The sequence below is a fragment of the Ictalurus punctatus genome, chromosome 7 (genome assembly GCF_001660625.3).
Source record: "Ictalurus punctatus breed USDA103 chromosome 7, Coco_2.0, whole genome shotgun sequence".
In the NCBI taxonomy this organism is placed as follows: domain Eukaryota; kingdom Metazoa; phylum Chordata; class Actinopteri; order Siluriformes; family Ictaluridae; genus Ictalurus; species Ictalurus punctatus.
Window position 1 is genome coordinate 32890100 of NC_030422.2, and position 54204 is coordinate 32944303.

At 36.0% G+C, this 54204-nt stretch overlaps 2 protein-coding genes and 1 long non-coding RNA gene across 4 annotated transcripts; all 3 read right to left on the reverse strand.

Moving 5' to 3' along the window:
• Window positions 1–1315: 1315 nt before the first annotated feature.
• On the reverse strand, window positions 1316–13275 carry LOC108261812 (uncharacterized). Of its 2 annotated transcripts, XR_008396744.1 has the most exons (8): window positions 12811–13275; window positions 12205–12246; window positions 10815–10856; window positions 6246–6287; window positions 5863–5925; window positions 5647–5688; window positions 4231–4268; window positions 1316–1593 (listed from the first exon to the last, which is right to left on the reverse strand). It is a non-coding gene; the product is annotated as an uncharacterized LOC108261812 (long non-coding RNA). The 2 variants fall into 2 exon arrangements; XR_008396745.1 differs by lacking the exon at window positions 12205–12246.
• A 4947-nt stretch (window positions 13276–18222) lies between these two features.
• Window positions 18223–20161, reverse strand: LOC128633081 (C-C motif chemokine 18). Its single transcript, XM_053681733.1, has 4 exons — window positions 20071–20161; window positions 19809–19976; window positions 19178–19289; window positions 18223–18911 (listed from the first exon to the last, which is right to left on the reverse strand). Exons 2-4 carry the CDS (start codon window positions 19945–19947, stop codon window positions 18791–18793), a joined length of 372 nt encoding a protein of 123 aa, XP_053537708.1. The 5' UTR covers window positions 19948–19976; window positions 20071–20161; the 3' UTR covers window positions 18223–18790.
• A 5475-nt stretch (window positions 20162–25636) lies between these two features.
• Window positions 25637–53874, reverse strand: LOC108261878 (uncharacterized). The gene is made up of 11 exons (XM_053681734.1): window positions 53489–53874; window positions 45528–45639; window positions 45147–45259; window positions 38412–38480; window positions 38196–38237; window positions 36561–36672; window positions 36177–36292; window positions 31792–31854; window positions 31578–31619; window positions 30697–30734; window positions 25637–25910 (listed from the first exon to the last, which is right to left on the reverse strand). Exons 1-11 carry the CDS (start codon window positions 53556–53558, stop codon window positions 25872–25874), a joined length of 816 nt encoding a protein of 271 aa, XP_053537709.1. The 5' UTR covers window positions 53559–53874; the 3' UTR covers window positions 25637–25871.
• Between the last annotated feature and the right edge of the window lie 330 nt (window positions 53875–54204).

Sequence of the window (54204 nt, forward strand, 5' to 3'; positions counted from 1 at the left end):
TATTATTAAATATGCCTAATGATTAGCTTGTGCTGTACTTTAGTCTGTACTTTAGTCTGTACTTTAGTCTGTACTTTAGTCCTGTATTTTAGTCTATACTTTAGTCTGTACTTTAGTCTGTACTTTAGTCTGTACTTTAGTCCTGTACTGAGTGTGAAGTGCTGAAGAGAAATATTCTGTTTTATTCTCATAAGCAGTTTAAACAAAAACAGAATAAAAATAAAAATGTCATTTAAATAGTAAACTAAAACCTATTTACATGAATAAATCTGAAAATCTGCTTTGATCAACAGAACCTGAGTGTGTGTGTGTGTGTGTGTGTGTGTGTGTGTGTGTGTGTGTGTGTGTGTGTGTGTGTGTGTGTGTGTGTGTGTGTGTTTGTGTGTGTGTGTTGTGCTGATGAGGATATTGATTAAGATAAGATAGTGATTACCATGCTATTTTCTCTCTCTCTCTCTCTCTCACACACACACACACACACACACACAGACACACACACACACACACATTTAACCCATTCCTATTTCTGTTCGATTTTTTTTTTTTTTTTTGTACCTAGGTTTCATAAAATAAAACATTTTTAAAAAGATATGTTGTGTTTTATAACTTTTTACCTTGATGGAGGATAACCTCTAAAGCTGCTGAATTCTGGATTGTGATTGGTCAGAAGGTGTTGATCTGTGCAGATCTAATACGAACGAGCACATTAAAATAAAAGCTGTGACTTCTATAACACACTGTTACTGTATATAAACCTGAAATAATTAAACGGGATAAAATCCACAAGTCAGAAATAATGAGATTATTATGTCAAAAATAAGGAGGTGAGATTTTGCAGCTTGTGGTTCGGAGCGTTTTAGTGTTCGTCCACGAGGTAGTGAGAGTGAAGCGTTTTGTACAGACATTCGTTTAAGGAAATTCTTTTTATTTCTCATTTATAATGATAATTATTTTGCCTATCTATATGTGTAGCTCTGTATCTGTCAGTCTATAATACAGTAGATACACAGAAATGTTGAGGATGGGAACTTCTGCAGTAAACAATAACATGTCTCATAATACTGTGATTATTTACTGACCTTCATTCTTCTATTATTTTTACAATCTATAGCCATAGTCTTACAGTGTGTATATAGGTCTATATGTATTTGTTTGTTTTTCATCTTACATTAATAACATTTTTTAAAAACTTTTTTATTAAACATTGCTATCAAAGATGTGATATCATTAATCTCTTAATGTAACTAACATTGTTTTCTTTTCAATGTGAAAATTTGACTTTAAAAAAAAAAGAAACAAAGGCATAATGTTATTGAAAATCTCCTTTAATGTGTATTTTTAAAAATGAACGATGTTCTCCTGTAGGGTAAAACTGCAATAAAAACAGAAAATCTAATTCTCCTACAGTGTAATTAGTGATCATAACTTATCATAACATACATTTCAGTTACTATCAAATACTCTCCACTGGAAGAGTAACAACTGATTGAAAACTTTTGGCTCTAGCTTTTGGATGTTCATACACTTTAATGACTTTTACAGTTATTGGATTCTTCAGGTATGTGATGCAATACACATCTGCTCCATTTGGACCTGTGTGAAAACATTTATGCATTCATTTATCAATCATGGATTAGCACTCTGATACAATGCTTACTAAATAATTAAAGACTTGAGATGCTTTTATATCTGGTATGTTAAATACCGAAGCAGTACTGAATTCTGGATTCTGATTGGTCACAAGGCGCTGACCCATTTTCTATAATAGCAGCTGTGAAATTAATGCAGCTGCAAATCACAGTTTTTTAGTTTTGTTTTTAATCCGGTGAGGTGGAGCATTCACCATAAAAGTGACTGAGACGTTAGAGTGTCTACACTTCATAACAGTCAGATGTAAAGCAGTAACTTTACGTTTTCTGACATCTTCAGGAGTTTACGCTTTGCCGTTTCTTGGTAGCATGGCAAACTGTGTTTATATTTGTTTGTTTGTTTTTGTTTTTTTTCCAAAATTCAAGAGAGTAAAAAAAGTTGAAGGAGGAAGCAACTGTTTATAGCTGCTACACTGTAAATGAGAACAGGAACTAACTTGTTTCATGGACGTTCCACAACATTACAGTACACCTAACTATATACAGACCAAAAGAACAATAAGTTGTTCTTCAATGAATACAAAATTATAAAATACGTGGGGATTAAAGCTATAGTTCCCAACAATGGCTTTCCAACAAAGTACTAATTTTAGTGTCTGAATTATTTAGAAGTACAAAGTCAAAAGACATTAAGTGAGTACATTCAAAGTAGATATATGCACTGGAAGTATATTAAATAACAAAAAAAATATCCAAAAACTTATTTCCCCTTACTATAGACACTGTTTTCCCACTATATACACTGCTAATACTGTACCACTATAGTTACTGTTATACTTACACTATACCACTATAGATACTGTTATACTTACACTACACCACTATAGATACTGTTATACTTACACTACACCACTATAGATACTGTTATACTTACACTACACCACTATAGATACTGTTATACTAACACTACACCACTATAGATACTGTTATACTTACACTACACCACTATAGATACTGTTATACTTACACTACACCACTATAGATACTGTTATACTTACACTACACCACTATAGATACTGTTATACTTACACTACACCACTATAGATACTGTTATACTTACACTACACCACTATAGATACTGTTATACTTACACTATACCACTATAGATACTGTTATACTTACACTATACCACTATAGATACTGTTATACTTACACTACACCACTATAGATACTGTTATACTAACACTACACCACTATAGATACTGTTATACTTACACTACACCACTATAGATACTGTTATACTTACACTACACCACTATAGATACTGTTATACTTACACTACACCACTATAGATACTGTTATACTTACACTACACCACTATAGATACTGTTATACTTACACTACACCACTATAGATACTGTTATACTTACACTATACCACTATAGATACTGTTATACTTACACTACACCACTATAGATACTGTTATACTTACACTACACCACTATAGATACTGTTATACTTACACTACACCACTATAGATACTGTTATACTTACACTATACCACTATAGATACTGTTATACTTACACTACACCACTATAGATACTGTTATACTTACACTACACCACTATAGACACTGTTATACTTACACTATACCACTATAGACACTGTTATACTTACACTACACCACTATAGATACTGTTATACTAACACTACACCACTATAGATACTGTTATACTAACACTACACCACTATAGATACTGTTATACTAACACTACACCACTATAGATACTGTTATACTTACACTACACCACTATAGATACTGTTATATTTACACTACACCACTATAGATACTGTTATACTTACACTACACCACTACAGATACTGTTATACTTACACTACACCACTATAGATACTGTTATACTTACACTATACCACTATAGATACTGTTATACTAACACTACACCACTATAGATACTGTTATACTTACACTATACCACTATAGATACTGTTATACTAACACTACACCACTATAGATACTGTTATACTTACACTACACCACTATAGATACTGTTATACTTACACTACACCACTATAGATACTGTTATACTTACACTACACCACTATAGATACTGTTATACTTACACTACACCACTATAGATACTGTTATACTTACACTACACCACTATAGATACTGTTATACTTACACTACACCACTATAGATACTGCTATACTTACAGTACACCACTATAGATACTGTTATACTTACACTACACCACTATAGATACTGTTATACTAACACTACACCACCACTGTAGAAAATACCATATTATACTAAAATTATTAAACTATAGACAGTGGACAGTAGGCTAATTTTTCTGTTATTTCAGTTAATGAAGTGATATGGAACCGTAATGTGGTGAAGACCTGACTGGAACTACTTTAGCTGTGCATTAACTGAAAACCAATTGCACACCTCAGAACGTCTGTCAGCCAATCAGAATCGAGAATTCAACAGCACTGTGGTGTAAGACTATAATAAACCATACTAATATGTACACTAATATAAATACTAAAATGCAGACAGAAATACTGTATAGTGTACAGTACACAGTGTACAGTACGATTACTTCACTTACGTACCATAATGGATGCGGCAGGAGAATCTGTCTTGTCAGACTCTGGTGAAACAATAAAAGATGTTATTAATTTTCATTTTAAATTAAATTATACCAACATATACTAAAATAACAACTTTACATACTATTATATTAACACTGTTCCACTACAGAAACTACTCTAATAACACTATGCACCTACAGATACTATACTAACACTGCACCACTATAGATACTGTCATACTAACACTTTAACACTTTAGATACTACACTGTTGTACTTAGGGCTGATTTATACTTCTGCAAGTGTGTATCTGTGAGCAGCTCAGGATGTCATGCAAGGATCCTCACACAGTGAAGTCTTTATACCTCCACATTACAAGTGCATGTCCACTAGGGTCAGTGTTGCATACACCACACCAGAATTTACAGACTTACGCAGGAAAGAAGAGCATAAACAAATATCCCTACTACCCTACTATACAGTAGGTGAAAAGCATAATGCCAAAGGAGTAGTATGTCCAGATTCTCAGTATTCATAAAACAGTAGGCGAGAAATAATGAGATGACTTTTTGCTTCGACCGTGATTCTGCAGTATAGAACCACTGGACACTGCACTATCTCATGAGGCAACGGGACCAGTGCCAGACCAGTATGAATACAGTCTGAGCATACTACATCCCCCATGTTTGCATCGTCATGTGACTCCGGTGTTGTCAATCAAGTACAGTTTATCCACAAACAACAACATTTAATACCTATAGCACTACACTTAAAAAGAGCAGACGTGCTGCCTTCAGCCATATTTGATTCTGAAATATGTGTGTGGTATATATTGAAATATATACCACACATATATACTGTTCAGTACGTACTGCATCAATGGACAGGCAGTAGGTACTGAATCGAATGTGATACATTCTGTCACAGTACGTGATTTCGGATGCAGCCCATGTTTCACTGTAGGAATAACAAAAAATCTTTAATAACGTTTTGGCAGAATGGATTGAAGATGATCCGAGTCACATTTGGTGAAGATCAAATTAACCACTTAGGGGTGAGTTAGAAAAAAAGAGTTTTCAGAACATTCTAAATGGCAGAAATATATTCAGGAGGAAATCGTCTGCATTCGACTCAGCACGAGCCAAGGAATCAAACAAAAAACAAGAATTTTGTTTCTAGGCCTTAGAGATCAAAAGTTATTAGAATAAACGTATGTCAACATTTGAGCAGTTGGTGGTGCTAGAGGGTTTGAGATGAAGACTACAATCTTGCTATGCTTAATGGTGAGACTGTCCTCTATCTGTGTGCCAAATTTCATGACTTTCCCGCAAGCAGTTCTATGCGCTGCCATAGACTCGAGCTGAAGAAGACGAAGAAAAAGAAGAAACTAACAGATTCAATAGGTGCCTCACACCTTCTGTGCTTGGCCCCTAATTACCTGATTCCTCTGTGTAATCCTGTTGAGCTGGAGGACTTGTAGCTAAAATAGAAAACAGCTAATCTTTACTCACAGAGAAAACACGTGAAACTCAACACAGGCTGAGAGGTTGTATCACTACCCACTGTGCAGCATTTTTAGTTTATATACTGTAAAATATGCAGACCTGCGCGTCTACAAGTGGAGATACTGTATTTACATGATTCATTCACTTACATTCTATATCGGGTGAGGCAGTAGAAACAGGTTCGGGAGTAGAAACAGGTTCTGGTTGAAACACTATAAGATCATATTAATCTTAGTGGGTAATTTAACCCTGAAGTGTTTTCACTCGTCTGTATTCAGCATTATCAGTGCCTTTTGTATCGAAGCACATCAATTTAACTAGGTTTTAAATCCATAATTAATAGCAATCATGGCATGAAGATGATTTAGATTTGCTGTGGTTTACGTCACCTGCATTGTATCTTTACTGGGAATCACTTAGAAGAAAAAAGAATAGAGATTGACACACACACACACACACACACACACACACACACACACACACACACACACACACACACATATTAAAAAGTAACAGTGACTGATTAAATTACCCGTTTCCTGCATGTAATCTTGTTGAGCTGGATGACTTGTAGCTAAAATAGAAAACAGCAAAACTTTACATTTACTAATACTATACCACTACAGTATAAATACTACTATACTAACACTGTAGCACTATAAATACTATTATACTAACACTGTAGCACTATAAATACTACTATACTAACACTGTAGCGCTATAAATACTACTATACTTACACTGTAGCGTTATAAATACTACTATACTAACACTGTAGCACTATAAATACTATTATACTAACACTGTAGCACTATAAATACTACTATACTAACACTGTAGCGTTATAAATACTACTATACTAACACTGTAGCACTATAAATACTACTATACTAACACTGTAGCACTATAAACACTACTATACTAACACTGTAGCACTATAAATACTACTATACTAACACTGTAGCGTTATAAATACTACTATACTAACACTGTAGCACTGTAAATACTACTATACTAACACTGTAGCACTATAAATACTACTATACTAACACTGTAGCACTATAAATACTATTATAAAAACTATGTAGCACTATAAATACTACTATACTAGCACTGTAGCACTATAAATACTACTATACTAACACTGTAGCACTGTAAATACTACTATACTAACACTGTCGCACTATAAATACTACTATACTAACACTGTAGCACTATAAACACTACTATACTAACACTGTAGCACTATAAATACTACTATACTAACACTGTAGCACTATAAATACTACTATACTAACACTGTAGCACTATAAACACTACTATACTAACACTGTAGCACTATAAATACTATTATAAAAACACTGTAGCACTATAAATACTACTATACTAACACTGTAGCACTATAAATACTACTATACTAACACTGTCGCACTATAAATACTACTATACTAACACTGCAGTACTGTAAATACTACTATACTAACACTGTAGCACTATAAATACTACTATACTAACACTGTAGCACTGTAAATACTACTATACTAACACTGTAGCACTGTAAATACTACTATACTAACACTGTAGCACTATACATACTACTATACTAACACTGTAGCACTATAAATACTACTATACTAACACTGTAGCACTGTAAATACTACTATACTAACACTGTAGCACTATAAATACTACTTTACTAACACTGTAGCACTATAAATACTACTATACTAACACTGTAGCACTATAAATACTACTATACTAACACTGCAGTATTATAAATACTACTATACTAACACTGTAGCACTATAAATACTACTATACTAACACTGTAGTACTATAAATACTACTATACTAACACTGCAGTATTATAAATACTACTATACTAACACTGTAGCACTATAAATACTACTATACTAACACTGTCGCACTATAAATACTACTATACTAACACTGCAGTACTGTAAATACTACTATACTAACACTGTAGCACTGTAAATACTACTATACTAACACTGTAGCACTGTAAATACTACTATACTAACACTGTAGCACTGTAAATACTACTATACTAACACTGTAGCACTATACATACTACTATACTAACACTGTAGCACTATAAATACTACTATACTAACACTGTAGCACTGTAAATACTACTATACTAACACTGTAGCACTATAAATACTACTTTACTAACACTGTAGCACTATAAATACTACTATACTAACACTGTAGCACTATAAATACTACTATACTAACACTGCAGTATTATAAATACTACTATACTAACACTGTAGCACTATAAATACTACTATACTAACACTGTAGTACTATAAATACTACTATACTAACACTGTAGCACTACAAATACTACTACACTAACACTGTAGCACTGTAAATACTACTATACTAACACTGTAGCACTGTAAATACTACTATACTAACACTGTAGCACTATAAATACTACTATACTAACACTGTAGCCCTATAAATACTACTAAACTAACACTGTAGCACTATAAATACTACTATACTAACACTGCAGTACTATAAATACTACTATACTAACACTGTAGCACTACAAATACTACTACACTAACACTGTAGCACTGCAAATACTACTATACTAACACTGTAGCACTGTAAATACTACTATACTAACACTGTAGCACTATAAATACTACTATACTAACACTGTAGCACTGTCAATACTACTATACTAACACTGTAGCACTGTAAATACTACTATACTAACACTGTAGCACTATAAATACTACTATACTAACACTGTAGCCCTATAAATACTATTATACTAACACTGTAGCACTATAAATAATATTACACTAACACTGTAGCACTGTAAATACTACTATACTAACACTGTAGCACTATAAATACTACTATACTAACACTGTAGCACTATAAATACTACTATACTAACACTAGCACTATAAATACTACTATACTAACACTGTAGCACTATAAATACTACTATACTAACACTGTAGCACTATAAATACTACTATACTAACACTAGCACTATAAATACTACTATACTAACACTGTAGCACTATAAATACTACTATACTAACACTGTAGCACTGTAAATACTACTATACTAACACTGTAGCACTATAAATACTACTATACTAACACTGTAGCACTATAAATACTACTATACTAACACTGTAGCACTATAAATACTACTATACTAACACTAGCACTATATATACTACTATACTAACACTGCAGTACTATAAATACTACTATACTAACACTGTAGCACTATACATACTACTATACTAACACTGTAGCACTATAAATACTACTATATTAACACTGTAGCACTATAAATACTACTATACTAACACTGTAGCACTATAAATACTACTATACTAACACTGTAGCCATATAGATACTACTATACTAACACTGTAGCACTATAAATACTACTATACTAACACTGTAGCACTGTAAATACTACTATACTAACACTGTCGCACTATAAATAATACTATACTAACACTGTAGCACTATAAATACTACTATACTAACACTGTAGCACTGTAAATACTACTATACTAACACTGTAGCACTATACATACTACTATACTAACACTATAGCACTATAAATACTACTATACTAACACTGTAGCACTGTAAATACTACTATACTAACACTGTAGCACTGTAAATACTACTATACTAACACTGTAGCACTGTAAATACTACTATACTAACACTGTAGCACTATAAATACTATTATACTAATACCGTAGCACTGTAAATACTATTATAAAAACACTGTAGCGCTATAAATACTACTATACTAACACTGTATCGCTATAAATACTACTATACTAACACTGTAGCACTATAAATACTACTATACTAACACTGTAGCACTATAAAAACTACTATACTAACACTGTAGCACTATAAATACTACTATACTAACACTGTAGCGCTATAAATACTACTATACTATCACTGTAGCACTATAAATACTATTATACTAACACTGTAGCACTATAAATACTACTATACTAACACTGTAGCACTATAAATACTACTATACTAACACTGTAGCGTTATAAATACTACTATACTAACACTGCAGCACTGTAAATACTACTATACTAACACTGTAGCACTATAAACACTACTATACTAACACTGTAGCACTGTAAATACTACTATACTAACACTGTACCACTGTAAATACTACTATACTAACACTGTAGCACTGTAAATACTACTATACTAACAATGTAGCACTATACATACTACTATAGTAACACTGTAGCACTATAAATACTGCTATATTACCACTGTAGCACTGTAAATACTATTATAAAAACACTGTAGCACTATAAATACTACTGAACTAACACTGCAGTACTATAAATACTACTGTACTAACACTGTAACACTATAAATACTACTATACTAACACTGTAGCACTATAAATACTATTATAATAACACTGTAGCACTATAAATACTACTATACTAACACTGCAGTATTATAAATACTATTATACTAACACTGTAGCACTATAAATACTACTATACTAACACTGCAGTACTATAAACACTAGTCAATATTTGAGCAGTTAGTGGCGATAGAGGGTTTGAGATAAAGATTCCAACCTTGCTATGCTTAATGGTAGACTGTGCTCTATCTGTGTAGCACTATACATACTACTATACTAACACTGTAGCACTATAAACACTACTATACTAACACTGTAGCACTATAAACACTACTATACTAACACTGTAGCACTATAGATACTACTATACCAACAATACCATAATAGTTATGGGTACTCTGCCATTCTAACACTATCCCACTTTTTATATTATTATAATACTTAAGATAATGCTGTATTAGATACACAAATGTAGGTTCTACCATAATAACACTATACAACTGTAGATACTACAATTCCATTGCAGATAAAACTATAATATACTAACACTCTAGACATTCCTACACAACTATAGATATTAGAATACAATTAAGTATACTACTCTAGATACTAATATAAATATTAATATACAAAGCAAAATGCTGTTTATGTGATTAATTTACTTACGTTCTATATTGGATGAAGCAGTAGAAACTGGTTTGTCAGGGTCTGGTTGAAATAATAAAAGATCATATTAAACTTAACAGGTAATTTATACTAACATACAAAACAATACAACTGTCTGCAGTACTATACTAACACTGTAGCACTATAAATACTACTATACTAACACTGTAGCACTATAAATACTACTATACTAACACTGTAGTACTGTAAATACTACTGTACTAACACTGTAGCACTGTAAATACTACTATACTAACACTGTAGCACTATAAATACTACTATACTAACACTGTAGCACTATAAATACTACTATACTAACACTGTAGCACTATACATACTACTATACTAACACTTCGGTACTATAAATACTACTATACTAACACTGTAGCACTATAAATACTACTATACTAACACTGTAGCACTGTAAATACTACTATACTAACACTGCAGTACTATAAATACTACTATACTAACACTGTAGCACTATAAATACTATTATAAAAACACTGTAGCACTATAAATACTACTATACTAACACTGTATCACTATAAATACTACTATACTAACACTGTAGCACTATAAATACTACTATACTAACACTGTAGCACTTTAAATACTACTATACTAACACTGTAGCACTGTAAATACTACTATACTAACACTGTAGCACTGTAAATACTACTATACTAACACTGCAGTACTATAAATACTACTATACTAACACTGTAGCACTATAACTACTATTATAAAAACACTGTAGCACTGTAAATACTACTATACTAACACTGTAGCACTGTAAATACTAGTATACTAACACTGTAGCACTACAAATACTACTATACTAACACTGTAGCACTGTAAATACTACTATACTAACACTGTAGCACTATAAATACTACTATACTAACACTGCAGTACTATAAATACTACTATACTAACACTGTAGCACTATAACTACTATTATAAAAACACTGTAGCACTGTAAATACTACTATACTAACACTGTAGCACTGTAAATACTAGTATACTAACACTGTAGCACTACAAATACTACTATACTAACACTGTAGCACTATAAATACTACTATACTAACACTGTAGCACTGTAAATACTAGTATACTAACACTGTAGCACTACAAATACTACTATACTAACACTGTAGTATTATAAACACTACTATACTAACACTGTAGCACTATAAACACTACTATACTAACACTGTAGTATTATAAATACAATTCCATTGCAGATAAAACTATAATATACTAACACTCTAGACATTCCTACGCAACTATAGATATTAGAATACAATTAAGTATACTACTCTAGATACTAATATAAATATTAATATACAAAGCAAAATGCTGTTTATGTGATTAATTTACTTACGTTCTATATTGGATGAAGCAGTAGAAACTGGTTTGTCAGGGTCTGGTTGAAATAATAAAAGATCATATTAAACTTAACAGGTAATTTATACTAACATACAAAGCCATACAACTGTCTGTAGCACTATACTAACACTTTAACTTTATAGATACTATAACACTAATACTATACTACTATGCATACTATAATACTAATTCTGTAACTTTGTAAATACTACTATACTAACAATACCACAGTAGATATTACTCTACTATACTAACATTTTTATATACATATATGTACAGCATTAGGCAGATGCACTTATCCAGAGCAACTTACATTTATCACATTTATACATCAGAATACTATCCTTCTATTTATATTATTATAATATTAAAGTACTAGAGATCATTCTGTATCATGTATACTAATGTAGGTACTGCTGTAATAAGACTATACAACTGTAGATACTTCTATGCCATTTCAGATCAAATATACTATACTAAAATTCTATACATTCCTATAAAACTATAGATATTAGAGTACAATAAACAATAGTACTATAGATATTTAATATAAATACTAATACACAACCAGAAATACTGTATATATGATCAATGTATTTACCATTTCTAATGGGTGAGGGAGGAGGAACCGATTTGTCAGGCTCTGGATGAAACAATAAAAGATCATATTAATCTTAACAGGTAATTTCACCCTTATACTAGCACATACTAAAATCATACAACTGTCTATACTAGTACACTAACTCTATACCGCTATGGATACAACTATACTAACACTGTAGCACTGTAAATACTAGTATAATAACAATATGACAATAGTTATGGGTACTCTGTCATTCTAACACTATCCCACTCTTTACATTATTATAATATTAAAGATAATGCTGTATGATATGCACAAATGTAGGTTCTACCATAATAACACTATACAACTGTAGAGACTACGATACCATTGCAGATAAAACTATACTATACCAACACTCTAGACATTCCTACACAACTATAGATATTAGCATACAATAGACTATACTACTGTATATGATCAATTCACTTACCGTTTCTAATGGGTTTGGGAGGACGAACTGGATGAAACAGTAAAAGATCATATTAAACTTAACAGGTAATTTAACCCTTATACCAACATACACTTCTGTCCTAAAGTATTGAAACAGCAAGGCCAGTTCTTTTGTTCTTGCTATACACGGAAGATATTTGTAATTTGAGATCAAAAGATGAATATGAGAAGATTGGTCAGAACTGTAGCTTTCATGTCCTGATATTTACATTTACATTTTACTGCATTTGGCAGATGCCCTTAGCCAGAGCGACTTACATATATGTCATGTATACATCTGAGCAGGTGAGGGTTAAGGGCCTTGCTGAGGGACCCAACAGTGGCAGCTTGGTGGTGCTGGGGTTTGAACTCATGACCTTCCGATCAGTAACCCAGCGTCTTAACCACCACGGAGTTCCACTCCTCACATCCAAATATGTTAAACAACTTTGAACATGGCAACCTTTTGTTTGAACCCACCTGTTTTTCATGTGATCAAAAATAATGGAACATGTGACTGACAGGTGTTTCTTGCTTCCCAGGTGTGAACTGTCAGATCAGTGGTTCTCAACCAGGGGGCGTGGAGATATCAGAAGGGGGGAGCAAATTTTTCCAAGAAAAAAACAGACAAGGCATCACTTGGGTACTCGGTGTATTTTATTGCTTTTGAAATAGAATGTGCATAAATAAAAAACCCTGCGTTCCCGCTCCCTCTGTATTTTCTTTTTGTTGGGGAGAGGCGGAGCTTAGCCTGCCTTTTATCTAGCAGGCTATACACTGCAGACCAGCGTTGCCAACTTAGAGACTTTTCAGACCCCTGTAGTGACTTTTTTTGTCACCTAGAGACAAATCTATCAACTTTTTGGGTAAACCTTTGCGACTTTCCAAATATCACCAGTACAGTCCTGCAAGCATGAGGTCTTACTTTACACTGCACTCACACCTCTCTCCGCATCTGCTCTGTTCAGTGAGGGGCTGAGAGCCGGAGATTTAACAATGTCATGGATAACGAGACGCGCCCTTCCTCCCAATTTACATCATACACATGCGAATGTTTTTAGAACGTGAGACGAATTTAATGCAACATGTTTTACATGCAAAATAGTCCATGCTATTACAGCCTAGTTCTCTTGTTCAATGTAGTTATAGTATTCCAGAAACATTTTATATCATTCATGTGCCATACCTGTCCGTTATATAGTTTTATAAAAGTTATTTAAAAAAAAATCATAATGAAAAGTAATTAAAAAAGTAAAAAACACAAAAGCAAAAAAAAAAAATCTATCAAAAACAGACTCTCTCACTCTCTCTCTGTATATAAATTTTATATCGATAGATAGAGAGATAGATAGATAATCAATATACCTGGGCTCCTCCAATATGGTGTGGGGGCATGCCACATGATAGGGAAGGCTTGGGGGGGCTTTAGCTGCAAAAGGTTGCGAACCTCTGTATTAGACTGATTGTCTAATCAATAAATAGCTCTGAATATCTACTCTTGGTTTGAGCTCTGGGTTTCACCTGTGTAGACTGAATTTGTTATTAAAAAGGATAAACCAACATAAAGACCAGAGAACTGTCTATGGGAGGAAAGCAAGCCATTTTGAAGCTGAGAAAAGAGGGAACATGTATCAGAGGCATTGTGCAAGCATTGGGCATAGCCAATACAACAATTGGGAATGTCCTAAAAAAGAAAGAAACCACTGGTATACTACAGACCAGACATGGAACAGGTCGGCCAAGGAAAACAACAGCAGTTGATGACAGAAATATTGTGAGAGCTTTGAAGAAAAGCCCAAAAACAACAGTCAGTGACATCACCAGCAACCATGTAATCCATGCTATTACAGCCTAGTTATCATGTTCAATGTAGTTATAGTGTTCAGAAACATTTTATATCATTCATGTGCAATACCTGTCCTTAAAATTTGTATAGTTTTATAAAAGTTATTTTTAAAAAACATAAGTTATTAAAATTAATTAAAAAAGTAAAACACACAAAAGCAAAAAAAATCTAGCTATCTATATATCTATCAAAAACAGACTATATATATATATATATATATATATATATATATATATATATATATATATATATATATATATATATATATAATATATATCGATAGATAGATAGATGGATAGATAGATAGATGATCATTATACCTGGTCTCCTCCAATGGGGGGGGGGGGGGGGGGCATGACAGAAAAGGTTTGGGGGGGCTTTATTTGCAACAGTTTGAGAACCTCTGTGTTAGATTGATTGTTTAAACAATAAATAGCTCTGAATATCTACTCTTGATTTGAAACATTGTTACAGCTTTGAAGAAAAGCCCAAAAACAATAGTCAGTGACATCACCAGCACCCTCCACAGGGCAGGGTGAAGGTCTCACTATCCAGTGTGTGAAGAAGACTTCGAGAGCAGAAATATAGAGGTCAAACCACAAGACGCAAACTGCTCATCTGCAGTAAGAATCAGAAAGACCAGATCGGAATTCGCAAAGAAATTCAGAGATGATCCACAAAAGTTCTGGAACCAAGAGGAACCTCTACCAAACTGATGGAAAGGCCAAAGTGTGGAGAAAGAAAGGATCTGCTCACGATCCAGAACATACAAGCTCATGGTTCAAGCATAGTGTCAGGGCTTGGGCTTGCATGGCTGCTTCTGGAACATTCTCACTAATCTTTACTGATGATGGAACTCATGATGGTAGCAGCAGAATGAATTCAGTCTAATCACTTCAAATTTACACACATAATGAATTTTACCTTTGTTTTTATAAATATGAACAAAAACATATGAACTCATAAACATAAACAAAGATATGTTTTAAAAAAAAATGAAACTGAGGGAAAAAGTATTCGGACAGCACGAATAACCAATATTAATTCTTTGTTGCAAAAACATCGTCTTTTTTAAATTCATGTAGTTAGGTATTAGTTTGTTTGTTTTACTTTTTTATTTTTTAAATGTTGCTATCAAAAATGTGAAATGAACACGAATGTCTTTGGAAATTGCTCTTGCGCATTATATATGGAATTAATTTAACAGGAAACACTGAATGTTCTCAACACAACACAGTAGATGACATTTTTATTTGTAGTAATGATTAACAGCGGCACATGTAGCATCTGAGGGCTGTTCTGAGATTGCGGAGACAAGCAGGACTGACGGTGAACCCATAGAAATGTGCAACTGGATGGGTGGAATTGGGAATTGGGACTGGATGGCCTGGAGGTGAGACAGTTCCTGGGGCTGGCCTGCTATTATCATAGGTTTCTGCCTAATTATTCGGATGTCTCCAGCCTACTGACTGATCTCACTAGAAAGAGAGCGCCAGATCCGGGCCGGTGAACAGAGCCGTTCCAGCAGGCTTTTATTCATGTAAAAGCTGCACGCTATGGCAGACCATTCTCATATTCTCCTGAATTCTCTCTCCCCCCTTTGTTTTGCAGACACACACATCAGACAGATGGTCGGGGGCTGTGTTGTTCCAGGATGTGGAGGGAAAGGAGCGCCACGTGCTGTACATCAGCCACAAGCTCTCAGTGTGAGAGAGTAAGTACAGCGTGATTGAGAAGGAGTGTCTAGCTATCAAATGGGCAGTCCTCACCCTCTGATACTATCTGTTGGGACAAGCCCACACCGTCTGTTTGGACCATGCCCGCTCCTGTGGCTCCACTGCATGAAGGATGCCACTACGCAGATAATTCATTGGTGTCTGGCACTTCAGCCATTTAAGTTCAGGGTGGTCCACAGGCCGGGGGCGCAGATGGCTGTGACAGATATCCTCTCTCGGAAAGGTGGGGGGAGTCGGTGGCAGGCCGGACGGCTCCCCGGTCTGAGTCGGGTGGTGAGGGTATGTTGAAGTGGGGGCATGCTCGAGGGCAGGCAGAGGTGGAGAAAGTGAGTGTTAAGGATTACACACCTGTGCGGAATTTGGCTAATGAGTGCTCTGTGTTATAGTGAGAGGCGGCAAGGATAAAGAGGGCAGAGACGTGACCCATGGGAGAGAGACAAAGAGGGGCACAGTAAAATAAAAATTTACGAAAAGTGGAAGAAGTTACTGTTATCAAGTTGTCTTGATGTTGGACGTTCAATATTCGCAAATTAAGGGACCGTCTCTAAAGTTACATACAACATTGTTATACACATTTCTAACTTCAATAGCATTTAAAGGGAATGACTTACAGTCATAAATCCAACTGTAAAGTATTCATGAAGGTCTCAGCTATGACACACACCTTTTAGATTTTTGATATTTAATAAAATAAACTATTCAATCATGTGTAAAATTTGCCATGTATTTCACTAGCAAATGGGCTCATACACAAAATCTACCATGATATAAAGTTCAATAGCATTTGAAAGGAATGACTCTCAGTCATAAAACCTACTGTAAAGTGTTCTTATAGGTGTCAGCTATAACATACACCTTTTAGATTTTTTTATATTTAACCCTACAGTGTATGAACCAAAAAACCTACATCTATCCACTATCAATACTGCTATACTAACTCTATACCAATACTTATACCATATTTCTATATTAACACTATACAACTATAGCTACTACTCTGACATCCAAACACTCTACTACTATAGATACAATAAACACTAAAAGATCACATTAATGTTCACGGGTAATTTAACCTTTATACCAACACACACTAAATCCATACAACTGTCTATACTACTGCATTAAACTGACAATATCCCAGAGTGGCTACTGCTATACTAACAGAACAATTCCTATTATTAAAAGGAATAGCATGAGAACCGTGAATCTGATCAGAGTATAAATAAATAAATAAATAAATAATTTTCTGTTCATCATTAATCATTACTTAACAATAACTTTATCTGTCAAAAAATCATTGACAATATAATCATTAAAATGATACGCACTGTGTACAAATACTAAATCTCATCACTTCTCAATTTGTTTAAATATATATATTAGAAATGTGAGGCAGTATACACAGTTTCTCATTAAATATTTATATATTTTTATTTAATGGTGTGTCTCAATTCAGCAGTGTTACTCAAATTGAAACGGGCCTGTAAAAATACAACCACTTTATTTTTTAACCATTTCCTGGGTGGAAGAATAAAGCACAATTCTCATCCAGTTTCTACTGGTCTGCTGTTGATTTTGTAAATTAGATGTCATAATATTAGCGTGATTATTATTTTTTATTCATGTATTTGTTAATAATTGTTTTTAATGTCAGTATCAAAGATGACATTGTGAACACTGTAATGTCTTTGAATATTTTCTTTTAAAATGTCTAATGTTCCTTTTTCTAAAATCAGAAACAAACATAATATATTATTAGAAATGTTCTTTATGCCCACAGCCCATAGTTTTATTCACTTAAATAACGCTAGAATAATTCAAGCAAAACATTACTTTTAAAGTTATTCATAGTAAAAAGCTTTATTCCTCCTGTCCAATTACAGGAAGAGATACATAAAAAGGATGTTTATAAAATAAATATGGACTATTATTAATGGAGAGAGGATTACCCACCTTCAGGTTTGACCCAGCTTGTAAACGAGTGGCTGTCAATTTCATCTATGACCTTCTGCACCCATCTATCTGTGGGATTTGCACACACAGGGTGACCATGTTGTACCGTAAAACTGCAGAGGAGAGAGAAGATATACGTCAGTGTAAAACTGCAATAAAGACAGAAGATTAAACATTCTCATGTGTCCCAAACCTCCAAAATTATTTTTGTTATTTTCTAATAAATTTCAAAAACTGTCAAACGTTCTTCATGGTAATTTAAAGTTGTATTATAATAAATTTATGATAGTTTATACAAATTTAAGGCAATGATGTACATAGAAAAACAATCATTTTCTTCTTATTAACTATTAAATAAAAAAAGGGGGTGAAAACTTACATGACTCCAGGTTTTGGGCAGTGATGGTCTGTTTCTTCATACGCTGTAATGCATCTTACAGGGATTGGATGTGTCTGGTAACGGGAACAGCATCGATCTAGTCCATTTGCATCTGTGTGGAAACATTAATGTATTTATTTATCAATCATGGCTTAGCACTCTGATTAAATATTCACTAAGAAATGTTAATAAATGAGATGCTTTTTTTATCTAGTATATTTGAAATTAATTAATTAATATTATTTTTTAGAACAACACAGTAGTGCTACAACAGCTGCTATAACATCATTCAACAACATTACAGATAACTATAAACGGGTTAAAAGCGAGACGTGTCGTTCGTTAATAAATTAGAAATTGCAGTTGTTGGTGCGTTGCTGTGGTGTAAGAATTCCTCTTGGGGATGCACTGTTTTAGGAAAATAATCAACGTTGGGGTTGTAAACAGTAACTCCGCTTCATCACACCACCCCATCAGTCAGTGTTTTACTGTAACAGCACATCACACACTGTGGTTTATTAACGCTGGATATTTTCAACAACCCCATCATCGTTTTTAGGGACTTCAGCGACATTATAAACCAATATAATATCATGTACAGAAAACTATGTAAAAGTGAACTTTATCTTACTCAGGAACGTTGTAATGGACTGAAGGCAGACAAGAACCAGCAGAACCAGCAGGAGAGAACGACAGAACATGATGGTGATGATGATGCAGATGAATGATGATGATGAGGAGGAGGATGGTGAGGATGTGAACACACTCATATAAATGCAGGTATCACCTCAGCGCTCGTCTTATGAGAAGAATGATAGAGAGTGGTTTGGGTTGAGGAGCAATGTTTAGACCACAAAACGTTCCGCTTTCAGTACGAGAGAAAAAAAACAGACCTCTTCCACAGGAAATCCAGCTGTGGTTTTCAGTTACACTGAGACAGCTCTGAGCAGCGTTTAACACTTCACAGCCAAACTCTATGATACAATCTAAAAAATATAAATAAGTGCAGTTTTACTGGAGTGGAACAGTAAAGAGTCCATCACACCACATCACACAATAGAGAAACAGAGTCTCTCATTTAGAAACACTGATTTATCAGGGAATAAATAAAAATATCGCTAACAAACTATCATTTAAGTAAAAATTCTAAAGTACCAGGTCTAAAGTTTGGGATGCAATGTTATCATGGCTGAATGTTAGTTTATGGATATAAAACTATCCAAAGTGGTTATGTTTTGTTTCGTAGTGATGCATCACGTTGCTGGTTTAGACTCTGAACAGATGAGGTACTTCTTCAGAACGTGATGTACACTTTTCTCTCCGAACGCCTATAAACATTCTGTTCTTAATTATTTCATAAAATCTTCTACACGTTTATTTAATAACATTTACCTAAAAAAATAAATAAATAAATAAATAAATAAATAAATAAATAAATAACAGTATTCTGCGCATGTTCGGTGACCTGTAATAGTTTTGTAAGGGGGCGTGTTCGCCACGCCTCCAGAAACGCCCATTTTACTTCGCAGTACTGAAACCCCTGGACTTTAGTAAACACCAGTGTGGAAACGCTGCTCAGATCTTTCCTCTTATCAGTTTATAATATCTTACTGAAGTGATGTGCTATGGAGCTAGTATGCAAGTTGAAGAATTTGCTGAAGAGATTAATGAAGCTAGTTCGGTCTCTCTAAGAAGAGTAAAACATTCTAAACATTGATCTGATATTGCTACATTATCACCTATAAGTTTAGTTATAATACTGTCTGGTTTTAATTTAATAGTCTAATTTTTTAGTGTAATATTTTCAACCTTACCAATGAAAAATTTCATGAAATCTTCACTGCTATGTAATGATTGTGATTGAGTGTTTCTCTCTGTGGTGGTTTTATTCCTAGTTAATTTTGCTACTGTGTTGAATAGAAATTTCGAATTGTTTTTGTTATCTCCTATTAAGGTGGAGAGACTTCTCTAGCATCACTAAGAGATTTTCTATATTTCAGGAGGCTCTCCTTCCATGCTGTTTGAAATATTACCAATTTGGTTTGCGCCATTTATGTTCTAATTGTCGAGTTGTCTGTTTTAAGGTACGTGTTTGATCGTTATACCAGGGTGCTAATGTTTTCTCTCTAATTAATGTCCTTTTGAGTGGAGCCACTCTACCTAGCGTGTAGCGGAGTGTTGACCCTAAGCATTCAGTCGCCCGATCGAGTTCTATCGGATCAGACGGTGATCCAAATCTAATTGATGTCTCTGGGAGGTTATTTATGAAGCTCGGTGCAGTAGCTGATGTGAAAGTATGTTTTACGCGGTAGTGTGGCGAGCTGGAAATATTATGATCAATACGTATTATGAACGAGATAAGATAATGGTCTGAGACAACTTCAGACTGCGGAAAAATTATAATATTTTCTATATTTAATCCGTATGTTAGTATCAGGTCGAGTGTGACCACCATTATGAGTGGGTCCGATTACGTTCTGATTAATCCCTACTGAAACTAAGATGGACACAACCGCTATTCTCAGAGGGTCTTCTGGGTTAACAAAATGAATATTAAAATCACAGACGATTAATGCTTTATCTACAGACACAACCAGGTTTGAGATAAAGTCTGCAAATTCACTAAGAAATTCAGTATATGGCCCTGGGGGTCTGTAAATAATAATTAGAGGAATTGACTTATTTTTTGTGGCTACATACGTTATACTGGTATAAAGAATTTCAAAAGAATTAAATTTATGCTTAGGTTTTTGTGTGACGACTAGATTTTGACTATGGATGAGACCAACACCTCCTCCTCTACCAGTTGAACGAGGCTGATGTAGATAACTGTATCCAGGAGGACTGGCTTCATTTAATGCTATGTACTAGTTTGGTTTAATCCAAGTTTCTGTTAAACACATTAAATTACATTCCTGATCAGTAATGATTTTGTTAACAGTAAGAGCCTTAGACGCAAGAGATCTAATGTTTAATAGTCCTAACTTCAGATTAAAGGTGCTGGATGTGCATTCAGTGTGATCTAATTTTATGTTAATTAGGTTACTAAAACAAACCTTCCGAAATTTTCTATGTATTTGTTTAGTTCGGGGAACAGACACAGTCTCTATAGTATATACTACCGGTGTTGAACTGTTAATTGAACATTGCTTATGATGAATTAAGATTACTCAGAGTCGCCCCCTTTCGTTTCAAAGAATATTACACCGGCGAGCGCGTGAAATATAAATGCCTCGTCCGTTTGTGGAGGTGCGCGCGCACTCAGTGGAGGCTCGCGCTGCGGAGCCAGGCGGAAGTATAAACAAGGCTTTAGCTCCATGAGGATGAAGTTGATATGCGTGTGTTTTATGCTAATAATTAGCATGTGACAATGCATGTGTAGTGCAAAAGAATATGGACAGATTTCTTAAAAGAAAAGCTCCAGATGCTTCTGGACCGCTTCAAATCACTGGTTTGAAATCCGCTTCAAAAAACCACGGTTCAAATCACCGCTTTATATTAGTGCCTTTATTCTAATACTTTACCGTTTCTATAGTAACAGCTCATTCATAGGGACCGGGACTCTGAGGTGGTTTGGGCTAATATGCAATAAATTCCTTAGAAAAACTTACCCAAGGTGAGTTTTCTATCTGGAAAAGAACATGCTATCTCCCTGCTATACAATATAAACCTTGTTCAAGTCTTCATCATAATGAGAAGCTTTGTTACTTACTCAGGTCAAGGTCTGAGCTTCCGAGCCACCTAAGTGGATTTGGTGCAGTGCAGAATAGTTTCAAGCAGGATAACAATTATCAATACAGTAATTAACAATAACTGTGGCGTAGATCTTCACCATGAACATCTTGGAAAAGGTCAAACAGTTTCACACAAACAGTTTCATACATACTATATAGTGTTACCAAGGTACATTGGATTCTTGACATCAGAATCATTGGTAACCTTAGCAACAAGTTAAATGTTGACCGGTTATGAGCTGTCCTTCAGAAAAGAAAAGAAAAAAAGAGTATACATCTGATAAGCATTTCTTTAAGCATGTGTGTGTTTGAGTCGCTGAGCAGAGGATGTTATGCTAACCCACAGTATCCTGTTGGATCTGCCTGGTAGCTTCATAATGCCTCAGTGACTTTCACTCAGTCGTATGTCAGTTACAGCATATAGCTAATCTAATAAAAGTGAACTTTATCTTACTTAGGTGGGGAAGAATCAGCAGGAGAGAATGAGAGAACATGCTGCTGCTGCTGATGATGATGTGATGATGATGTGATGATGGCGATGATGGTGATGATGGTGATGATGATGATGTGATGATGGCGATGATGATGGTGGTGATGATGATTATGGTGATGGTGATGATGGCAATGATGATGTTTTGATGTTTATGATGATGATGATATGATGGTAATGATGATGATGATGCTGGTGATGATGATGATGATGATGATGGTGATGATGATGGTGATGATGGTGATGATGATGATGATGATTGTGATGATGATGATGATGATGGTGATGATGGTGATAGTGATGATGGTGATAGAGATGGTGATGATGATGATGATGATGATGATGGTGATGATGATGATGGTGATGATGGTGATAGTGATGATGGTGATAGAGATGGTGATGATGGTGATGAGGTGATGATGACGATGATGTTTTGATGATGTTCATGATGATGTGATGGTGATGGTGATGATATGATGGTAATGATTATGGTGATTATGGTGATGACGATGATGATGTGATGATGACGATCATGATGATGATCGTGGTGACTATGATGCAATGGTGATTCGCTGCTGCTGATGATGGTGATGATGATGATTATGATTATGTTGACGATGATGATGATGATGGTGATGATGATGATGATGATGTTGGTGATGATGTTGCTGGTGATGTTGATGATGATGTGATGGTGATGATGATATGATGATGGTGATGACAATGATGGTGAAGTGACTATGATGTAATGGTGATAGTGATGATGATGGTGATGATGATGATGATGTGATGGTGATGATGATGATGGTCATGGTGATGACAGTGATGTAGATGGTGATGATGTGAAGGTGATGATATGATGATGATGGTGACGATTATGATTATGGTGATGATGGTGATGGTGATAGAGATGATGGTGATAGTGATGATGGTGGTGACTATGATGGTGATGATGATGATGGTGATGATGATGAGTAAAACCGTATATCAGAGTCCAAAATCTAATCTTATTTTAAACAAAATCTAATCTTATTATTAAATGTGCCCAATGATTAGCTTGTGCTGTATGTCCTGTACTTTAGTCCTGTACTTTAGTCCTGTACTTTAGTCCTGTACTTTAGTCCTGTACTTTAGACTGTGTTTGGAGTGTGAAGTGCTGAAGAGAAATATTCTGTTTTATTCTCATAGGCAGTTTAAACAAAGTCTGAAAATCTACTTCTATCAACAGAACCTGAGTGTGTGTGCGTGTGTGTGTGTGTGTGTGTGTGTGTGTGTGTGTGTGTGTGTGTGTGTGTGTGTGTGTGTGTGTTTGTGTTGTGCTGATGAGGATAGTGATTAAGATAAGATAGTGATTACTATGCTATTTATTCTCTCTCTCTCTCTCTCTCTCGCTCTCTCTTAAACACACACACACACACACACACACACACACACACACACACAGCATGTTTAACATATATATGTTTATTGTTAAAATATACATATATATTTAAAGATATGTTGTGTTTTGTAACTTTTTAACTTAATAGAGACAAATTTTAACCTCTAAAGCTGCTGAATTCTGAATTGTGATTGGTCAGAAGCTGTTGATCTGTGCAGATCTAATACGAACGAGCACATTAAAATAAAAGCTGTGACTTCTATAACACACTGTTACTGTATATAAACCTGAAATAATAAAACGGGATAAAATCCACAAGTCAGAAATAATGAGATTATTATGTCAAAAATAAGGAGGTGAGATTTTGCAGCTTGTGGTTCGGAGCGTTTTAGTGTTCGTCCACGAGGTAGTGAGAGTGAAGCGTTTTGTACAGACATTCGTTTAAGGAAATTCTTTTTATTTCTCATTTATAATGATAATTATTTTGCCTATCTATATGTGTAGCACTGTATCTGTCAGTCTATAATACAGTAGATACACAGAAATGTTGAGGATGGGAACTTCTGCAGTAAACAATAACATGTCTCATAATACTGTGATTATTTACTGACCTTCATTCTTCTATTATTTTTACAATCTATAGCCATAGTCTTACAGTGTGCATATAGGTCTATATGTATTTGTTTGTTTTTCATCTTATATAAATAACGTTTTTTTTTTTTACTTTTTTATTAAACATTGCTATCAAAGATGTGATATCATTAATCTCTTAATGTAACTAACATTGTTTTCTTTTCAATGTGAAAATGTGACTTTAAAAAAAAAAGAAACAAAGGCATAATGTTATTGAAAATCTCCTTTAATGTGTAATTTTAAAAATGAACGATGTTCTCCTGTAGGGTAAAACTGCAATAAAAACAGAAAATCTAATTCTCCTACAGTGTAATTAGTGATCATAACTTATCATAACTTATCATTTCAGTTACTATCAAATACTCTCCACTGGAAGAGTAACAACTGATTGAAAACTTTTGGCTCTAGCTTTTGGATGTTCATACACTTTAATGACTTTTACAGTTATTGGATTCTTCAGGTATGTGATGCAATACACATCTGCTCCATTTGGACCTGTGTGAAAACATTTATGCATTCATTTATCAATCATGGATTAGCACTCTGATACAATGCTTACTAAATAATTAAAGACTTGAGATGCTTTTATATCTGGTATGTTAAATACCGAAGCAGTACTGAATTCTGGATTCTGATTGGTCACAAGGCGTTGACCCATTTTCTATAATAGCAGCTGTGAAATTAATGCAGCTGCAAATCACAGTTTTTTAGTTTTCTTTTTAATCCGGTGAGGTGGAGCATTCACCATAAAAGTGACTGAGACGTTAGAGTGTCTACACTTCATAACAGTCAGATGTAAAGCAGTAACTTTACGTTTTCTGACATTTTTTTTACTGAGATACTGTTATACTAACACTACACCAATATAGACACTGTTATACTAACACTACACCACTATAGATACTGTTATACTAACACTACACCACTATAGATACTGTTATACTAACACTACACCACTATAGATACTGTTATACTAACACTACACCACTATAGATACTGTTATACTTACACTACACCACTATAGATACTGTTATACTTACACTATACCACTATAGATACTGTTATACTTACACTACACCACTATAGATACTGTTATACTAACACTACACCACTATAGACACTGTTATACTAACACTACACCACTATAGATACTGTTATACTTACACTACACCACTATAGATACTGTTATATTAACACTACACCACTATAGATACTGTTATACTAACACTACACCACTATAGATACTGTTATACTTACACTACACCACTATAGATACTGTTATACTTACACTATACCACTATAGATACTGTTATACTTACACTACACCACTATAGATACTGTTATACTTACACTACACCACTATAGATACTGTTATACTAACACTACACCACTATAGATACTGTTATACTAACACTACACCACTATAGATACTGTTATACTAACACTACACCACTATAGATACTGTTATGCTTACACTACACCACTATAGATACTGTTATACTAACACTACACCACTATAGATACTGTTATACTTACACTACACCACTATAGATACTGTTATACTAACACTACATCACTATAGATACTGTTATACTTACACAACACCACTATAGATACTGTTATACTAACACTACACCACTATAGATACTGTTATACTAACACTACACCACTATAGATACTGTTATACTTACACTACACCACTATAGATACTGTTATACTAACACTACATCACTATAGATACTGTTATACTTACACAACACCACTATAGATACTGTTATACTAACACTATACCACTATAGAAACTGTTATATTAACACTACACCACTATAGATACTGCTATACTAACACTACACCACTATAGATACTGTTATACTAACACTACACCACTATAGATACTGTTATACTTACACTACACCACTATAGATACTGTTATACTTACACTACACCACTATAGATACTGTTATACTTACACTATACCACTATAGATACTGTTATACTTACACTACACCACTATAGATACTGTTATACTAACACTATACCACTATAGATACTGTTATACTAACACTACACCACTATAGATACTGTTATACTTACACTACACCACTATAGATACTGTTATACTTACACTACACCACTATAGATACTGTTATACTTACACTACACCACTATAGATACTGTTATACTAACACTACATCACTATAGATACTGTTATACTTACACAACACCACTATAGATACTGTTATACTAACACTATACCACTATAGAAACTGTTATATTAACACTACACCACTATAGATACTGCTATACTAACACTACACCACTATAGATACTGTTATACTTACACTACACCACTATAGATACTGTTATACTTACACTACACCACTATAGATACTGTTATACTTACACTACACCACTATAGATACTGTTATACTTACACTACACCACTATAGATACTGTTATACTAACACTACACCACTATAGATACTGTTATACTTACACTACACCACTATAGATACTGTTATACTTACACTACACCACTATAGATACTGTTATACTTACACTACACCACTATAAATACTGTTATACATACACTACACCACTATAGATACTGTTATACTTACACTACACCACTATAAATACTGTTATACTTGCACTACACCACTATAGACACTGTTATACTTACACTATACCACTATAGATACTGTTATACTTACACTACACCACTATAGATACTGTTATACTTACACTACACCACTATAGATACTGTTATACTTACACTACACCACTATAAATACTGTTATACATACACTACACCACTATAGATACTGTTATACTTACACTACACCACTATAGATACTGTTATACTTACACTACACCACTATAAATACTGTTATACATACACTACACCACTATAGATACTGTTATACTTACACTACACCACTATAAATACTGTTATACTTGCACTACACCACTATAGACACTGTTATACTTACACTATACCACTATAGATACTGTTATACTTACACTATACCACTATAGATACTGTTATACTTACATTATACCACTATAGATACTGTTATACTTACACTATACCACTATAGATACTGTTATACTTACACTATACCACTATAGACACTGTTATACTTACACTACACCACTATAGACACTGTTATACTTACACTACACCACTATAGACACTGTTATACTAACACTACACCACTATAGATACTGTTATACTTACACTACACCACTATAGATACTGTTATACTAACACTATACCACTATAGATACTGTTATACTAACACTATACCACTATAGATACTGTTATACTAACACTATACCACTATCGATACTGTTATACTTACACTACACCACTATAGATACTGTTATACTTACACTACACCACTATAGATACTGTTATACTTACACTACACCACTATAGATACTGTTATACTTACACTACACCACTATAGACACTGTTATACTAACACTACACCACTATAGATACTGTTATACTTACACTACACCACTATAGATACTGTTATACTTACACTACACCACTATAGATACTGTTATACTAACACTACACCACTATAGATACTGTTATACTTACACTACACCACTATAGATACTGTTATACTTACACTACACCACTATAGATACTGTTATACTTACACTACACCACTATAGATACTGTTATACTTACACTATACCACTATAGATACTGTTATACTTACACTATACCACTATAGATACTGTTATACTTACACTACACCACTATAGATACTGTTATACTTACACTACACCACTATAGATACTGTTATACTTACACTATACCACTATAGATACTGTTATACTTACACTACACCACTATAGATACTGTTATACTTACACTACACCACTATAGATACTGTTATACTTACACTATACCACTATCGATACTGTTATACTTACACTATACCACTATAGATACTGTTATACTTACACTACACCACTATAGATACTGTTATACTTACACTACACCACTATAGATACTGTTATACTTACACTATACCACTATAGATACTGTTATACTTACACTACACCACTATAGATACTGTTATACTTACACTACACCACTATAGATACTATTATACTTACACTACACCACTATAGATACTGTTATACTTACACTACACCACTATAGATACTGTTATACTTACACTACACCACTATAGATACTGTTATACTTACACTATACCACTATAGATACTATTATACTTACACTACACCACTATAGATACTGTTATACTTACACTACACCACTATAGATACTGTTATACTTACACTACACCACTATAGATACTGTTATACTTACACTACACCACTATAGATACTGTTATACTTACACTACACCACTATAGATACTGTTATACTTACACTACACCACTATAGATACTGTTATACTTACACTACACCACTATAGATACTGTTATACTTACACTATACCACTATAGATACTATTATACTTACACTACACCACTATAGATACTGTTATACTTACACTACACCACTATAGATACTGTTATACTTACACTACACCACTATAGATACTGTTATACTTACACTACACCACTATAGATACTGTTATACTTACACTACACCACTATAGATACTGTTATACTTACACTACACCACTATAGATACTGTTATACTTACACTACACCACTATAGATACTGTTATACTTACACTACACCACTATAGATACTGTTATACTTACACTACACCACTATAGATACTGTTATACTTACACTATACCACTATAGATACTGTTATACTAACACTACACCACTATAGATACTGTTATACTAACACTACACCACTATAGATACTGTTATACTTACACTACACCACTATAGATACTGTTATACTAACACTACACCACTATAGACACTGTTATACTTACACTACACCACTATATACCATATTATACTAAAATTATTAAACTATAGACAGTGGACAGTAGGCTAATTTTTCTGTTATTTCAGTTAATGAAGTGATATGGAACTGTAATGTGGTGAAGACCTGACTGGAACTACTTTAGCTGTGCATTAACTGAAAACCAATTGCACACCTCAGAACGTCTGTCAGCCAATCAGAATCGAGAATTCAACAGCACTGTGGTGTAAGACTATAAAAAACCATACTAATATGTACACTAATATAAATACTAAAATGCAGACAGAAATACTGTATAGTGTACAGTACACAGTGTACAGTACGATTACTTCACTTACGTACCATAATGGATGCGGTAGGAGAATCTGTCTTGTCAGACTCTGGTGAAACAATAAAAGATGTTATTAATTTTCATTTTAAATATAATTATACCAACATATACTAAAATAACAACTGTACATACTATTATATTAACACTGTTCCACTACAGAAACTACTCTAATAACACTATGCACCTACAGATACTATACTAACACTACACCTCTATAGATACTTTTATTCTAACACTTTAACACTATAGATACTACACTGCTGTACTTAGGGCTGATTTATACTTCTGCAAGTGTGTATCTGTGACCAGCTCAGGATGTCATGCAAGGATCCTCACACAGTGAAGTCTTTATACCTCCACATTACATGTGCATGTCCACTAGGGTCAGTGTTGCATGCACCACACCAGAATTTACAGACTTACACAGGAAAGAAGAGCATGAAAAAAAAAAGTTGTGTGGTAGTCATATTTGTCAAATTTGGTGAAGATCAAATGAACCATTTAGGATGAGTTAGAAAAAAATGGTTTTCAGAAAATTCAAAATGGCAGAAATATATTCAGGAGGAAATCGTCTACATTCGACTCAGGACGAGCCAAGGAATCAAACAAAAACAAGGATTTTATTTCTAGGCCTTACAGATAAAAAGTTATTAGCATAAACGTAAGTCAACATTTGAGCAGTTGGTGGCGCTAGACGGTTTGAGATGAAGATTCCAACCTTGCTATGCTTAATGGTGAGACTGTCTTCTATCTCTGTGCCAAATTTCACAAGCAGTTCTTTCCCACAAGCAGTTCTATGCGCTGCCATAGACTTGAGTGGAAGAAGAAGAAAAAGAAGAAACTAACAGATTCAACAGGTGCCTCACACCTTCTGTGCTTGGCCCCTAATTACCTGATTCCTCTGTGTAATCCTGTTGAGCTGGAGGACTTGTAGCTAAAATAGAAAACAGCAAATCTTTACTCACAGAGATAACGTGAAACTCAACACAGGCTGTGAGGTTGAAACACTACCCACTGTGCAGCATTTTTAGTTTATATACTGTAAAATATGCAGACCTGCGCGTCTACAAGTGGAGATACTGTATTTACATGATTCATTCACTTACATTCTATATCGGGTGAGGCAGTAGAAACAGGTTCGGGAGTAGAAACAGGTTCTGGTTGAAACACTATAAGATCATATTAATGTTCACAGGTAATTTAACCCTTATTCCAACACATACTAAAACCATACAACTGTCTATACTACTATACTAACACTATACCACTATAGTTTCTACTATACTAACACTTTACCACTATAAATAGTAGAATACTACAGCAATTCCATGCCTCTACAGATATGAACAGTAACACTATAGATGCTACAACATTAACAATAACCCAACAGACATTACTTTGCTATAATAATACTATTCCACTATTTATATTATTCTATAAAATACACATGATAATATTATACCACACATACTAATGTAGGTTCTACCATAATAACACTATACAACAGTAGATACTACTATAGCACTGCAGATAAAACTATAATATAATAAAATAAATCTCTAGACATTCCTATTATATACAAGGCGAATTCCCACTCAGAATAAAACATTTATGAATATTTTCCCTCGTCTGTATTCAGCATTATCAGTGCCTTTTGTATCGAACCACATCAATTTAACTAGTTTTTAAATCCACAATTAATAGCAATCATGAAATGATACTGTGGCACTGTAAATACTACTATATTAACACTTTAGCACTATAAATACTACTATACTAACACTGTAGCACTATAGATACTACTAACACTGTAGCACTATAAATACTACTATACTAACACTGTAGCACTATAAATACTACTATACTAACACTGCAGCACTGTAAATACTACTATACTAACACTGTAACACTATAGATACTACTATACTAACACTGTCGCACTATAAATACTATTATACTAACACTGCAGTATTATAAATACTACTATACTAACACTGTAGCACTATAGATACTACTATACTAACACTGTAGCACTATAAATACTACTATACTAACACTGCAGCACTATAAATACTACTATACTAACACTGCAGCACTGTAAATACTACTATACTAACACTGTAGCACTATAAACAATACTATACTAACACTGTAGCACTATAAATACTACTATACTAACACTGTAGTACTATAAACACTACTATACTAACACTCCAGTATTATAAATACTACTATACTAACACTGTAGCACTATAAATACTACTATACTAACACTGTAGCACTATAAACACTACTATACTAACACTCCAGTATTATAAATTCTACTATACTAACACTGCAGCACTGTAAATACTACTATACTAACACTGTAGCACTATAAATACTACTATACTAACACTGCAGTATTATAAATACTACTATACTAACACTGTAGCACTATAAATACTACTATACTAACACTGCAGTATTATAAATACTACTATACTAACACTGTAGCACTATAAATACTACTATACTAACACTGTAGCACTATAAATACTACTATACTAACACTGTAGCACTATAAACACTACTATACTAACACTCCAGTATTATAAATACTACTATACTAACACTGTAGCACTATAAATACTACTATACTAACACTGTAGCACTATAAACACTACTATACTAACACTCCAGTATTATAAATTCTACTATACTAACACTGCAGCACTGTAAATACTACTATACTAACACTGTAGCACTATAGATACTACTATACTAACACTGTCACACTATAAATACTATTATACTAACACTGCAGTATTATAAATACTACTATACTAACACTGTAGCACTATAAACACTACTATACTAACACTGTCGCACTATAAATACTATTATACTAACACTGCAGTATTATAAATACTACTATACTAACACTGCAGCACTATAAATACTACTATACTAACACTGTCGCACTATAAATACTATTATACTAACACTGCAGTATTATAAATACTACTATACTAACACTGTAGCACTATAAATACTACTATACTAACACTGCAGCACTATAAATACTACTATACTAACACTGCAGCACTGTAAATACTACTATACTAACACTGTAGCACTATAAACACTACTATACTAACACTGTAGCACTATAAATACTACTATACTAACACTGCAGTATTATAAATACTACTATACTAGCACTGTAGCACTATAAATACTACTATACTAACACTGCAGCACTGTAAATACTACTATACTAACACTGTAGCACTATAGATACTACTATACTAACACTGTCGCACTATAAATACTATTATACTAACACTGCAGTATTATAAATACTACTATACTAACACTGTAGCACTCTAAATACTACTATACTAACACTGTAGCACTATAAATACTACAATACTAACACTGTAGCACTATAAATACTACTATACTAACACTGTAGCACTATAAATACTACAATACTAACACTGTAGCACTGTAAATACTACTATACTAACACTGTAGCACTATAAATACTACTATACTAACACTGTAGCACTATAAATACTACTATACTAACACTGTAGCACTATAAATACTACTATACTAACACTGTAGCACTATAAATACTACTATACTAACACTATAGCACTATAAATACTACTATACTAACTCTGTAGCACTATAAATACTACTATACTAACACTGTAGCACTATAAATACTACAATACTAACACTGTAGCACTATAAATACTACTATACTAACACTGTAGCACTATAAATACTACTATACTAACACTGTAGCACTATAAATACTACTATACTAACACTGTAGCACTATAAATACTACTATACTAACACTGTAGCACTATAAATACTACTATACTAACACTATAGCACTATAAATACTACTATACTAACTCTGTAGCACTATAAATACTACTATACTAACTCTGTAGCACTATAAATACTACAATACTAACACTGTAGCACTATAAATACTACTATACTAACACTGTAGCACTATAAATACTACTATACTAACACTGTAGCACTATAAATACTACTATACTAACACTGTAGCACTATAAATACTACTATACTAACACTGTAGCACTATAAATACTACAATACTAACACTGTAGCACTGTAAATACTACTATACTAACACTGTAGCACTATAAATACTACTATACTAACACTGTAGCACTATAAATACTACTATACTAACACTGTAGCACTATAAATACTACTATACTAACACTATAGCACTATAAATACTACTATACTAACACTGTAGCACTGTAAATACTACTATACTAACAATTCCATAATAGTTATGGGTACTCTAACACTATACCATTATTTATATTATTATAATACTTAAGATAATGCTGGCCATATAAGTGAAAGGTGTTCCACAGACTAGGGGCGCAGGTGGCTGTGACAGATTTCCCTCTCGGAAAGGTTGGGGGAGTCAGCTGATCAGTACGTATACCATATTTCTATATTAACATTATACTAACTATAGCTACTACTCTGACATCCAAACTCTCTACTACTATAGATACAATAAACACTAAAAGATCACATTAATGTTCACAGGTAATTTAACCTTTATACCAACACATACTAAATCCATACAACTGTCTATACTACTGCATTAAACTTACAATATCCCAGAGTGGCTACTGCTATACTAACAGAACAATTCCTATTATTAAAAGGAATAGCATGAGAACCGTGAATCTGATCAGAAAATAAATAAATAAATAAATAAATAAATAATTTTCTGTTCATCATTAATCATTACTTAACAATAACTTTAGCTGTCAAAAAAATTATTGACAATATAATCATTAAAATGATACGCACTGTGTACAAATACCAAATCTCATCACTTCTCAATTTGTTTAAATATATATATTAGAAATGTGAGGCAGTATAGACAGTTTCTCATTAAATATTTATATATTTTCATTTAATGGTGTGTCTCAATTCAGCAGTGTTACTCAAATTGAAACGGGCCTGTAAAAATACAACCACTTTATTTTTTAACCATTTCCTGGGTGGAAGAATAAAGCACAATTCTCATCCAGTTTCTACTGGTCTGCTGTTGATTTTGTAAATTAAATGTCATAATATTAGCGTGATTATTTTTTATTCATGTATTTGTTAGTAATTGTTTTTAATGTCAGTATCAAAGATGACATTGTGAACACTTTAATGTCTTTGAATATTTTCTTTTAAAATGTCTAATGTTCCTTTTTCTAAAATCAGAAACAAACATAATATATTATTAGAAATGTTCTTTATGCCCACAGCCCATAGTTTTATTCACTTAAATAACGCTAGAATAATTCAAGAAAAACATTACTTTTAAAGTTATTTATAGTAAAAAGCTTTATTCCTCCTGTCCAATTACAGGAAGAGATACATAAAAAGGATGTTTATAAAATAAATATGGACTATTATTAATGGAGAGAGGATTCCCCACCTTCAGGTTGGACTGAGGTTGTAAACTTTCGGCTGTCAATTATTTTCAAGCGTTCCTGCACCCACTGATCTTTGGGATCTGCACACTGCCCACCCACACCACTATTTACAGTAAAACTGCAGAGGAGAGAGAAGATATACGTCAGTGTAAAACTGCAATAAAGACAGAAAAGTAAACATTTTCATGTGTCCCAAAACTTCAAAATTATTTTTGTTATATTCTAATAAATTTCAAAAACTATCAAATGTGCTTCATGCTAATTTGAATTTGTATTATAATAAATTTATATGATATTTTATACAATTATTAGGCAATGATGTACATAGAAAAACAATCATTTTCTTCTTATTAATTATTAAATAAAATAAGGGGGTGAAAACTTACATGACTGCAGAATTTCGGCAGTGATCGTCTGTTACTCTGTACGCTGTAATGTGTATTACAGGGATTGGATTTCTCTTGTAACCGCTACAGCATTCCACTGGTCTAAATGCATCTGTGTGAAAACATTCATGTATTTATTTATCAACCATGCCTTAGCACTCTGATTAAATGTTCACTAAGAAATGTTAATAAATGAGATGCTTTTTTTATCTAGTATATTTGAAATTAATGAATTGATATAATTTTTTTAGAAGAGCACAGTAGTGTTATAACAGCTGCTATAACGTCATTCAACAACATTACAGATAACTATAAACGGGTTAAAAGCGAGACGTGTCGTTTTTTTTTTTGATCTAGTATATTTCAAATTAACTAATTAATATTATTTTTTTAGAAGAGCACAGTAGTGCTACAACAGCTGCTATAACGTCATTCAACAACATTACAGATAACTATAAACGGGTTAAAAGCGAGACGTGTCGTTCGTTAATAAATTAGAAATTGCAGTTGTTGGTGCGTTGCTGTGGTGTAAGAATTCCTCTTGGGGATGCACTGTTTTAGGAAAATAATCAACGTTGGGGTTGTAAACAGTAACTCCGCTTCATCACACCACCCCATCAGTCAGTGTTTTACTGTAACAGCACATCACACACTGTGGTTTATTAACGCTGGATATTTTCAACAACCTCATCATCGTTTTTATGGACTTCAGCGACATTATAAACTCGATGCAGTTATTGCAAGCGAGGGAAATGCAACCAAATATTAAGTGTTATTTATTTGACTTTACTTTGAGAAAAATAAATCTGCAGTTGTGGTCAGAGCTGCAAAGCCCTTTCGAGTGCAGGACATACGAGTGCATTTATACTTTTATTCACATAAACTTTGGGTGTTTAATCATTTGTTTGTTGTTTAAAAAATCTAGATGTAAATATCAGGAAATGAAAGCTGAAATTCTGATCTATCGTTTCATATTCGTCTTTTGATCTGAAGCCCAAATGTCCTCAGTGACGAAAAGAAAAAAAAAAGGGGGGGGGGGGGGGGGGGGGGGCTTTGCTGTTCCAATACTTTTGGAGGGGACAGTATAACCATAAAGCTCACTCACTCACTGCCCCCCCTTCCTCCTCTCTTCCCCCTCTCCCCCTCTCTCTCTCCCCCTTCCTCTCTCTCTCTCTCTCTCTCTCTCTCACCCCCCTCCCTCTCTCTCTCTCTCTCCCCTCCCTCTATTGCTCTCTCTCTAGCTCTCTCTCTCACTCTCCCTCTCTCTCACTCTACACACAGTTCCCTATACAGTTTTCAAAATGTCGGATGAGTCAACAAGGCAGTTATCTGGTGGCCAGATTACAGACTTAAAATGCAGAAAACAAATAAACATCTTTGAAATATTAAAACATTCGTGTATTGTCGGTACTTTAATTATTTCATTAATAGGACTTTTTTGTGTGAAGAAAACGATTAATTCCAATACAGGTCATATTGACCCCCCTTTATACATTCGTGTAGGTCATTTGATTCATGCATAGTGGGGTTAAATATAAAAAAATCTAAAAGTTGTGCGTTATAGCGGACACCTATATGAAGAAACTAAAAGATTCAATAGGTGCCTCGCACCTTCGGTGCTTGGCCCCTAATTACCTGATTTCTCTGTGTAATCCTGTTGAGCTGGAGGACTTGTAGCTAAAATAGAAAACAGCAAATCTTTACTCACAGAGATAACACGTGAAACTCAACACAGGCTGTGAGGTTGAAACACTACCTACTGTGCAGCATTTTTAGTTTATATACTGTAAAATATGCAGACCTGCACGTCTACAAGTGGAGATACTGTATTTACATGATTCATTCACTTACATTCTATATCGGGTGAGGCAGTAGAAACAGGTTCGGGAGTAGAAACAGGTTCGGGAGTAGAAACAGGTTCTGGTTGAAACACAATAAGATCATATTAATCTTAGCGGGTAATTTGACCCTTATACCAACACATACTAAAACCATACAACTGTCTATACTACTATACTAACACTATACCACTATGGATTCTACTATACTATACTACTATACTAGTATAAATACTACTATACTAACACTGTAGCACTATAAATAGTAGAATACTACAGCTATTCCAAGCCTCTACAGATATGAACAGTAACACTATAGATACTACAACATTAACAATAACCCAATAGACATTAAATTGCTATACTAATACTATCCCACTATTTCTATTATTATAAAAAATATATATGATAATGCTATACCACGCATCCTAAAGTAGATTCTACCAAAATAACAACAGTAGATACTACTATGGCACTGCAGATAAAACTATAATATACTAAAACTCTAGACATTCCTATTAATAATATATAGGCCATAAAGTGTAATCAGTGTGTGTGTAACTACAAAATTTACTAATGTTTGGATATGTTAATCAGGTATAATCTGGTATGTTTACCCAACAGTTAAGACTTCATACAGTGTCTGCTTCAGTATGTCACAGTACATGTTGGCATTCGTGGTTCCCTCAATGAACTGTAGCTCCCCAGTGCCGGCAGCACTCATGCAGCCCCAGACCATGACACTCCCACCACCATGCTTGACTGTAGGCAAGACACACTTGTCTTTGTACTCCTCACCTGGTTGCTGCCACACACGCTTGACACCATCTGAACCAAATAAGTTTATCTTGGTCTCATCAGACCACAGGACATGGCTCCAGTAATCCATGTCCTTAGTCTGCTTGTCTTCAGCAAACTGTTTGCGGGCTTTCTTGTGCATCATCTTTAGAAGAGGCTTCCTTCTGGGACAACAGCCATGCAGACCAATTCGATGCAGCATGCGGCGTATGGTCTGAGCACTGACAGGCTGACCCCCCACCCTTCAACCTCTGCAGCAATGCGGGCAGCACTCATACGTCTATTTCCCAAAGACAACCTCTGGATATGACGCCGAGCACATGTACTCAACTTCTTTGGTGGACGATGGCGAGGCCTGTTCTGAGTGGAACCTGTCCTGTTAAACCGCTGTATGGTCTTGGCCACCGTGCTGCAGCTCAGTGTCAGGGTCTTGGCAATCTTCTTATAGCCTAGGCCATCTTTATGTAGAGCAACGATTCTTTTTTTCAGATCCTCAGAGAGTTCTTTGCCATGAGGTGCCATGTTGAATTTCCAGTGACCAGTATGAGGGAGTGTGAGAGCGATGACACCAAATTTAACACACCTGCTCCCCATTCACACCTGAGACCTTGTAACACTAACAAGTCACATGACACCGGGAGGGAAAATGGCTAATTGGGCCCAATTTGGACATTTTCACTTAGTGGTGTACTCACTTTTGTTGCCAGCGGTTTAGACATTAATGGCTGTGTGTTGAGTTATTTTGAGGGGACAGCAAATTTACACTGTTACACAAGCTGTACACTCACTACTTTACATTGTAGCACAGTGTCATTTCTTCAGTGTTGTCACGTGAAAAGATATCATCAAATATTTACAAAAATATGAGGGATGTACTCACTTTTGTGACATACTGTATATATCAGTAGATAGATAGATAGATAGATAGATAGATAGATAGATAGATAGATAGATAGATAGATAGATAATGATTATACCTGGACTCCTCCAATATGGTGGTGGTGAGGGGGGGCACATGATAGGTAAGGCTTGGGGGGGGCTTTAGTTGCAAAAGGTTGTGAACCTCTGTGTTCGATTGATTGTCTAAACAATAAATAACTCTGAATATCTACTCTTGGTTTGAGCTCTGGGTTTAAGCTGTGAAGACTGAATTTGTTATTAAAAAGGATAAGCCAACATAAAGACCAGAGAACTGTCTATGGGAGGAAAGCAAGCCATTTTGAAGCTGAGAAATTATTGAACATATATCAGAGGCATTGTGCAAGCATTGGGCATAGCCAATACAACAATTGGGAATGTCCTGAAAAAGAAAGAAACCACTGGTATACTACCGACCTGACATGGAACAGGTCAGCCAAGGAAAACAACAGCAGTTGATGACAGAAACATTGTGACAGCTTTGAAGAAAAGCACAAAAACAATAGTCAGTGACATCACCAGCACCCTCCACAGGGCAGGGTGAAGGTCTCACTATCCAGTGTTTGAAGAAGACTTCGAGAGCAGAAATACAGAGGTCAAACTACAAGATGTAAACCGCTCATCAGCAGAAAGAATCAGAAAGACCAGATTGGAATTCACAAAGAAATACAGAGATGATCCACAAAAGTTCTGGAACCAAGATGCACCTCTGCCAAACTGATGGAAAGGCCAAAGTGTGGAGAAAGAAAGTGTCTGCTCACGATCCAGAACATACAAGCTCATGGTTCAAGCATAGTGCCATGGCTTGGGCTTGCATGGCTGCTTCTGGATCATTCTCACTGATCTTTACTGATGATGGAACTCATGATGATAGCAGCAGAATGAATTCCATATAATCACTTCAAATTTACACACATAATGAATTTTAACTTTGTTTTTATAAATGTGAACAAAAACAAGAAACTTTTAGATTTTTTTATATTTAACCCTACAATGCACAAATCAAAAAACCTATATCTATCCACTATCAATACTGCTCTACTAACTCTATACCAATAGTTAGTAGTAGTTAGTTAGTTCCGTCCGCGCAGCGGGGCGCATCGGGCAACAAGCATTCGCCAGCGGGCTCGGTCGGAAGCGTCGATTTCCACATCTTCCCACTTGACATCGAGCGCTCGTAGATCCTCCATGAACGTTCGTCGCCAAGTATTCCGCGGCCGCCCTACTCTTCTCTTCCCTCGTGGCGGCGTCCAGCGCAGCGCGATCTTTGCGTGGCGGTGGTCAGACATCCGTAGAATGTGCGTAGAATCTCCGCCGACGCCGGTCCCAAGCCCGGGTGAAAAAGGAGGAGGGTTGGGCATCAGGCTAGCACCCTGATCCCGTAAAATCTATCTTGCTACGGAAACAACAAGCAAAAACCAGCGGTCTAAACAATACCGGCGCGATGACCCTGTTTCTCCCTTGATGACGGTGCTGGAGCAAAGCCGAAAGGTCGTCCAGCGCCCGATGCAAAATGGGATACTCGACGCCAATACGATCACACGAATTGGAACCTGGAACGTGCGAACGTTGTACCAGTGTGGGAGACTGGAGCAGCTTCTGCACGAATTCGATAATTACCGGCTTGACATTCTTGGTGTCAGCGAAATGAGGTGGACGGGTAATGGAAAAATGATAAGCGACGGGAAGATCGTCCTGTATTCGGGAGCCAAAGAACATCACGTGCACGGTGTCGGGATGGTCCTGAGCAAAACCGCGGCACAGGCACTCGTTGGATGGAAACCGATCAGTGATCGCATAATTACCGCCCGATTTCAGTCTCGCCATGCTAAAATTACTGTTATTCAAGTCTACGCACCGACAAATGAGGCAGATGATGAAGAGAAGGACGCCTTCTACGACCAGCTGCAAGACACAATCACGGTTATCCCCAACCATGACATAAAGATCCTCCTTGGCGACATGAATGCGCAACTCAGTAGCGACCGGCAGGGCTGGGAAAACGTGATCGGACCTCATGGATCGGCAGCAGTAACAAGCGATAATGGAGAGCGTCTCCTATCCCTATGCAATCTTAACAACCTTTGCATCGGGAATACATATTTCATTCACAAACGGATTCACAAAAAGACGTGGCGGTCACCAGATGGGGCCACTCACAATGAAATCGACTATGTATGCATCCATCGACGGTGGCGCTCGGCTTTACGTGACGTACGGGTTTTGCGCGGCGCCGACGTCGGATCTGATCACCACTTGCTTGTGACTTCAATCCGACTAAAATTTAAAAGAGTGGACGGACGCAACACCGTTCGGTCATTTGCCTCCGAGAAATTGAAGGACCGCGTGAACGCCGAGCACTTCCACATTGAACTCGCTAATCGATTCCAGATTCTTGACAACTCGGCCAGCATCGAAGAACAATGGGCGCAGATCAAGGATGCTGCCATAGAGACGGCAGAGAGAACGATTGGTCGACGGCGTGGAACGCAGCGAGAACGGTGGATTCAGGACCGGACATGGTCGTTGCTCGATGAAAGACGGGTCAAGAAACGTCAGCGCGATCAAGCAAAGACCGAAGAGGAGCGAAATGAAGCATCGCAGGCGTACCGAGAACTCGACCGCAGGGTCAAGAGGAGTTGCCGAGCAGACAAGAAGGACTGGCTGGACCGGAAGGGCACTGAAGCACAACTGGCTGCGGACCAGGGTGACAGCAGGACTCTTTTTCGTGTGGTCAGAGATCTCACTCGGGCCCGAAGCGGTTCCACTGGGCCGATAAGGGATACAACCGGCAGGATGCTAGTTAGCAAAGAAGAGCAGGACGCGCGTTGGGTGGAACATTTCAAAGACACCCTAAACCAGCCGGCTCCCGTAGCCACGCACGACTTTACAGTCTTTCCTCCTCCCTGTGAGCTGGAAGTGGACATGAGCGACATCATGGATGCTGAGGTCGCTGCAGCGATTCGTCATCTGAAAAACAACAAAGCACCTGGTCTTGACCAAATCTCGGCAGAAATGCTGAAAGCGGGTGGTGATGAAGTTGTACGGGTGCTCACTACGCTGCTCAATGACTGCTGGCACATGGAACGTGTCCCAAATGACTGGAGACAGGGTGTCATCGTCAAATTACCTAAGAAAGGTAATCTCGCAGACTGTAACAATTGGAGAGGCATCACCCTTCTGTCTGTTCCAGGCAAGGTATTTTGTCTCGTCCTCCTCAAACGGATACTGCGAGCAGTCGATCAGGCTCTACGGGACGAACAGGCCGGGTTTAGAAGCGGTCGGTCGTGCACTGAACAAATCTTTGCTCTCCGAAACATCATTGAACAAAGCTCCGAATATCAGAAACCGCTCTTGGTCAACTTTATAGACTTTAAGAAGGCGTTTGACAGCGTCCACCGGAAATCGCTTTGGAACATCGCACGGCTATATGGCATTCCACAGCGGTTTATCGCCATTTTCCAGAACTTATATCAGGATACTAGCTGTTGCATCCGGACGGACACAGGTCATACTGCCTTTTTCACCATCGAGACTGGAGTCAGACAGGGCTGCATTCTTTCACCATTCTTTTTCCTCATGATGATGGACTTCGTCATGCGACGAGCACTAACACAGCCAGCGTCTGGAATTCCGTGGACAGGCCAGGGACGCCTGACCGACCTGGAATTCGCCGACGATATTGTGCTATTGGCGCAGAATGGGAAAGTCTTACAGGAGATGACCACTAGCCTGGAGCACGAAGCAGCCAAAGTTGGGTTACGGATCAGCACTGACAAGACCAATGTCATGGCCGTCGGCCGGATGACGCCGGTGCGGATCACGGTGAGCAACCAGCTGATCGAAGAAGTCAAACAGTTCACCTACCTTGGCAGCATTGTGGCTACGGATGGTGGGACTAACGTGGATGTCAATCGCAGAATCGGCAGAGCATTTGCAGTCTTCCAACAGCTACAACCGATTTGGGCTAGGCGAACTATCCACACCAACAGCAAACTTCGCCTGTTTAATAGCATCATCATCCCAACCGCCATCTATGCATCTGAAACTTGGAAGAGCTCGAGGGCAGTCATCCACAAGCTGAATGTGTTTCAGCAACGATGCCTGAGAAGAATACTCGGTGTATCATACCGTGATCGTATTTCAAATGAAGAAATTCTAAGAAGAACAAACTCCCGCAGCCTGGCAGAAATGGTCGTAGAGCGAAGAATGCGCTTTGCAGGACACATTCTATGCCAATAATTCTACCATATTTCTATATTAACACTATACAACTATAGCTACTACTCTGACATCCAAACTCTCTACTACTATAGATACAATAAACACTAAAAGATCACATTAATGTTCACAGGTAATTTAACCTTTATACCAACACACACTAAATCCATACAACTGTCTATACTACTGCATTAAACTGACAATATCCCAGAGTGGCTATTGCTATACTAACAGAACAATTCCTATTAGTAAAAGGAATAGCATGAGAACCGTGAATCTGATCAGAAAATAAATAAATAAATAAATAAATAAATAAATAAATAAATAAATCTTTCTGTTCATCATTAATCATTACTTAACAATAACTTTAGCTGTCAAAAAAATTATTGACAATATAATCATTAAAATGATACGCACTGTGTACAAATACTAAATCTCATCACTTCTCAATTTGTTTAAATATATATATTAGAAATGTGAGGCAGTATACACAGTTTCTCATTAAATATTTATATATTTTTATTTAATGGTGTGTCTCAATTCAGCAGTGTTACTCAAATTGAAACGGGCCTGTAAAAATACAACCACTTTATTTTTTAACCATTTCCTGGGTGGAAGAATAAAGCACAATTCTCATCCAGTTTCTACTGGTCTGCTGTTGATTTTGTAAATTAGATGTCATAATATTAGCGTGATTATTTATTTATAATAAAAAGCTTTATTCCTCCTGTCCAATTACAGGAAGAGATACATAAAAAGGATGTTTATAAAATAAATATGGACTATTATTAATGGAGAGAGGATTCCCCACCTTTAGGTTGGACTGAGGTTGTAAACTTTCGGCTGTCAATTATTTTCGTGAGTTTCTGCACCCAACTATCTGTGGGATTTGCACACACACAGCGACCACGTTTTAGGGTAAAACTGCATAGGAGAGAGAAGATATACGTCAGTGTAAAACTGCAATAAAGACACAAGATTAAACATTTTCATGTGTCCCAAACCTCCAAAATTATTTTTGTTATATTCTAATGAATTTCAAAAACTATCAAATGTGCTTCATGGCAATTTAAAGTTGTAGTATAATAAATTTATATGATATTTTATACAATTATTAGGCAATGATGTACATAGAAAAACAATCATTTTCTTCTTATTAATTATTAAATAAAATAAGGGGGTGAAAACTTACATGACTCCAGGATTTGTACACTGATGGTGTGTTTCTTCATACGCTGTAATGTGGATTACAGGGACTGGATGTGTCTGGTAACGGAAACAGCACTGGACTGTTACACTTACACCTGTGTGAAAACATTCATGTATTTATTTATCAATCATGGCTTAGCACTCTGATTAAATGTTCACTAAGAAATGTTAATAAATGAGGTGTTTATTTTATCTAGTATATTTGAAATTAATGAATTGTTTTTTTGTTTTGTTTTAAATAACAGCACCTGTGACGTGACGCCATGCGAAGGGCAGACGTGTGAAAGACAGCTCTGCGCACTTCGCTAATTTTTCATGATATAATCTGGTGAAATTCGGTACACCCGGTCACACTCTTGCTGATTGAGGTAAACATGGCAAAGAAGTCAAAATCCTCGAGCTCTGGAGACATTAAAAGACATTATGTGTTCAAGATGGAAGCGCGGACGAGCCTGTGGAGCGCGGACTCGTTGTGGGTGCTGCGGCGGGAGAAGAACTCCAGCGCCAACTGTCCCACATGTCGGGGATGATGACGAAGGTTGTTGCTGCCTCGGAAGATCTCGCTGTAAAACGACGTCCGATTACCGCGATAGAAGTGAAATTCTCTGAGTTAGTTACAAGAGGCAGAATCGTGCAGTCCGATGGCAGACTTGTCTCGGGGGCTCGTAGGCGTGCATGGACTCTGGGTTTAGGGGACAGGGGACTGTCATGCGCGGGGTTGATGCGCATGTTTTTCTTTTTTATCATTGTTTTGTTCGGGGGGAAGCTCGGGGTTTTATTGTTACATCAATGTTGAATTGTGGTCTTCATAATTTTGTTTTGGCACACGATTAATTTTTTCTGTTATATCAAAATGTCAGATGTTAATATGAGTGTACTGTCTCTCTCCACGTGGACTGTGAATGGGTTGGGACACCCCATAAAAAGAAGGAAGGTCATTACTTTTCTTAAGCGTAAGAAATATGGTATTGTGTTTCTTCAAGAAACGCATCTTTCCCCGCAGGAAGCTGAAAAATTTGGGAAGATATGGGGTGGTCATGTTTTCTTTAGTGCTGGCTCAAGTAAGAGTAGGGGAGTCATTATATTGGTAAATAAGCATCTACAATTCAAATGTCTCACACAGTTTAAAGATAAATTAGGGAGAGTAATTATTGTTTTAGCAGAAATTCAGGGGCAAAGTCTTATTTTGGCTAATATTTATGCACCTAATGCTGACGATCAGGGCTTTTTTTATAGATCTTGAAGGGATGTTGCAATCTGCTGGCACCGCACATGATATAATATTGGGAGGAGACTTTAATCTTTTGATGGACTCAGTCCTTGATCATAGTGTTGTAAAAAGTGTGTACGCCCCCTAGAGCAACAGTGACGCTTCACAGGATGTGTAAAAATCTTGGTCTTGCAGATATCTGGAGACTTTTGAACCCATCTGGTAGGGACTATACATATTTTTCATCAGTCCATAAGATTTATTCTAGAATAGATTTTTTTTTTTTTGATATCCAAATCACTTATTTCATCTGTTGCTGATTGTTCAATCGGAAACATTCTAGTCTCAGATCACGCCCTGGTGAGTTTAGAGGTGTGGCCACAAACGGAGAAGAAGAAATCATTTAGTTGGCGCTTTAATGTATCTCTTTTACAAAATCCTGATTTCTGACAAATGTTAAAGACTGAACTTGATGTTTATATGGAGACCAACTGGTCCTCAGTATCCTCTGTGGGCGTGGCGTGGGAGGCACTTAAGGCGGTTCTTAGGGGTCGGATCATACAGTATGCCTCATTCATTAAAAAATCCAAAGCACGAGAACTCGTGGAGTTGGAAGGACGTATTAAAAGTGCAGAGGCAGAGCTGAAGCGCCGGATGTCGTCTGATGGTCTCAGAGAATTGACCAGATTGAAATATAGATATAATACTATTTTGTCAAGGAAAATGGACTTTTGGTTATTCAGGGCAAGACAGTCATACTTTGAGTCGGGGGACAAAGCAGAAAAACTTTTGGCTAGATATCTAAAACAGAGGGAGGCCCTTTCTATCATTCCCGCAGTGAAGTCTGTTAGTGGTGAAATTTTTACCTCGGCCATTGATATTAATAACGCTTTTAAAGAATTTTACTTTGATCTCTATAGTTCAATGTCTTCGTCTACTGATGAAGATATTAGGAACATTGTGGAACCATTAGAACTCCCGAAACTGACGACGGAGCAAAAATATTCTCTTGATTCTAAGATAACCCTGGAGGAGCTTGGCGAGGTAGTTAAGGCCCTGCCTACAGGCAAGTCTCCAGGGCCAGATGGCTTTGCCGCTGAGTTTTTCAAATCTTTGCTACAGAACTGGCTCCATTTCTGTTAGAAGTTTATACAGAAGCATTAAAGAATGGAAAGCTTCCTCCAACCATGACACAAGCCCGGATCAGTCTGATTCTTAAAAAAGACAAAGATCCAAGTGAGTGTAAAAGTTATCGTCCAATTTCCCCGATCCAGTTAGATGTAAAGATCCTGTTGAAAATTCTGGCTACCCGATTAAGTAAAGTTATGACATCTCTTATACATATAGATCAGGTGGCTTTTATTCGGGCCGTAGCTCTTCTCATAACATTAGACGTCTCATTGATATCATGTGGTCAGTAGCGAATGATCAGTCTCCGGTTGCTGCCATCTCACTTGACGCCGAAAAGGCGTTTGATCTGGTAGAATGGGATTATCTTTTTAAGATTTTGGAAGCGTACGGGTTCGGGAATACTTTCATTGGTTGGATTAAGCTACTTTATAGACAACCGGTAGCGGCAGTACAAACAAATGGACTAATTTCAGATTATTTTACTCTAGATAGGGGCACCCGGTAGGGTTGCCCTCTTTCCCCATTATTGTTCTGTCTTGCCCTGGAACCATTAGCAGCTGCGATAAGAAAGGAGAATGATTTTCCAGGGGTGGTGGCGGGAGGTGTGGTGCATAAGCTTTTGCTTTATGCAGATGATATTTTATTATTCGTCTCTGAACCTCCTAGATCTATGCCTTGCCTCCACAGAATTATTCATTCCTTTTCCAAATTCTCAGGATACAAAGTCAACTGGTCTAAATCCGAAGCTTTGGCTCTGGCAGCGTACTGTCCAGTAACGGCTTTCAGCCTGGTGGCTTCCAGTGGCCCAAACAGGACATTAAGTATTTGGGTATTTTATTTCCAAAAAATTTGTCCGATTTAGTTAGAGTTAATGTTGACCCGTTAATAAAAAGGTTTTCGAGTGATGTAGACAGGTGGTCTTCTGTACATTTATCTATGATCGGGAAGGTTAATGTTATTAAAATGAGTTGTATTTCAAAATTCAATTACCTGCTACAATCTCTCCCTATAGATGTCCCTCTTTCTTATTTCAAGCAATTTGAGAGTATAGCGAAGTCTTTTATTTGGAATGGTAAGCGTCCCAGGTTAAACAATAAGTCACATAGTCCGGTTGACAAGGGTGGGCTAGGCCTACCCAAGATTCTGTTTTATTATTATGCGTTTGGTCTCAGACATTTGGCTCATTGGTCACTTCCGCCTGAGAGAGCCCCTCCCTGGTTCTGCATTAAACAAGAAGTTCTTGCCCCTATTTTGCCACTGCAAAGCCTTTCCATTAATCTAACCAGAGAAGGTAAATCACACCCCGTTATTTCACATCTGCACTCAGTGTGGAGAAGAGGGTCCAGAGTGTTTGATTCTGATATTTATCTCAATGTTGCCTCGAGCCTATGGCTAAACCCCAAACTACGTATTAAAAAGTCCCCTTTTTGTTGGTCAGAGTGGATCACGAGGGGGGTTAATACACTCGGTGATCTTTATGAGAGTGGTGTGATGATATCTTTTGAAAAATTGGTTCAACATTTTGGGATCCCCAGATCTCGGTTTTTTTAGGTATCTTCAACTACGCCACTTGCTCTGTACTATTTTTGGAAGTAGCATGCACCCCCTAAGGCAGCAGATACTCTGGGAGAGGTGATTTCTGCATTTGGAAGAGGGCATGAAGCATCAGTGTATTACTCCTTGCTGATTCAGAGTCTAGGGGACGGAGTCTCGACCACTCTCAAGAGATTATGGGAGAAGGATTTAAATTTGGAATTGGGGGAGGGAGAGTGGGCTAGGATTTTAAAAAAATATACAAACTGCATCTAGAGACGCAAGGGTGCGCCTTATACAATTTAAGATTTTACATCGGTTCTATTGGACCCCCTCTAAATTTTATAGGCTCGGTCTTAAAGACACCCACCTGCTGGCGATGCCATTCAGAAGATGGAGACACCACACATGTTTTTTTGTGGGTGTCGTAACATCCAAGAATTTTGGTTGAAGGTGCAGAGCTTTGTATGTGAGGTGTTGAACACTCAGATCTCGTTCTGCCCTAGACTCTGTATTTTGGGAGATGGGGAGGTCACAAAATTGGAGGATAGGTACAAAAAAGATTGGGTTTTGACCAGTGTGATGATTGGTAGGCAGGTTATTTTAAGGGGAGGGAATTCAGATGGAGCACCCTCGTTTCCAGAGTGGTGTGTGGAGATGGGGAGGGTGGCTGCCTTTGAGGAGGGGTCGAGCAGAAGGATGGGAGTTGGGAATTTCTTCAGGAAGAAATGGAGCAGTTATTTGGCGTTTTGGGGGGACTCTCGAGGAGGGGCGATGGAGAGTATAATTTAGAGATTATTGTATATTCCTTTGTTTTTTTTTAATTGTGTGTATTTTTTATTATTATTATTTTTATTATTAATTTATTTTATCTTTTTGGATATGTGAGTTTATATTCTATTGACCACAGGGGGGTTCGTGGGGGGACCAGGGTGGGGTGGGAGGTTGGTAGGGGGAGGGGTTATAGTGGGGATTTATGTTAAAACAGTTTGATTCATTATATATGTTGTTTGTCTCTTTGTGTTAACTTGTGAATCAATAAAAGTGTTAATTACAAAAAATAAAAATAAATAACAGCACCTGTAACAGTAGTGTTTAAAAGAGAGATGTTAATAAATTAGAAATTGCAGTTGTTGGTGCGTTGCTGTGGTGTAAGAATTCCTCTTGGGGATGCACTGTTTTAGGAAAATAATCAACGTTGGGGTTGTAAACAGTAACTCCGCTTCATCACACCACCCCATCAGTCAGTGTTTTACTGTAACAGCACATCACACACTGTGGTTTATTAACGCTGGATATTTTCAACAACCTCATCATCGTTTTAGGGACTTCAGTGACATTATAAACCAATATAATATTATGTAACTGGTTGTAGTCTGCATTGTGTGTTTTATTTAATCCAGAAAAAAAAATGTAGGCGGACGGCAACTGGGTCGACTCTTTGTTTATTCTCTCTCTCCTCTCTCTCCCATTCAACCGTAACATGAAAGGGAAGAGGAGGAGCCAAAACAGGAAATGACAAAACCAATGACATCACGGCAACCAAAAGGAAAAATACTCAGACAAACAGACAGTCACACCAGGTACACATCTCCTTTTGTGTAATTCTACACATGACATTTATGGAGTATTTTCCATACCCGTTACAATTATGTACAGAAAACTATGTAAAAGTGAACGTTATCTTACACAGGGCCATGGTGATGGACTGAAGGTAGGAGAGAATGAGAGAACATGATGGTAAAGCAGATGATGATGATGATGATGGTGAGGATATGAACACAGTCATATTAATGCAGGTATTACCTCAGTGCTCGTCTTATTAGAAGAATGGGAGAGAGAGGTAGCTGCACCTTAAGCTTTACTTCACTAAGGGTCGTTATTATTGCTGTGTCAACATTCGCTGTGAATTTTGTAGGTATGATTCTGATTGGTGTTTTTTTTGTCCTTTTGTATAGTTGGTGCTGTTGTATTAGCCTGCCCTTCATACAGGAAGTCTCAGTCCTCCTATGATGATTATTGTTAATTCCTTCTTGTATTGTTTGCTTCATTCGACTAATGTCTGATGGCGTTGGTTGCTGGTTTTAAATAATTTTCTTCTTATCTATTCCGAATACGATGTTTATATGCGTACTGGCATCGGAAAACTCCTGCATACACGGTTGTTGTAATTATGCCTGAGTTACCCTTCCTAAATACAGAGCCTACAGCTAAGCATCTGTTGGCACCCACAATTCCTTGCGAACTGAGCATGCGCATATATATCTCCTTTCAGTGGATTTTCTGAATAAGGTGTTTACATGCAACAAATTTCTGATTAACAAACACACACACACACACACACATAATATAATAATAATAAAACTAATAGTATATGGCATCACAGAGATATTACTTTATTATATTATTCTATATTGTAAAATGAATAGTTTGGCAAATGGTTGTCCCTTTGAGTAAATAAATGTATTTTTAATTTTTAATTTATTGTAAAAGATCTTTTATTCACTGTAGAAATTCAGAATGTATTATTTATTCACACGGTTAATAAAATCATTAACTGAACCGAGTACTTGGAAAAAGTTACAGCCCAAGAGTGTGTCAATGAATGAATGTTAAGATTTTAGCAAAGCATAAGAAGCCATTCTCCCCTGGTATTTTAAATATTAATATTATTTTTAAAGAATATTTTGTCTAGTAAGACTTTCCCATGAATTTTTTTTAATGAAGAGTAACACTACAGTTTTGAAATGCTCAATTAAGATGAGCAATTTTTTTTATGTTTTTTTTTTTTTTTTTTTTTTTTACGAACGCTTTAAGTGCAGTTAATTATTAGTCATGCTATACGTGCAAATAGACGACTGCTTGAAGCCGTGGGCTGCGTCTCAAATCGCATACTTACCTACTGTATAGTAGCCGAGACACATGTATTTTTCCCCACTACAGGCCTATAGTAGGAAAGTATGCGATTTGGGACACAGCCGAACTCTCTTGTTCGCCGTTAAACGTAAAACTGCCGTGTGTGATCGTGGACAGCTTTACGTTTTTTTTTTTACTCATCCACGGCTTCAAGCAGTTGTCTATTAGCACGTACAGCATGACAAATAATTAACCGCACTTAAAGCGTTCGTAAAAAAAAAATTAAAAACACTCAAAACTGTATACGGTCCCATAATGAAGACGAACTGTATGTTGATACGTGAAATTCTGGAGGGACGTCGGACGGCGTGGCGCGGTGACGTAATGACGCGGGCTGTTAATCTAATTATGTTCTATAACATGTAAAACGGGAACATGACAGGAGTATTCTAAAAGTGACTCATGTAAACACCTTAATCACATTATTATCTTACTCAGAGTAAGGCCAATAATTAGATTACTGCTGTTCATGTAAACCTAGTCAGTGACTTGTATGGCAGACACTGCACATAATTAGATTAAGTATGTGTGTACAGCGTGTGTAGTGGACATGGTGAAGATTGCTGTGAGGAGACGTTTATTTAACATTTATAGTGGGAGTCTTCAGGGGAGAGGAGTTCATGCTTTGCAGTTTCTCTGTAACAAACAAAGCTACATTTTTACTTGAAGAGAAAGAAAAAAGAGAGGATGCTGAGGAAACGAATGTTTACACATTAAACAGGACTATAAACAGATAAAGTATGATGTCGTAACTGCTCGCGAGTCTCTGTGGTATATGAGTAATAACACAACGGTAGCCGTGCTGTTACAGGAAAATAATCAAGTTCAGGGTGTTAGCAGTAACTCCGCTTCATCACACCACCACATCGCTCAGTATTTTACTGTAACAGTGCGACAAACACACAGTTTATTAACGCTGCTTATTCTCAGCAACCTGCTCGTCTCTTTAGAGAATTCAGTATCATTATAAACCAGAGGAGTGTTCAGGAGTAATGACTCCAGTCCAGATGTTTTAACAATTTTCTATCTTACTAGTGTCTACTTAGTGCTTAAGTTAATGCATGTTAACTGATAAAAACAAATGATCACAAGTACAGATAATAATATGTACAAAGCAACATGTTATCAAGGTAAAAAGGTAAGCTTTATCTTACTCTGAGCCGCTGTGAAGGACTGAAGGCAGCCGAGAACCAGCAGAACCAGCAGGAGAGAACGAGAGACCATGGCTGCTGATGATGATCACGATGTGAACAGGACCGTATTAATGCAGATATCACTTCAGCACTGGTCTTATAAGCTGATAAGAGGGGTGTGAGAGTGTGGTTTGAGAGGGAGTGGCAGTTTGATGGTGATGAAATGTTGCACTTTGATTAAAAGAGAAAAAATTCGTCCATTCCACAGAAAACCAAGCTGCGGTTTTCAACCAAAGACAGAAAGATCTGAGCAGCGTTGACACACTTTCCCAGCCAAACTTACATAAAATAAAATAAACATCAATATAAATAAGTGCAGCTTCACTGGAGTAAAAGAATCATTTAACCAGCACGACACATCACACGACACACAAGAGATAATCAATAATTATTATTAAAATGTGCCTAATTATTAGCATGGCCTGTACTTCTTTAGTCCCTTCACTGGGTTTTAGTGTGAAGTGCTAAGAACAATATCCTGTTTTATTTTCATCTCTGAATCGAGATTGAAGAAAATATATTTTTAAGTAATTTAAATTAGTAAACTAAAACTATTTAAATGAATGTGAGAGAGAAATAGCTTGCAGGTTTTGGATGCTACCAAAAATCACTAATTGTTTTTTTGACAGGTCTAGGTCAAAGGTCATCATCAAATATATTTATGATGGCAGGTCATT

Bases quoted from the DNA above. Each gene is read 5' to 3' on its own strand.
- LOC128633081 (XM_053681733.1), bottom strand. From the start codon at position 19,947: ATGAGTGTGTTCACATCCTCACCATCCTCCTCCTCATCATCATCATTC. The intron at 19,290-19,808 runs GTAAGATAAAGT...GTTTCCACACAG, and splicing joins GTCCATTACAACGTTCCTGA to ATGCAAATGGACTAGATCGA. The intron at 18,912-19,177 runs GTAAGTTTTCAC...TCTCCTCTGCAG, and splicing joins TGCCCAAAACCTGGAGTCAT to TTTTACGGTACAACATGGTC.
- LOC108261878 (XM_053681734.1), bottom strand. From the start codon at position 53,558: ATGGTCTCTCGTTCTCTCCTGCTGGTTCTGCTGGTTCTCGGCTGCCTT. The intron at 45,260-45,527 runs GTAAGTTTTCAC...TCTCCTATGCAG, and splicing joins TGTACAAATCCTGGAGTCAT to TTTTACCCTAAAACGTGGTC. The intron at 25,911-30,696 runs GTACGTAAGTGA...GTTTTCACACAG, and splicing joins CTCCTACCGCATCCATTATG to GTCCAAATGGAGCAGATGTG.